General features: G+C 41.4%; 2 protein-coding genes across 9 annotated transcripts in view; both read left to right on the forward strand.

Moving 5' to 3' along the window:
• Positions 1-1202: 1202 nt before the first annotated feature.
• LOC124130993 (sorting nexin-13-like) lies at positions 1203-56685 on the forward strand. 4 transcript variants are annotated; one of them, XM_048389655.1, is made up of 27 exons: positions 1203-1309; positions 12970-13085; positions 15052-15151; positions 15686-15775; positions 16260-16381; positions 20619-20734; positions 21063-21167; positions 21516-21604; positions 24116-24199; positions 25415-25556; positions 26291-26406; positions 27795-27882; positions 28347-28402; positions 33545-33682; positions 34748-34852; positions 35340-35472; positions 36784-36806; positions 42939-43065; positions 45183-45328; positions 46447-46551; positions 47732-47842; positions 48117-48206; positions 48677-48736; positions 49192-49337; positions 50869-50937; positions 51655-51767; positions 52388-56685. In XM_048389655.1, the coding sequence occupies exons 2-27, from the start codon at positions 12970-12972 to the stop codon at positions 52651-52653; spliced, it is 2856 nt and encodes a 951-aa protein (XP_048245612.1). In that variant the 5' UTR covers positions 1203-1309; the 3' UTR covers positions 52654-56685. The 4 variants fall into 4 exon arrangements, with proteins under 4 accessions (XP_048245612.1, XP_048245609.1, XP_048245618.1 ...); XM_048389652.1 differs by lacking the exon at positions 36784-36806 and adding an exon at positions 39582-39613; XM_048389661.1 differs by lacking the exons at positions 1203-1309; positions 12970-13085; positions 15052-15151; ... (1 more) ...; positions 16260-16381; positions 36784-36806 and adding exons at positions 20256-20299; positions 39582-39613.
• Positions 56686-65649: 8964 nt separating this feature from the next.
• The window catches only part of LOC124131096 (PMS1 protein homolog 1-like), a 21576-nt gene continuing 15136 nt past the window's right edge, over positions 65650-72089 (forward strand). For all 5 annotated transcript variants that reach the window (XM_048389666.1, XM_048389675.1, XM_048389682.1 and 2 more), the window contains exons 1-6: positions 65650-65801; positions 66714-66873; positions 67874-67999; positions 69960-70240; positions 71289-71411; positions 71822-71962. In XM_048389666.1, the coding sequence (XP_048245623.1) occupies positions 65652-65801; positions 66714-66873; positions 67874-67999; positions 69960-70240; positions 71289-71411; positions 71822-71962 (981 nt within the window). In that variant the 5' untranslated portion in view covers positions 65650-65651. The remainder of the gene's footprint in view (positions 65802-66713; positions 66874-67873; positions 68000-69959; positions 70241-71288; positions 71412-71821; positions 71963-72089) is intronic.

The following is a 72089-nucleotide window of genomic DNA, read 5'->3' on the forward strand; positions in this document are numbered from 1 at the left end:
GCGATACTTCCATGGAAATAGCAACATAAGTAATTACAATTACATAAACTATTGCTGTGATGGATGATGCATACCGGTCATCGGGTGAGAGGTTGTAGATGGTAGAGGGAGCACGGGTGGCCCAGTCGTCTAAGGCGCCGCGATTCGCTGTGCAGAGTTGCGTCCCCTGGGCACACCAGAAACCTATGATTGTGGGTTCGAATCCCGGTTCGCCCCGATTATGTTTCTAGGTTTGTCAGCACCATACCCGTGCTCGTGGATTTCACCGAAGTGATAAACGTCTGAGACCTGCATCACTTCGGGCTTTCCTCCCACATTAAGCTGACACGCCGTGATATAACTGGGGGAGGGGGGCGCAAATAAGATTATTCATTTCTTATTCAAGTTAACTTACACAAGGAAAAAATGTTTTCTATAACAAATCCAGACAAGACAATGACAATGTCAATAAATCATATATTCTACAACATAACACAGTAAAGCCTGTAAATAAATCATATATACCACTACATGAATCGTTCTTATCGTTATTAAAAATAGAAGTGCCGTTTTCGCCCGAGAAATGGTAGCCGTTTTCCCCAAATGAGGTGCCGTTTTCGCCCGAGAAATCGGTGACGTTTTGCTTAGGTGCCCATAAGTTTACATTAATTATTTTAATTAATCTTCGTTGTAGCGCTTTGAGCAGCCATTCTCGTGTAGGATTAAGCGCAATATAAATCAACAATATTATTGTTGTTGTTGATGATGATGATGTTGTTGTTCTTCTTCTTGTCGTTGTTGTTGTTGTTGTTCTTCTTCTTCTTCTTCTTGTTCTTCTTCTTCTTGTTGTCTGTTAAACTCGTCATGCAAAATGTGCCAGTGAAAAATGCGTTCGCATCACGGTTTCACCTAGTTCATAATTTATATTTATAGTAACTGGTATAAATCCAGAGATAACATATGAAAAGAGATGTTATATTGCAAATTATTTCTTATCCTCACCATTGAAGTCGATCATTTGTTACACAAACAACATGTCCGAACGAAGATACTCGCGATCGGATTCTCAATGGCTCGTTATGGATTTTACACACGCCTCTTTACATAAAGGGCCCGAGTTACTTCCCTTTACGCATCCTTCTAACCAATGGCGGCCTTTCTTTCTACACAGTAGCGTTTTGAAACAAACGCTATTATTGGTTCATTTTAGTATCAAGGTTCACAGACATGGCCGAAGACAAGAAAACACCTCTGCATCAACAAATTAACCTGTGGTCATGACAGAACGAATACTCTGTTATTACAACGCGTTGATGTAGCTGACACAAAGGTAATACGTCGATCGCATGTTTCAAAATGAAAATAATAGTCCCACATAGCTGACGTAGTCAGAGACTTGTTGACAGTATCGACAGGTTGTAAGAAGGAGGCTGTGCCTCTAGATCTCGCCAATTGTGATGTGAAGTTAATTTTGACAGCTCGTTCATGAAGAGCGTATCGATAAATCTTCCATGTGCCTACGTGTTATAATTCGTTTCGTGTTATTCCGTCTCTATAACTCTACACAGTTTTGGTTGTCGGGTTTTCCTATCTGTCCTGGGAGATCGACAGTAGTGACTAATGTCACGGCCATAATTAAATAAAATCTAAAGAGATCTTGTCAGGCTATTCTAGTTGACAACCATCAGTGAAATATTGACATAACTACAGGTTTGCATATCAAAACGAATGTAACTTTGTGAACAAGATACAGAGCCAGATGACACTGTGTTGCAATCTATACACTGTTTCAGAATGAGATGAAATTTTAGATTTTTACTGTTAAAATACTAGATCTATTTGTCCTTTGCCATTCTACTTTGACATGAAGAATGTTATTGTCTTTAACATCATACTATGTATTTCTGTGTTGTTGTGGAAGACTATTTTGATACAAATCACAAACTCACATTTCCATGTCATTGTAGCAGTGGCATTGAACAGTCTCTATTTGTTCATGTAAACATTTGATTTTAACAGCAACTTTGAGATAAACCCATTGGATAACACTACCCTGGCTGGTAATAATCCAGGGAGGCAACTCTATATTTAGGAGTCACGCTGCGTGTTCGGTTCCAACTTCAATTTAGTGCGATTAAATCTACAGGTGACCTAACTCTACATTGAAAACATAGTATGTTTATCTCCTTTCTACCGTGACTAAGTAAAACGCGAACTCTTTGGTGTTAGCAAATATTGTGAGTGAAGCGGCATGGGTTGAGTCCAGTGTTTTGAGTGGGTTATCGATCTGAGTTACGGAATCACCGAACTTATTATGGCGCTGTATATACTCAAGCAGTTTGTTTACATGTAATACTTAACTCGAACATATGACAGGCATTTAAAGCATATAAGCACGGCAACTTGGTAAGCTAACATGAGGTGGGCATCCCTAAAGAAAACAAAGCAAGCTTTGCAAGGCTTTCGCTCTACATCACACGTCACCATCATGACGTCATATCGCTCATTGTGACGCAAAAGATATGACGTCACAGTCGTATATAAAAAAGTGCCCAAATTCCAAGCTCTCTGTTGTCTCCAAAACGTAAATACATTCCCTTTGTAGATTTCTATCGTGTTTTCTGCACGAAATGTATTGCAACATCCTTTGAATATTGTAGAAACCGCATCTTTGCATTTTGTAACCTGTAATTGTAGATATAGTTATTGAAATATGCCTACCGACAATGACTGAAAATAGTACTATTCTAGGAATATTAGCTTCCGTGGTGATGTGGCCATCAAACCAGCTGTTTCAGAGGGGGTTTATTGTGATTTAATAGCCTCTGATTGTCCAATCAGAATGGAGTAAATTCCAAATTCATTGTACAATTTGGTATACTGTATATTGTGCACACTCACTGCCATTGACATGGTTATGATGATACAAACTGCCTCTGTTTTACCAGCATATGTACACACACTACCACATTATCTTATGCTGAAGGGGGCAAGGGTGGCCCAGTCGTCTGACGCGCCGCGATTTTCGCTGTGCAGAGTTGCGTCCCTTGAGCACGCCAGAAACCTATGATTGTGGGTTCGAATCCCGGTTGCCCCGATTACGTTTCTAGGTTTGTCAGCACCATACCCGTGCTCATGGGTTTCACCGAAGTGGTAAACATCTGAGACCTGCATCACTTCGGGCTTTCCTCTCACATTAAGCTGACACGCCGTGATATAACTGTAACTGGTAATAGTGTTAAAAGCGGCGTTAAACCAAACTCACTCACTCTTATGCTGAAGTTTGAAATAACGTTTAAACACAATAACTCAAATCAGAATAACACAACATATATTGCCAAAACAATCTGACCATGGACTGCTCAATCATATTCAACTGAAGGTGTGAGTATCAGAATAGAAGTTTCCAAAAATAACAAATTCTAGACACAAGAGCACAACTTTTGAAAGGTTCATAAGTTCAACATTTCAATTCAAGTTTCTGTTGGAAATATCACTCTAACCATATTTTCCAAATTTTGGGGTTACTTAAGTCTAATTGGTTGGCGAACATTATCAAATGCCTATTGACTATTCTTCTTTTGGATGCAACATTTCGCTGATGTGATGAGATATTGACCTTTTTCTGAAGTCCTATTAAATATATACACCACAGAGATGTTTGTCATAATATGTAAGATAAGGTGATAAGTTGCAAACATAAAATCAACAGATCCCATGCAGATTAATAGCTTTTGCAAATATAAGCATGATAAGAACACCTGGAAAAAACTGAATCCCAAGTACCATACCTAGACTGTAGTACTTAGGGATTTTTCTAGATGTGCTCAGAAGCAGATACTCAGCCTATAGTCTGCAGCAAATGTCGTTAAAAATTCCAAAGTTTTAACTAAAAAATTCCAGAGTCATATCACAATGTATTTATATATATATATATATGTAACTAACACGGCTGGAACGATACACCAACTGTGCAATCCGATACGTATCAGGATACATTGCTCACGATCCGATACGTATCACATAGCTTTTTCATAGACAGGATTGCCAAATACCTTGCACACAAACAAATTACTGTTGGCGCAATGGATGAAAATATGTATGTTTTCTCTTCTCATTTTCACTTTATAATTAGTGTTTGGTGTAACCTTTATACAAGAATACATTTAGGGTTAGAATCGATACTTTTTACTTAGTGTGCAATTGTGATTGATGCTTGTATCGAGAAGTAAACAATTGCGATCCACCGATGCATTGGTGTATCGTCCCACTACTAGTAACTAATAACTAATTTTTTTCTTTGTAGAAGTAACCTGTATTCACATAAAAAACAAGACCCAAAAATGGGAACAGTTCTTAATGCTTCATTTTATATTATTGCATTAAACATGTTAAATGCAATCTCATAATACCTCTGAATTTAAGAAGTTATTACCTTTTAAAAAATCCCATTTTTATGACAAAACAACCAGTTTTTCCAACTTTGCCTGCCAGGGGCACCTAGTTTAGATTTGTAGATATATCCTTGCATACTGGAGAGAAAGGTTTATTTTCTTGCAGTGGCTCAACACGACCAATTAGTTGTGTTACGAAAGTGATGCTTAAGCTTTGTTTGTTGTTTAAGGCCGCACTCAGCAATATTCCAGCTACCTGGCAGTGGTCTGTAAATGATCGAGTCTGGACCAGACAATCCAGTGATTAATATCATGAGCATCGATCCACGCAATTGGGATCGATGACATGCATCAACCAAGTCAGCGAGCCTGACCATTCGATCCCGTCAGTCACTTTTTACGACAAGCGTAGTCAAAAGTGCCCTGCTGGTTATGAAAAGGGAGTTATCAGTTCTCATTATCATAATTATATTATGAAAGTGAAAGTACTCAACTAAATATTTCCTTTTGCATACAGATAGGGCCAGGTGGCATACCTCATGACATTGACTACCATGCCTGTTAAGGGTGATTCAAGTGTTAAGCTATAGGAAAACAAGATGATGTTAGTTTTCCTGAAATGTAACTTTCCCTTTGAGCTGGTAAAGTAACGCAGCTGTTAGCAGCAGGGTCCTTATTAAAATGGGACAGGGCAGATGAGCTGCATATTTGTCTAAAATAGCTAAAATAAATCACCATTACCCTATTATTTTGAGTTGCTTGTGCACAAATAGGCATGAAAAACTTCTCAAGCCTATTATTATAACAGCACGCTGCATAATTACTAGGGCTGGGATGAGTCCAAAATTACTTCCTGGGTATCCACCCTGCTATTATCCAACCCTACCCATGTACCCACAGTAGATCTCAAGAGTTGTGTACAAAATATCTGATTGGGAATAGTTTGACTGAGGCCTGGCAATATGTATTTAGATAAACGTATAAAACGATCTGGTCATGCATACACTGAAGTTGACTGAAGTTTTATTCTTATCCAAACATATAAAAGTCAGAAGGAATGAAATACGAACATTAGTGACTTGTAGTGTAACCATACAGTTTTAGATAATTTTTGTCGTAAAATATATGTAAATATATTATGTGACAAAGCACGGGTCCGGGTAACCGGGTCGTGCTCGGTGCCCACCCAACCTGAGTACCCGACTTACCCAACTTACCCATCCCAGCCCTAATAAACCTCAATTTTTAACACTTTTGTGCATTTATAGTGAACTTTAGTCGCCCACTATTAAAAAAACTGATTTATTTTGAATTTTGTTGCATATAAACTGGAAAATCAATATCAATTAATGTTTAGGCCTTCCGGTCTTCATATATCAATATTTATATGTCATAACAGCACAAGACAAAAGTCTTTTGATCATTAACAAAGTATGCAGAGGGACAGGGAAGAATGTAAGTGTATATCCCATCTATTGATTAATCACTATCAACTACGATAAATAACACATAGCAGTAGATACAACTTCATGCATTAATGAGATATCACCATGTTTACATGCAGAGCAGTGTTATTAGGTTGACATTATGACTCTACATTAACAGATTATATATATGTGGCATGTTTAGTGGAATTCTGACAATGACGAATGAGGCATTCTGGAGAGTTCTTTAGATGAAGTGCTATGGGGGTTCTACCTGTGGTGATTGCAGAATTAAATATTGCAGACTGTGACGACATACAACCAATTTCATTCTTGGAGATTGTGGGGACTGCAGGCAGCATGAAAAGTCCCTCAGTATACAATGCTTGTCATAACAGCCAACTAAGTTGAATCCAAGTTCACTCACATGCCCGTGAAGATCTGGGTTAGAAAGGGTCTTAAAAGGAGACTATGCTAGTCGTAAGAGGCGACTAACGGGATCGGGTGGTCAGGCTCGCTGACTTGGTTGATGCATGTCATTGCATCCCAATTGAATGGATCAATGTTCATGATATTAATCACTGGATTGCCTGATCCAGACTCATTATTTACAGACCATTGACATGTAACTGCAATTTTGCTGAGTACAGCATTAATCAACACACACACACACACACACACACACACACACACACACACACACACACACACTCACACACACACACTCACTCACTCACTCACTCACTCACTCACTCACTCACTCACTCACTCACACACTCACACTCACTCACTCACTCACTCACTCACTCACTCACTCAGGTTCATACAAACCAGTGCATGACATGTTGAAAAGTACCTTGAATTTAAGCATTAGTTTTGGAAAATCTTATTTGAAAATTAGTGCTTGAACATGTTGAAAATTCAGTGATTTTTAACAGAAGTACTTGAATTTATTACCATGTTCGCTGTATTAAGTGCCTTGCTCCAATGAGCTCCCCCTGACCAACTTATAGACCAAGGCGTAATTAATCTTCACAAGCACTAGCATGCTAAGACTGAAAATAGACATAATAGTCTGTATTTTCTTGTGTGCATTACACAGCAGTCTAGGGGGGCATGGGTGGCCCAGTCGTCTAAGGCGCCACGATTCGCTGTGCAGAGTTGCGTCCCTTGGACACGCCAGAAACCTATGATTGTGGGTTCGAATCCCTGTTCGCCCCGATTATGTTTCTAGGTTTGTCAGCACCATACCCGTGCTCGTGGGTTTCACCAAAGTGGTAAATGTCTGAGACCTGCATCACTTCGGGCTTTCCTCCCACATTAAGCTGACACGCCACGATATAACTGGAATACTCACTCACTCACTCACTCACTCACTCACTCACTCACTCACTCACTCACTCACTCACTCACTCACTCACTCACTCACAGCATTCTAGACAAGCTGTATAATTGCCCAGTAACTATAATCCAAAATGGTTTAGTGTCATCAATGTTTGAACAATGTTTTTTGACTTCTGTTTAATCTCTTTGAAAAAATTATCTTGTCACATTGTTTATGGTTTTAATTAGTCTGTCATACAGACCCTCATACAAATATATCCAATACAGCCCATGCAAGTCTATAATGTTGGCAAGTCTAGATTAATGCAGTAGCCTGTTATACAGACCCAAAACTAAGTATTCAATACAGCCCATGCAACTCTTTAAAGTCTGGCAAGTCTAGATTAATGCAGTTTCTGCAAATGAAGAGAGTCTCTGGCCCCCTTTTCATTATATTTGTATAATTTAATAAACAAACAAATTTCTGTACATGCTGTAAGATATGTTCACTTCAGAGACTTGATCATATAATGATGTCAGTCTAGGTTTAAATATGCAACACCCACTTTTGTAAACATGGTGGGGGATTTACAATCATGTTTGTGTATGTGAATGTGTTAACACAATTTACATGCTAGTTTGTGAAGTTTAACAAACTGTTGCTGAGAAAAATCATTGATCTCTAGTCTCAATAATATTTTGGCCAATATCTTAGTGTTTTCAAACACGATTTTGATCGCATACAACCAGTCAGATACTGCATAGATATCAAATGATTTTTATTCATGCCTGTTACAAAATGGCATTTGAGAGAAGTGAAGACAAACCAACAACACATATTTGGTTTGTGAAAGCTTAAGTTGGCAGACTTCTTGCAACCTGTATTGGCAAACTGCTCTTGCCCAGGTAAAGCCACACTAAGCACCCAGGGTACTTATTATGTTTTGTATCAACTGACAGCAAGAATCTTCTGGTTTAAACATATTTTTCATCAATGATCTCTTGATAGGTTAACAAGCCAAGAAGGCTTATGTTTAGACTTCTCCAGTACAAGTTATATTCATGAAGGCATTATACCAAATAATACATGGTGATAAACTAAATACAGTAGATCACGGATATAACAAACACGGATATTGCGAACAAACGGGTAAAACGAACTGTTAGAACAGTACTCAAAAACTGTTGAATATTTCTCCATGTTACTTTTCATAGGTTTAAACTACATACTGAACTGGTGCCTTTTGCTATTTAGGAATTTTTATTTTTTTTATTTTTTACGTTTCCATGGCAACAAGTTGGACTTAGGTTTTAATATAGGGTGGGTTCACTTATGGAGTATAACAAATAAACTGATAAATACTTTCTTACAAAACTTTGCATGTCTACCAGGCACATACTGAACTGGTGCCTTTTGCTATTTAGGAATTTTATAATTTTTTATTTTTTTACGTTTCCATGGCAACAAGTTGGATTTAAGTTTTAATATAGGGTGGGTTCACTTATGGAGTATAACAAATAAACTGATAAATATTTCCTTGCCAAACATTGCATGTCTGTATATAAAGCACATACTGAACTGGTGCCATTTGATATTAAGGAGTTTTAGAAATGTTTATAATTTTAGAATTTCCATTGCTGCTATTTTGACATGGGCTAAGAAAAATGTTGGGTCAGTTACCTGGTTTGGTACCATAACGTGTTAAATGGGTGGGGGATATAGATGACTTCATTGACTAAGTGCTTGTTTAGTTATTGTTTCTTGTAATTTGTCATTTGTTTGCATAAAAAAACAACCAAAAAAACACTCTTGTTTTACTTTCCATTTCATTTGGATGCGACCATGGTGGATCTTTTGTGGGTAAACAATGTATGCTTCTTCAAGAACATTCAACTCTTGACTCATTACATACAGAATTGCACATTTACTTGTGATTACTTTACAGACAGCTGCCGGGGGGATATGTCATCTTTCTGATGACTCTTGTTAAGTGACGTTAACCCCCATTTCGCTCTCCTCTATTGTGTCACATTCACAAATTGTTTGCCAGAAACTATTTTTTCCTTGGCACTTTAAGTCATGATAGACCTTGCTTAGTTTTTATGGACTTGTTATTTTACTTGATCATGTAGACTTAGGTAATACCAATGAACTTGATCCAGAAAAGTGGAAGTCATCTTTGTAGCAGCATTAGAAATTGGCACTGGTCCTATAGACCTTGCCAAACTGCCCAATGGTAAAGGTATCATAAGGACTAGAAGAAATTTGCCATTTCAAAGGGTTTTGCTTTTTATGTTATCATAAGGGCGGTCGGGTAGCCTAGTGGTTAAAGTATTCACTCGTCAGGCTGAAGACCTGGGTTCGATTCCCGACATGGGTACAATGTGTGAAGCCCATTTCTGGTGTCCCCCGCCGTGATATTGCTGGAATATTGCTAAAAGCAGCGTAAAACCATACTCACTCACTCACTTATGTTATCATTATAAGGACTAGTGGACGAAAACTGTTAGTTTCTAACCCTGTTTGTAGTCGGATTAAAAGTAAAACACTTGTCAGACAATCTGGCCCATATTGGTTGAATCATTGATTCAAATACCCAATGGCTCTGGCCGTCTATCTGCAGCCAGTTTCAAGCTTATTTCTGAGTAAAATGTACTTTTGTCAAGTGTGACGCAGATGTTTGATTATTCAAGTCAATTCTCCATTTACTCCCTGATACACTTCACATATACAGATTTGATTTGGAAATGAATGCATTTCCATATTGTTGTAGAAACAGGTATCACTAGCACATGGCAATATTGATTATATCTCGATAACAGGTGTGAAGCATTTGTCATGTTTACCAACCTATTGACAGCTGATTGGGCTCTGTGTGTGACTCATGTGCTGATTTACTCGTACTTCACAGGAGACATTTTGCTATATCGTTATTTTTTCTATTGTCCATAGTAAGACTGGTTTAATTTCAATTCTGAGTGTGATACTTCATGCTCAGGGTGCTCACAAAGCTTGAGGTTGAAAAGGCCTTGAAGTTAAGAGTTTGTCTTGAAAAGGCCTTAGTCTGTCATACAGACCCTGAAACAAATATATTCAATAAAACCCATTCTTTATTTTAATTTTTTTTTAAATCTTAATATGTTCACTAATTTGGGGAAAAACCCAATAGAGTGATGAAAAGAGTGAAAAAATTGCTCAAAAAGTTATCTGGAGCTCTGACCTCTGTAATGAATAATGTTACCAGCAACCGGTGAGAGGTATTTTGTTGTGTATGGACCCGTGGGGAGATATGGTCAGAAGTGGTCCCCGGCAACATATGCTTGTAGTACGAGGGGTGGTCGGGTAGCCTAGTGGTTAAAGCGTTCGCTCATCACGCCGAAGACTCGGGTTCGATTCCCGACATGGGTACAATGTGTGAAGCCCATTACTGGTGTCACCCGTTGTGATATTGCTGGAATATTGCTAAAAGCGGGGTAAAACCATACGCACTCACTCATTGTAGTACGAGGTGACGAAACTGATATTGCTGTCAGGATCGATGATTTGGTTGACTATGTATGTGTCATGGTGCTCCAATGACGTGGATCATTGCTCATGATATCAATCACTGGATTGTCTGGTTCAAGTGGCTGGAATATCACAACAAAGGAAGTAAGAGTGGTATATGTGTTTCTAAGCCAGTGTGAAATTGCCATGGTTAGCATGGCTATGGAATGGCCCCAGCATGGCCGGCTCATCTTTTGATCATAGATTAATATTTTTGATATTTATTTTCAATACAATTGCACCGTTACTATGTTTACCGTCACCGCCATCAACATGATTAACTAAACTAGGCCAATTATTCCTACAAATGATTGAAGTATATGAATTCCCTGAACCATGTAACTGCAGATCTCACTTTAAGGAGAGCCTATTGATTTTATTGATTTGCGTTACCTCAATACCTGTGCCTGCTATACAAAGTCAGCTTCAGTGATGCAGGTATTAGTAGAATGACTTCAGCTGGGCTCCACGTTTCATCAAGTAATGGTAATGTTGCTTTTGTGTGGACTTCAGTTGAGTGTCAAATAGCTGCCTGCCTGCCCACGTTTCGTTGTAGATCCTAACACCTTTATCAAGCAAGTGAGGAAGTTTATCACTTGCTTGATAAAGGTGTTAGGATCTACACCGAAACGTCGCACTAATTGTAATAAAGAAGTTGTTCATCCATAGAACTTGTCTTTCTTCATCACACCAACTTCTAAATGCCACTGAAAGAAGTTATTTCTGTCAGAGTAGATGATATTTAGTCCTATCTGACAAACTATTTAGTACAGCGGTAGAAACTGGCACTAGTCCTATAGTCCTTGCCATACTGCCCAATAGTTAAGGTATCAAAAGGACGAGTAGAAATTTGCCCTTTTGAAGGGTTTTGCTATATGTTATCATTATAAGGACAAGTAGACAAAAACTGTTTGTTTCTAACGCTGTAGTAGCAACATTTTGCTGAAGGAGACATTGATATGTGACTTACCTGGAGCAAGGGCTATGTTTGTGATTATCAGGCTGTAAATGTTCAGGGCAGAGAGTAAATTAGATCTGAGACTATTGATGATGATTCCTGGTATCTTCTGAAGCAGGTGACCGCCTCCGTGGTCTTGATGTAGAGCGTCCGCCCGAGAGCGGAAGGTCCGGGGTTCGATCCCCAGCCGCATCATACCAAAAGACGTTAAAAGATGGTACTTGATGTTACCCTGTCTGGTGCTCGGCATTAAGGGGCTAAAACAAGGAATGGTCGGCTCGGAGTCAGTATACTGTGTCTGAGTGGGGTATGCATGTTAAACTGCGGCATGGTATCTCAGTGAGCTAGCACTATAAATCCGCATCAGTCCGGACTAGTACAAGCAGCCACACAAACACTCACACGTACATACACGTCGCTATATAAGTGCAATAATCTTGGACTTGACGTTAAACCCCATTTCACCTCATCCTCTGAAGCAGGTAGTTATAAATGTGACCTGCAACTTTCAAGACGGGCTAGTTACATTCATGATTCACCAGCCCGGAGTATTTGCAAGGAAACGTTAATTCAGACGCTTTTCACACTTGGTTTAGACAAGCATAAAAGTGGTTCAGACTTTGGCTGAAGTTCATAAATTATTAGGGGGGGCAGAGGTAAACCAGTCTTCTAAGGCGCTGCAATTTGCTGTGCAGAGCTGCGTCCCTTTGGCACAACAGAAAACTATAATTGCTGAGTTCAAATCCCAGTTTGACCCGATTATGTTTCTAGGTTTGTCAGCACCATACCCGTGCTCGTGGGTTTCACCGAAGTGGTAAACGTCTAAGACCTGCATCGCCTCAGGCTTTCCTCCCACATTAGGCTGACACGCCGTGATATAACTGGAATACTGTTTAACTCACTCACTCACTCACTCACTCACTCACTCACTCACTCAGGTTCATACAAACCTGTGCATGACACGTTGAAAAGTACCTTGAATTTAAGCATTAATATTAAAAGGAATTTTGAATAAAATTAATGAAATAAGTTACATACATAAGTCCAGATATACAAAAGAACACTTTTCATAGCCAGGCAGTGTAATTACATGATTAATTTGCGTACTTCAGTATGGATTTGTTGACATGGTATTTCCGGTGTTACGTGCTCATGGTAATATCTTTCCTTGGGGAAAAAACTATCAAAACTCATTATTTCGTGCATAATGCGCACCACCTTCTACACAGCTGTGTTTTTGGGGGGAAAAGTGCGCACTTTACTCAAGAAAATACTCACTCACTCACTCAATGATTGTTGTGTGGTTCCAGATGAAGGTGTTGACTGATTGTTGTGTTGTTTCAGATGATGATGTTGGAAGGTGGCTGGAAATGGCTGACGCTAGCTGCAGGACTGTTTCTGCTGTCTTTCGGCAGTGTCGGGCTGCTGTTTGCCGTCTATGCCCTTGCTTTTGCAGCGGGGTAAGTCAGACAACATTTATTCATTTAGTATTCAACTTGGAATGTAACCTGACTGTAACAAGATATTGAACTATCGAACTGTTGCAATTCTTTGCCCTACGATAGTACTATATTAATAGGTATTTTGCCATGTCAGTAGTATTGTCGATAGAATGCATTACAATCTAGTTTCGATAGTTGCAATTAGTTTTAAATAAAACGTAAATTATGCAAATTTCAAACCCACCTGTGTGTTTCCTTGCATGCTTTTAGACTATTTCAGATTAGAGGTACTTCCCTTTAGTGACAGGGAGGAAAATGGCTGACTTCAGCAATACTTTATTCATTTCTATTACATTGATTAGCCTTTCTACTATCACAATACTATTATAATAGTTGACAACTGTTGAAATACTATTGTACTAGTGTGGGCTACGAGTACAATAGAATCACAATAGTGAAAATAGAGCCAATAACCACCCCTAATACAAACAATGATAGTGCTAGGCATGTAAGGGACTTCTCAATTAATCCACGTCCTGGCATTGACGGGCTGACATTTTGGCTAATGTAAACTTATGAAATATGCAACAGACTTGATGACCTGAACTTGAATGTTTGTGTTGTTACAAGTATTGTAACAGTACTGACACGTGTTGGAGACCGACTCCGTGGTCTTGTGGTAGAGCGTCCGCCCCGAGAGCGGAAGGTCCGGGGTTCGATGCCCGGCCGCGTCAAACCAAAAGACGTTAAAAGATGGTACTTGCTGTTAGCCTGTCTGGCGCTCGGCATTAAAGGGCTAAAACAAGGACTGGTCAACTCGGAGTCAGTATACTGTGTCTGAGTGGGGTATTCATGTTAAATAGCGGCAAGATATCTTAGTGAGCCTACACTATAAATCGGCATCAGTTTGGACCAGTACAAGCAGCCCCACACACACACTCAAACACATGCATGCACATCGCTATATAAATGCAATAATCTTGGACGCGACGTTAAACCCAATTTCACCTCACCTCACTGACACGGGTTGGGGTAAGTTTCATGAGCCAATAGAAACAGGTTAATTTCCTGCTAACATGGCCATGCAAGGCCTCAATGAAAACAATTACTTGTTTGGGGTAAACCACCTTACCCTGCACAATAGCTCACTATGAAAGTGTTTTGGCAAGCTTCATTCATGGAGGTGTTGTGGTACTACCAATATACACCGATATGAAATACAAATGAATATGTATCACAACATGTTAGGAAAATACTGTTATATTGCGTTTTTCAAAAGCATGAATATTAGTGATGTTGCGATTCAACGGTACACCTGTGCATCTTCTTTGTTTACTGAATTTATCCAGAATTTATCCATAAATTGTGTCTACTTTGTCATCCGTAAACTTCTAAGTAATGCCCATCAAACAATTCATCCGTCATCTGCATGGACTTGTGGCAGTCGCCTTCAAAGTAAATAAAGAAGTTGTTATCCATAAATTGTGTCTACTTTGTCATGGGCACTTAGCTTAGAATCATAGATACATCCCAGACAACTTGGTACAAATGTCTGTGTCATGTTGACTGATATACTGTATTTAACGTAATAAGCGCCCAGGGTGCTCTCAAAATTAGAAATAGGGGACTCTTATTAGAATATAATTTTAGTGAGAAAAAAACAGAGTTGAAAGATCGTAAATGTTGTGGTTTATGCTGACAGCCTGAAATGATACTTAAGAAAAGTCTGTGCGTATTATACATGACAGATGTATTTTCCAGAATTTAATTGCCCATAATTAAAGGTGCATATAATGCACGAGTGCGTAATATACACGAATAAGTAAGTCTTGTGTTCATTGATCAATCGGAAGGGGTGCTAATTGGGGTTGTTCACTAGCCAATATATTAAGTAATATCGCCGTGGGCGCTTATTAGAGCGGGGCGCTTATTACGTCGAATGCGGCAGTTGTACTGCTGGCTTCATGCTGTTGTGTGTATGCAGGAGTATGGTGATCGTCTACGCCTACGGCAAGGTGATGTCCCAGGAGGATCTTGACGACACGGTCACAGGTGTCCGGCGGCCGCAGAGGGCTGTGCAGAAGGTAAACAATGCTGCCTACCTGGCAAAATATCTCCGAACATTTTCGATGACAGCTCAGGCAGTATCCTTGAAAATGAACCAAACTGAAATCCTGACTATCAGCCCGGTGCCCACATGATCTATGTCACTGTAATTCCCGGAGTCAAGTTCTATTTTACCTGTCATTTATTATTTTTGAGTTTGTCAGCGGTACTTTATTCAGTTATATTACATTGATTAATATCATTATCAAGCCTTAAATTCAGACCACAGTCCCCTGGGGGGGGGAAGTAGAATTGGACCCCTGACAACTATTTGCTGGTCGTAAAGTGACTTAATAGATCGTGTAGTTGGGCTCAGTGAGTTGGTTGATGGTGTGTTCTCATTCCCCGATACCATAGATCATTGCCCGTTATATCAAACACTGCTAGATTACGAATCAACTCCAAACAAAACCAGATTGAATACCCTTGGACAGACTGCTCACTGAGCTGAGGCTTCATTTTAAGTTGAGACTAAAGTTTCCAGAATAGAAACAATTCTTTAAATGTTTTAGATAAAAGCAAGGATGGAACAGACAACGAAGTTGAAAAACTTTGACAAAAGAATGACAGGCGCCAGTATCATCGACGATGCCCTCCAAGAGGTAGGTCGTCAAGCATTATGATATCTTCCTGTCAGTTATCCTTGTTACGATACAGCGATTTGTTGTATGTATCTTTGGTAAATTTGGTAGAATAAACATTTAAGATGTTTATTATTGCAAATGTTTATTACATGGTCAGCCTTTTGTCAGAACTGACTCACTATTTAATAAATTGTTCATTTTTTTGCTCAAGTGAATAGTGAGCATGCATCCTTCCCCAGTAGGGATTCCAGGTTAGAATAGGTCTCCAGCAACCTTTGCTGGTTGTAAGAGGCAACTTAATGAACAGAGCTTTGATTCATTGCATGTCATCCTATCCCACTGGCATGGATTGTTGCTCATAATATCAATCAGTGGATTGTCTGGTCCAGACTCGATTATTTACAGACTGAAGTCAAATAGCTGCAATATTGCTGAGTGCGACATTAAACAAATGAAACATACAAACAAAACATGCATGCTGGATATGTTTCCATGTGTGCAGGTGTTGGACTACACCATCCGAGACTACATCAAGACCTGGTACAGACAGCTCAGTGACCATGACCGCTTCCCCCTAGATGTCCGACAGTGTGCCCAGAAGGCCATCATCACCTTCTCCAACAGGTGGGTCCATGATTGTCTCAGAGCCTGTATGTCAGTGTGCCAAGAAGGCCATATTCACCTTCTCCAACAGGTGGGTACATGATTGTCTGAGACCCTGTATGTCAGTGTGTCAAGAAGGCCATCATCACCTTCTCCAACAGGTGGGTACATGCTTGTCTCAGACCCTGTATGTCAGTGTGCCCAGAAGGCCATCATCACCTTCTCCAACAGGTGGGTACATGATTGTCTGAGACCCTGTATGTCAGTGTGCCCAGAAGACGGTCATCACCTTCTACAACAGGTGGGTACATGATTGTCTGAGACCCTGTATGTCAGTGTGCCCAGAAGACGGTCATCACCTTCTACAACAGGTGGGTACATGATTGTCTGAGACCCTGTATGTCAGTGTGCCCAGAAGGCTGTCATCACCTTCTCCAACGGGTGGGTACATGATTGTCTGAGACCCTGTATGTCAGTGTGCCCAGAAGGCTGTCATCACCTTCTCCAACAGGTGGGTACATGATTGTCTCAGACCCTGTATGTCAGTGTGCCCAGAAGGCCATCATCACCTTCTCCAACAGGTGGGTCCATGATTGTCTCAGACCCTGTATGTCAGTGTGCCCAGAAGGTTGTCATCACCGTCTCCAACAGGTGGGTACATGATTGTCTCAGACCCTGTATGTCAGTGTGCCCAGAAGGCCATCATCACCTTCTCCAACAGGTGGGTACATGATTGTCTCAGACCCTGTATGTCAGTGTGCCCAGAAGGCCATCATCACCTTCTCCAACAGGTGGGTACATGATTGTCTCAGACCCTGTATGTCAGTGTGCCCAGAAGGTTGTCATCACCGTCTCCAACAGGTGGGTACATGATTGTCTCAGACCCTGTATGTCAGTGTGCCCAGAAGGCCATCATCACCTTCTCCAACAGGTGGGTCCATGATTGTCTCAGAGCCTGTATGTCAGTGTGCCAAGAAGGCCATATTCACCTTCTCCAACAGGTGGGTACATGATTGTCTGAGACCCTGTATGTCAGTGTGTCAAGAAGGCCATCATCACCTTCTCCAACAGGTGGGTACATGCTTGTCTCAGACCCTGTATGTCAGTGTGCCAAGAAGGCCATATTCACCTTCTCCAACAGGTGGGTACATGATTGTCTGAGACCCTGTATGTCAGTGTGCCAAGAAGGCCATCATCACCTTCTCCAACAGGTGGGTACAACATTGTCTCAGACCCTGTATGTCAGTGTGCCAAGAAGACCATATTCACCTTCTCCAACAGGTGGGTACATGATTGTCTCAGACCCTGTATGTTAGTGTGCCCAGAAGACGGTCATCACCTTCTACAACAGGTGGGTACATGATTGTCTCAGACCCTGTATGTCAGTGTGCCCAGAAGGCCATCATCACCTTCTCCAACAGGTGGGTACATGATTGTCTCAGACCCTGTATGTCAGTGTGCCCAGAAGGCTGTCATCACCTTCTCCAACAGGTGGGTACATGATTGTCTGAGACCCTGTATGTCAGTGTGCCCAGAAGACGGTCATCACCTTCTCCAACAGGTGGGTACATGATTGTCTCAGACCCTGTATGTCAGTGTGCCAAGAAGGTTGTCATCACCGTCTCCAACAGGTGGGTACATGATTGTCTCAGACCCTGTATGTCAGTGTGCCCAGAAGGCTGTCATCACCTTCTCCAACAGGTGGGTACATGATTGTCTGAGACCCTGTATGTCAGTGTGCCCAGAAGACGGTCATCACCTTCTCCAACAGGTGGGTACATGATTGTCTGAGACCCTGTATGTCAGTGTGCCAAGAAGGCTGTCATCACCTTCTCCAACAGGTGGGTACATGATTGTCTGAGACCCTGTATGTCAGTGTGCCAAGAAGGTTGTCATCACCGTCTCCAACAGGTGGGTACATGATTGTCTCAGACCCTGTATGTCAGTGTGCCCAGAAGGCTGTCATCACCTTCTCCAACAGGTGGGTACATGATTGTCTGAGACCCTGTATGTCAGTGTGCCCAGAAGGCCATCATCACCTTCTCCAACAGGTGGGTACATGATTGTCTCAGACCCTGTATGTCAGTGTGCCCAGAAGACGGTCATCACCTTCTCCAACAGGTGGGTACATGATTGTCTCAGACCCTGTATGTCAGTGTGCCCAGAAGGCCATCATCACCTTCTCCAACAGGTGGGTACATGATTGTCTCAGACCCTGTATGTCAGTGTGCCCAGAAGGCCATCATCACCTTCTCCAACTGGTGGGTACATGATTGTCTCAGACCCTGTATGTCAGTGTGCCCAGAAGGCCATCATCACCTTCTCCAACAGGTGGGTACATGATTGTCTCAGACCCTGTATGTCAGTGTGCCCAGAAGGCCATCATCACCTTCTCCAACAGGTGGGTACATGATTATCTCAGACCCTGTATGTCAGTGTGCCAAGAAGGCTGTCATCACCTTCTCCAACAGGTGGGTACATGATTGTCTCAGACCTTGTATATCAGTGTGCCAAGAAGGCCATCATCACCTTCTCCAACAGGTGGGTACATGATTGTCTCAGACCCTGTATGACAGTGTGCCCAGAAGGCCATCATCACCTTCTCCAACAGGTGGGTACATGATTGTCTCAACCCTGTATGTCAGTGTGCCCAGAAGGCCATCATCACCTTCTCCAACAGGTGGGTACATGATTGTCTGAGACCCTGTATGTCAGTGTGCCCAGAAGGCCATCATCACCTTCTCCAACAGGTGGGTACATGCTTGTCTCAGACCCTGTATGTCAGTGTGCCCAGAAGGCCATCATCACCGTCTCCAACAGGTGGGTACATGATTGTCTCAGACCCTGTATGTCAGTGTGCCAAGAAGGCCATCATCACCTTCTCCAACAGGTGGGTACATGATTGTCTCAGAGCCTGTACGTCAGTGTGTCCAGAAGGCCATCATCACCTTCTCCAACAGGTGGGTACATGATTGTCTCAGAGCCTGTATGTCAGTGTGCCAAGAAGGCTGTCATCACCTTCTCCAACTGGTGGGTACATGCTTGTCTCAGACCCTGTATGTCAGTGTGCCCAGAAGGCCTTCATCACCTTCTCCAACAGGTGGGTACATGATTGTCTCAGACCCTGTATGTCAGTGTGCCAAGAAGGCCATCATCACCTTCTCCAACAGGTGGGTACATGATTGTCTCAGACCCTGTATGTCAGTGTGCCAAGAAGGCCATCATCACCTTCTCCAACAGGTGGGTACATGATTGTCTGAGACCCTGTATGACAGTGTGCCCAGAAGGCCATCATCACCTTCTCCAACAGGTGGGTCCATGATTGTCTCAGACCCTGTATGTCAGTGTGCCCAGAAAGCTGTCATCACCTTCTCCAACTGGTGGGTACATGATTGTCTCAACCCTGTATGTCAGTGTGCCCAGAAAGCTGTCATCACCTTCTCCAACAGGTGGGTCCATGATTGTCTGAGACCCTGTATGTCAGTGTGCCCAGAAAGCTGTCATCACCTTCTCCAACTGGTGGGTACATGATTGTCTCAGACCCTGTATGTCAGTGTGCCCAGAAAGCTGTCATCACCTTCTCCAACTGGTGGGTACATGATTGTCTCAGACCCTGTATGTCAGTGTGCCCAGAAAGCTGTCATCACCTTCTCCAACAGGTGGGTCCATGATTGTCTCAGACCCTGTATGTCAGTGTGCCCAGAAAGCTGTCATCACCTTCTCCAACTGGTGGGTACATGATTGTCTCAGACCCTGTATGTCAGTGTGCCCAGAAGGCCATCATCACCTTCTCCAACAGGTGGGTACATGCTTGTCTCAGACCCTGTATGTCAGTGTGCCCAGAAAGCTGTCATCACCTTCTCCAACTGGTGGGTACATGATTGTCTCAGACCCTGTATGTCAGTGTGCCCAGAAGGCCATCATCACCTTCTCCAACAGGTGGGTCCATGATTGTCTGAGACCCTGTATGTCAGTGTGTCCAGAAGGCTGTCATCACCTTCTCCAACAGGTGGGTACATGCTTGTCTCAGACCCTGTATGTCAGTGTATCCAGAAGGCTGTCATCACCTTCTCCAACAGGTGGGTACATGATTGTCTCAGACCCTCTATGTCAGTGTGCCCAGAAGGCCATCATCACCTTCTCCAACTGGTGGGTACATGATTGTCTCAGACCCTGTATGTCCGACAAAGTCTGGCTAATAGTTTTTCACACAAGAGACCACTATAAAATATATGTAAACAACCATTGTGACTTTCAGAGCGAAGGAGATAGACTGGATGCCCCACTTCACCCAGCGACTTGTCGACGACTTTGCCTCACACATCCGTCTGTTCCGGCGAGCGGTGGACAAGAAGGCAAGACTGCCCAAAGAAGGTGAGTCTGAACAGTAAACCATGGCCTACCACAGCAGAACTGACCATATGGAAGATGTACAGAGATGTATCTAGGACTACGAACTAAGCACCCTAAGCTGGCAAATTCAGAAAACAGTGTTATTTTGTTTAAAATTGGGATTTAAGTCCTTATTCTCGAAAATTCAGATGTAATTCATCATTGTATTTTAGCATTGCTGTCTTGTTTGTTGGTCCTGTTAATACAGTGGTATCAGACGTTATATAAGACATGTGTCACTTTTTATTCTAGTTGTTTACCAGGAGTCTATAATCTAAAACCTATTACCTATGCGATAATTCTATTTCAGAACGAGAAACAGCCGATCTTGAAAGTATTTTCTTTGACCTTGAGGTTAATATGGAAAACAACATGAGTCGTGATCTTGTATGTCTGTCACCCGAGGCAGAAAGGCGTAAGTACAGTTACTCAATTAACCAAGTGTTAGTCGGGCCCATATTTACAGACTGTAAAACAGCATTCACTTCCATGGAACTGTGATCATATCTATTTCTTTGATTATTATAATTATCAACCTTAAAGGTAATACACAATAGAGTTTGTTTTGAATCACAACAGGGAGGAAAATTGCTGACTTTGACATTGTCAGCAATACTTTATTTATTTCTATTGCATTGATTAATGTAAATATCAACCTTAAAGTTGGTTTACTATAATCCCAAACGTGAAAATAGCCCCAAAAGTCGCCCCTACTATTTATATCTATATCATGGTTTACTTACATTGCCGTTCTTTGTTTCAGAATATCTACAAGACCTGATCGAAGTTATTTTATTCTTACTTTTACCACAAGATGATTTCTACAACAAACCCTTTAGATATGTAGTTAGGGTAAGTCATCTGCCTTACAATGTGTGAACTAGATGATGGAGGAAAGTTCGCCTCGCTTGATCATGACGATCCAGTCATGTTGAACAGCAGATACAGGTTACCATGGTTACCATGGTTACTGTGCACAGTCCACAATCTCCATTACCCAGCAGCCTTCAATATTCACGCTAGTCCACTGGCCTGAGGCTACTAACTTTTGCTGAAGACAATACAAATCCAATTATGCTAGCAGCGATTGAACCTATGTGTCTAGTCCACTAGTCCTTATAATGATAACATGTAGCAAAGCCCTTAATAATGGCATTTCTTTTTTTACTAGTCCTTATGATACAATAACTGTTGTCAGTTTGGCAAGGACAATATGACTAGTGCCAATTTTCTAATGCTGGGTAGTCCTCATTGACTAGCAGTACTAGAATTCTGAACCAGTTCTCATTGCTTTAGTTTCGTTACAAATTGGAAATGAATTAAGCTGACAGACACTGTACACATGGTGAACGTTTTTGTCCTGTTCAAGCAGAACTATAGTCTGGAAGGTAATTTAAGGTACCGACGTTTACTACAATATCTGAAAAACTATCGGACCTACTCCAGTCAAAGTTGGTATGAGATTATTAAACAGTCATACATAACTCACGCACGTTGAGACGCCCAACGCTAACACCGTGCTAAATGCGTGCGTGATTCCTGTGCACCCTTTCCAGTTGAGTTGATTGGTTCAACTGTGTCATATGGCCCTGTGATGCAGGGGTAGCATTATGCAGATGGCTGTTCCACCCGTGACGAACAGGTCTGGTTGTTGATGAAATATAGTGATAGCTAAATAGACAGATTTTTTATTCATGCACCGATTGTCTTTAAATGTAATATCCAGTTATGTATGACTGTTTAACAATCTCATACCAATTTTGACTGGAGTAGGTCCAATAGTTTTTCAGATATTGTAGTAAATGTCGGTACCTTAAATTACCTTCCATACTATAGCTGCATAATACTAGGACCAGTGAAATAAGGTTTACACTAGTGCTCTGGGCGGGTCTTGAAAAAGTGAATTTCTTAAACTTTCCGTTGTGTTCTCCATTTTATTATGAGAATAGCCTGGACCTATTCACCTAAGTGACATCATAATGTCCATCTTTCATATCTCTAACTTCCATTGTTTCTATAGCACATGACTGTGATTTGATTGGACGTCTATTATAGCGCTATGCCATTTGAATTGAGGTCGAAACTATTGTAGCGGAATGGAGATAATACTGGATGAACGAGGATGGTCCATCATTTTTTGTGCCATCAAATTGACAGTTATTAACATGGTGCTACTTGTGTCGTTTACGTTTATGTTATGTATAACATGTGTCCAGATTAGTAACTGTACTGTTCACGAGGTAGAATGTGACCCCAGCACCCTATTGCTAGTCGTAAGAGAAAACTGAATTCATAACCTGTAAAAGTTCCAGGTTAAAATTGGTCTCTAGCAAGCTCTGCATGTTGTAAGAAGCGACTTAGTGGATCTGGTGGCCTGGATCCATGATTCGGTTAATCGTGTATAAACATACCAGACATTGTGGATCGTTGCTCATAATATCAATCACTTGATTGTCAGTCCTGACAGGCTGCCCCCATATAGCTGGAATATTGCTAAGTGCAGCGTTTAACAACAAACACACACACAGTAATCTTTCTGACCTTGACCTCCCTGTACAGTTCCCTACGTCTAGTCCTTCCCTACGTCCAGTCCTTCCCTACGTCTAGTCCTTCCCTACGTCCAGTCCTTCCCTACGTCTAGTCCTTCCCTACGTCCAGTCCTTCCCTACGTCTAGTCCTTCCCTACGTCCAGTCCTTCCCTACGTCCAGTCCTTCCCTACGTCCAGTCCTTCCCTACGTCTAGTCCTTCCCTACGTCCAGTCCTTCCCTACATCTAGTCCTTCCCTACGTCTAGTCCTTCCCTACGTCTAGTCCTTCCCTACGTCTAGTCCTTCCCTACGTCTAGTCCTTCCCTACGTCCAGTCCTTCCCTACGTCCAGTCCTTCCCTACGTCCAGTCCTTCCCTACGTCCAGTCCTTCCCTACGTCTAGTCCTTCCCTACGTCCAGTCCTTCCCTACGTCTAGTCCTTCCCTACGTCTAGTCCTTCCCTACGTCCAGTCCTTCCCTACGTCCAGTCCTTCCCTACGTCCAGTCCTTCCCTACGTCCAGTCCTTCCCTACGTCTAGTCCTTCCCTACGTCCAGTCCTTCCCTACGTCCAGTCCTTCCCTACGTCTAGTCCTTCCCTACGTCTAGTCCTTCCCTACGTCCAGTCCTTCCCTACGTCTAGTCCTTCCCTACGTCTAGTCCTTCCCTACGTCCAGTCCTTCCCTACGTCCAGTCCTTCCCTACGTCTAGTCCTTCCCTACGTCCAGTCCTTCCCTACGTCTAGTCCTTCCCTACGTCTAGTCCTTCCCTACGTCTAGTCCTTCCCTACGTCTAGTCCTTCCCCTCACTGCCATCATGTTTTCTTCTCTTGTTTCAGGAAGTTTTAGTTAATGGAGTTTTTATGCCAACAATAGATCTGTTGTCAGATCCAGACTACATCAACCAATATATCGCATGGCTGGTGAGTAATGATATATAATTCCCACTGGTTACAGATCATGGTTTGGTGACAAACTGTGTAATGGGCAGGTCTATCATAGAGGAATATTTTCCTTACAGTTCAGACCCGTGAAGATTCCGGGGTAGAATAGCTCTTCAGCAACCCATGCTTGCTGTAAAAGGCAACTATGCTTGCTGTAAGAGGCGACTAACGGGATCGGGTGGTCAGGCTCACTGACTTGGTTGATGCATGTCATCATATCCCAATTGCATGGATCGATGCTCATGATGTCAATCAGTGGATTGTCTGGTCCAGACTCGATTATTTACAGACTGCCATCATATAGCTGGAATATTGCTGAGTGCGGCATTAAACAACAAACCAAACCAAATCCTTACAATTCTGATATCAAGTTTATTTCCAAGATAGAAAAACTCAAATTTTGAATTTATATTAGCTGAGTCGACTTGCCTGAACTTGGCTCTTAGCATTCTTTTCAGTATATTTTAGTATCATATGGATTTTTATTAGCTGACTTTACCACATCAAACAGAACTTTACTAGACCATTACACCTTGGCTTCAGAGTGCATGTGTACCGGAAAACAGTTTCACTTACACCAATCCAAGTAAACATTCTGATCAGAAGCCCAAAACAAGATATTTTGTACAGGAGTCATTCAGATCACAATAGGTAGAATGGCGCTTATATTATTTTGAAAGTGAAAATTTACATCAGAAATGTTCAGGCACTGGAATAATTTTCAACCTATTCTCACTGTTACCACTTGCTCCACTAATGTTAAGCCTTTTAAATCAATTCACAATAATTCTTTAATGGAAGGAAAATGTAATCTTTATCCTTTTGATGGTATTGATGATGCAATTGTGTATTATTTTCATGTAAATATTTTGAGGAGCTAAGAAGTAATTATGTGGACATATATTATTTTAGTAAACCAAATATTATTTATGAAATGACTACCAATATTAGTACCTTGCAAAGACTTTCCAAAGGTTACTAAAAAATATTCGAAACAGTTTAGTCCTGTGCGTGCGTGCGTGCTTGCGTGCGTGCGTGCGTGCGTGCGTTGTATACTATAATATATGTTATATACTATTGTCTATTATGTTATGATTTTGAAGGTCATTATATCTTCATAAAGCATGGCGTGAAATTTACAATGCTTTTAATTCTTTGAATTGTGTCAGAAGTGTATATGTATGTTTCCTTCAGTGCCGTGAACCATCCTTTACTAAGGAGACATTTCTGACTGTGATAAAGACAAGCGATACTGAGGCCGAGCTTGACGCTGTGAAAGACATTATAGAGTCTGAGATAGCCAAGTGGCGATCTAAGGATACTGGTGGCAGTGATGGTGAGTGCTTTGGACTCTACAACACCATGGAGATATTACACTAATTGAAGTATTCGAAAGTTAACTCACTAATAAAAGGTCAAGTTTGGTTATGAAACGTTATGTATGTACCCATCCAACTAAGAATCTGAAACCTGAACCTTTTGGTCTAACTGATGACAGGGCATGGGTGGCCTAGCCATCTATGGCACCTCAATTTGCTGTGCAGAGTTGCATCCCTTGGGCATGCCAGAAATTTATAACCCTGGGTTCAAATACAGGTTCGCCCCAATTATGTTCCTAGGTTTGTCATCACCATACCTGTACTCGTGGGTTTCACTAAAGTGGTTCACGTCCAAGACTTGCATCACTTCGGGCTTTCCTCTTACATTAAGCTGACACGCCGCGATATACATGGAATACTGTTCTAAAGTGGCGTTAATCCAAACTCACTCATTCACTCTAACTAATAAAAATATTCCTAATGAAATAACAAGGCACTTCTTGGAAGCCAATAAAATGTGAAAAATATATCCCCTATTGCAATTACCGTGTATGAGTGTGGAATCCATGTTAAACTGCAGCATGGTATCTCAGTGGGCTAGCTCTATAAAACTGGCATTAGTACAAGCAAGCCACATACACGTCGTTATATAAGTACGATTACAAATTATTTAAACGCAATTTAAAGCTCATATCATCTTTTTTACCAAAAATTTAGCCTGAAATTATGGGTGCATGTGCTTCCATTTCAGATGCTGTGATAAAACAAAACCTGAACAGTTTAGTGTTTGTCCGTGACACGTGTGAGGCTCGCAAGAAGCGGTTACAGGAAGGACCGACAGAGCCAGAGATTCTACCAGAAGATGAGGTACACAATTAGTCTGAAAGTTCAGTTCAGACTGTGTTAACATGTTTAATTCAAACATGATTATTTTATAAATATTCATCCAAACATTATACAGAATTGTTAGCTCACCTGACTGAGAGTCAAGTGATGTCATGGCACATTGTCAGTCATCCGTCCGGTTGTCCTGATATTGATCACAGAAATCGGATCCCAAATTGAACATGGCTACCTTTGTGGCCATTTTGAAAATATATTTTTTGCCGATTACTATTGCCATTTTATTATGGAATTTGATATGCAGCAAGAAAGGTGTATGCAGAATCACATATAATGCTGTTTTACCTTTGGCCCTCAAATACCCCTATGTTTGTAGTGCTATTGCATTTTCACCGTCTACTCTAAAACTACAAGGACAATGGAGCTGAAACTTTGCATGAATTAACCCAGCAATGGTGTGTCTTAAAGTTTCTCACAGAATTCTGATCAGATTTTTGACATGGCCGTCACTATTTCCTCATGAGTGAGGTGGTCGGGTAGCCTAGTGGTTAAAGTGCTCACTCGTCATGCCGAAGACCCGGGTTCGATTCCCGACATGGGTACAATGTGTGAAGCCCATTTCTGGTGTCCCCCTGTTGTGATATTGATGGAATATTGCTAAAAGCGGCGTAAAATCAAACTCACTCACTCATGATTGAGGTGAGCTTCAGAACCTTTTGGCCCTCAATTTTGTGTGAGTCATTTACCCCAAACCCATGGTTTATATGTTAATATACCCCTCTGGCCATTCTGGGATTGAAGGGTAGTTTAAGTGTGGAATCGGGCAGTGATTGAAATATGACCTGGGTGACTGTGTGTCATGTGTCATGTGTCATGTGTCAAGAAGGATGGCACTGCACAAGCTACCAATGCCAGATCTGTCTGTATCTACTCTTTTGTGGCGGGCTCTTGGGTAGCCTTGTGGTTAAAGTGTTCACTCATCGCGCCGAAGACCCTGGTCCAATTCCCAACATGGGTACAATGTATGAAGTCCATTTCTGGTGTCCCCAGCTGTTAAATTGCTGAAATATTGCTAAAAGCAGCGTAAAAACCTACTCACTAACTCACTCAGCTGAGTTCAAGATTAAAGGTTCTAAATGATCAGAAAGAACGCTTCTGTATCTTTTCGTGCTAGGGAATTCCCAGGGGTTCCCCAGGAATGTGGAAGTAGTCCGTCAGTGTGTACGTCATTTCAAGAACACGGTCTCGTGAAAAACGTATGAACGTCAAATTGTGTTGTTCATACACTTATGAACGTCAATTTCACGGTCATGTGACTGATCTTTCGTCCAATGGAAAAGCCGTATATCGTGTAAACTTCAAATTAAAAAAACGATTTGATGTTAAGATAATGTGAACTCATTGTCTTGCAGGAGCCTGATTTTCTGAAGTACCACAACTTGTATATACTGAGCCTGGACGACATCATGGCCAACAACATCGCTCTTCAGTCTTTCATAGGTCAGTTTCTTGCTTAGGAAAATAAATCTCTGTCATGACCTGCAACGATTCGGGCTATCTGTCCACTTCAAGCTGTCAAACTGTGATTTATCTGAAATACTGTTTAACATGTTTAAAGCGACATTAAACCTAATTCACTCACTCACGAATATGGGTACAAACTGTTTGATGGACCTGTGTAGGGAATAGGTCTTCAGCAACCCATGCTTGCCATAAGAGGCGACTATGCTTGTCGTAAAGGCGACTAACGGAATTGGGTAGTCAGACTCGCTGAATTGGTTGCTGCATGTCATTGTATCCCAATTGTGTGGATCGATACTCATGATGTCAATCACTAGATTATCTGGTCCAGACTCGATTATTTACAGACTGACATCATATAGCTGCAATATTGCTGAGTGCGGCATTAGATAACAAACAAACAAACAAAACTGTTTAATGACTATTCTGTTTTATATTTGCAGAATTCATGACCAGTAAAGGAGGGCAGCAGTATTTATATTTCTACTTAAATGTGGAAGTAAGTACTTACAGTAACTTACATATGAAATAATAATAATAATCATGATAATCATAATATAAAACATTTAGGTAGGGTGGCAGCACCAGTAGTGTAGGACCATGTCTGTGTGGTAGGGTTGCAGCACCAGTAGTGTAAGACCAAGTCTGTGTGGTAGGGTTGCAGCACCAGTAGTGTAAGACCATGTCTGTGTGGTAGGGTTGCAGCACCAGTAGTGTAAGATCATGTCTGTGTGGTAGGGTTGCAGCACCAGTAGTGTAAGACCATGTCTGTGTGGTAGGGTTGCAGTATCAGTAGTGTAAGACCATGTCTGTGTGGTAGGGTTGCAGCACCAGCAGTGTAAGACCATGTCTGTGTGGTAGGGTTGCAGCACCAGTAGTGTAAGATCATGTCTGTGTGGTAGGGTTGCAGCACCAGTAGTGTAAGACCATGTCTGTGTGGTAGGGTTGCAGTATCAGTAGTGTAAGACCATGTCTGTGTGGTAGGGTTGCAGCACCAGTAGTGTAAGACCATGTCTGTGTGGTAGGGTTGCAGTATCAGTAGTGTAAGACCATGTCTGTGTGGTAGGGTTTCAGCACCAGTAGTGTAAGACCATGTCTGTGTGGTAGGGTTGCAGCACCATTAGTGTAAGACCATGTCTATGTGGTAGGGTTGCAGCTCCTGTAGTGTAAGACCATGTCTGTGTGGTAGGGTTGCAGCACCAGTAGTGTAAGACCATGTCTGTGTGGTAGGGTTGCAGCACCAGTAGTGTAAGACCATGTCTGTGTGGTAGGGTTGCAGCACCAGTAGTGTAAGACCATGTCTGTGTGGTAGGGTTGCAGCACCAGTAGTGTAAGACCATGTCTATGTGGTAGGGTTGCAGCTCCTGTAGTGTAAGACCATGTCTGTGTGGTAGGGTTGCAGTATCAGTAGTGTAGGACCATGTCTGTGTGGTAGGGTTGCAGCACCAGTAGTGTAAGACCATGTCTGTGTGGTAGGGTTGCAGCACCAGTCGTGTAAGACCATGTCTGTGTGGTAGGGTTGCAGCACCAGTAGTGTAAGACCATGTCTGTGTGGTAGGGTTGCAGCACCAGTAGTGTAAGACCATGTCTGTGTGGTAGGGTTGCAGTATCAGTAGTGTAAGACCATGTCTGTGTGGTAGGGTTGCAGCACCAGCAGTGTAAGACCATGTCTGTGTGGTAGGGTTGCAGCACCAGTAGTGTAAGATCATGTCTGTGTGGTAGGGTTGCAGCACCAGTAGTGTAAGACCATGTCTGTGTGGTAGGGTTGCAGTATCAGTAGTGTAAGACCATGTCTGTGTGGTAGGGTTGCAGCACCAGTAGTGTAAGACCATGTCTGTGTGGTAGGGTTGCAGCACCAGTAGTGTAAGACCATGTCTATGTGGTAGGGTTGCAGCTCCTGTAGTGTAAGACCATGTCTGTGTGGTAGGGTTGCAGTATCAGTAGTGTAGGACCATGTCTGTGTGGTAGGGTTGCAGCACCAGTAGTGTAAGACCATGTCTGTGTGGTAGGGTTGCAGCACCAGTCGTGTAAGACCATGTCTGTGTGGTAGGGTTGCAGCACCAGTAGTGTAAGACCATGTCTGTGTGGTAGGGTTGCAGCACCAGTAGTGTAAGACCATGTCTGTGTGGTAGGGTTGCAGCACCAGTAGTGTAAGACCATGTCTGTGTGGTAGGGTTGCAGCACCAGTTGTGTAAGACCATGTCTATGTGGTAGGGTTGCAGCTCCTGTAGTGTAAGACCATGTCTGTGTGGTAGGGTTGCAGCACCAGTAGTGTAAGACCATGTCTGTGTGGATGGGTTGCAGCACCAATAGTGTAGGACCATGTCTGTGTGGTAGGGTTGCAGCACCAGTAGTGTAAGATCATGTCTGTGTGGTAGGGTTGCAGCACCAGTAGTGTAAGACCATGTCTGTGTGGTAGGGTTGCAGCACCAGTAGTGTAAGACCATGTTTGTGTGGTAGGGTTTCAGCACCAGTAGTGTAAGACCATGTCTGTGTGGTAGGGTTGCAGCACCAGTAGTGTAAGACCATGTCTGTGTGGTAGGGTTGCAGCACCAGTAGTGTAAGACCATGTCTGTGTGGATGGGTTGCAGCACCAGTAGTGTAAGACCATGTCTGTGTGGATGGGTTGCAGCACCAGTAGTGTAAGACCATGTCTGTGTGGTAGGGTTGCAGCACCATTAGTGTAAGACCATGTCTGTGTGGTAGGGTTGCAGCACCAATAGTGTAGGACCATGTCTGTGTGGTAGGGTTGCAGCACCAATAGTGTAGGACCATGTCTGTGTGGTAGGGTTGCAGCACCATTAGTGTAAGACCATGTCTGTGTGGTAGGGTTGCAGCACCAGTAGTGTAGGACCATGTCTGTGTGGTAAGGTTGCAGCACCATTAGTGTAAGACCATGTCTGTGTGGTAGGGTTGCAGCACCAATAGTGTAGGACCATGTCTGTGTGGTAGGGTTGCAGCACCAGCAGTGTAAGACCATGTCTGTGTGGTAGGGTTGCAGCACCAGTAGTGTAAGACCATGTCTGTGTGGTAGGGTTGCAGCACCAGCAGTGTAAGACCATGTCTGTGTGGTAGGGTTGCAGCACCAGTAGTGTAAGACCATGTCTGTGTGGTAGGGTTGCAGCACCAGCAGTGTAAGACCATGTCTGTGTGGTAGGGTTGCAGCACCAGTAGTGTAAGACCATGTCTGTGTGGTAGGGTTGCAGCACCAGCAGTGTAAGACCATGTCTGTGTGGTAGGGTTGCAGCACCAGTAGTGTAAGACCATGTCTGTGTGGTAGGGTTGCAGCACCAGTAGTGTAAGACCATGTCTGTGTGGTAGGGTTACAGCACCAGCAGTGTAAGACCATGTCTGTGTGGTAGGGTTGCAGCTCCTGTAGTGTAAGACCATGTCTGTGTGGTAGGGTTGCAGCACCAGTAGTGTAAGACCATGTCTGTGTGATAGGGTTGCAGTACCAGTAGTGTAGGACCATGTCTGTGTGGTAGGGTTGCAGCACCAGTAGTGTAAGACCATGTCTGTGTGGTAGGGTTGCAGCACCAGTAGTGTAAGACCATGTCTGTGTGGTAGGGTTGCAGCACCAGTAGTGTAAGACCATGTCTGTGGTAGGGTTGCAGCACCAGTAGTGTAAGACCATGTCTGTGTGATAGGGTTGCAGCACCATTAGTGTAAGACCATGTCTGTGTGGTAGGGTTGCAGCACCATGTCTGTGTGGTAGGGTTGCAGTATCAGTAGTGTAGGACCATGTCTGTGTGGTAGGGTTGCAGCACCTGTAGTGTAGGACCATGTCTGTGTGGTAGGGTTGCAGCACCAGTAGTGTAAGACCATGTCTGTGTGGTAGGGTTGCAGCACCTGTAGTGTAGGACCATGTCTGTGTGGTAGGGTTGCAGCACCATGTCTGTGTGGTAGGGTTGCAGTATCAGTAGTGTAAGACCATGTCTGTGTGGTAGGGTTGCAGTATCAGTAGTGTAAGACCATGTCTGTGTGGTAGGGTTGCAGCACCTGTAGTGTAGGACCATGTCTGTGTGGTAGGGTTGCAGTATCAGTAGTGTAAGACCATGTCTGTGTGGTAGGGTTGCAGCACCAGTAGTGTAAGACCATGTCTGTGTGGTAGGGTTGCAGTATCAGTAGTGTAAGACCATGTCTGTGTGGTAGGGTTTCAGCACCTGTAGTGTAAGACCATGTCTGTGTGGTAGGGTTGCAGCACCATGTCTGTGTGGTAGGGTTGCAGTATCAGTAGTGTAAGACCATGTCTGTGTGGTAGGGTTGCAGCACCTGTAGTGTAAGACCATGTCTGTGTGGTAGGGTTGCAGCACCAGTAGTGTAGGACCATGTCTGTGTGGTAGGGTTGCAGCACCAGTAGTGTAAGACCATGTCTGTGTGGTAGGGTTGCAGTATCAGTAGTGTAAGACCATGTCTGTGTGGTAGGGTTGCAGTATCAGTAGTGTAAGACCATGTCTGTGTGGTAGGGTTGCAGTATCAGTAGTGTAAGACCATGTCTGTGTGGTAGGGTTGCAGCACCAGTAGTGTAAGACCATGTCTGTGTGGTAGGGTTGCAGTATCAGTAGTGTAGGACCATGTCTGTGTGGTAGGGTTGCAGCACCAGTAGTGTAAGACCATGTCTGTGTGGTAGGGTTGCAGTATCAGTAGTGTAAGACCATGTCTGTGTGGTAGGGTTGCAGCACCATGTCTGTGTGGTAGGGTTGCAGTATCAGTAGTGTAAGACCATGTCTGTGTGGTAGGGTTGCAGCACCAGTAGTGTAAGACCATGTCTGTGTGGTAGGGTTGCAGCACCATTAGTGTAAGACCATGTCTGTGTGGTAGGGTTGCAGCACCATTAGTGTAAGACCATGTCTGTGTGGTAGGGTTGCAGTATCAGTAGTGTAAGACCATGTCTGTGTGGTAGGGTTGCAGTATCAGTAGTGTAGGACCATGTCTGTGTGGTAGGGTTGCAGTATCAGTAGTGTAAGACCATGTCTGTGTGGTAGGGTGGCAGCACCATTAGTGTAAGACCATGTCTGTGTGGTAGGGTTGCAGCACCATTAGTGTAAGACCATGTCTGTGTGGTAGGGTTGCAGTATCAGTAGTGTAAGACCATGTCTGTGTGGTAGGGTTGCAGCACCAGTAGTGTAAGACCATGTCTGTGTGGTAGGGTTGCAGCACCATTAGTGTAAGACCATGTCTGTGTGGTAGGGTTGCAGCACCATTAGTGTAAGACCATGTCTGTGTGGTAGGGTTGCAGTATCAGTAGTGTAAGACCATGTCTGTGTGGTAGGGTTGCAGTATCAGTAGTGTAAGACCATGTCTGTGTGGTAGGGTTGCAGTATCAGTAGTGTAGGACCATGTCTGTGTGGTAGGGTTGCAGCAGCAGTAGTGTAAGACCATGTCTGTGTGGTAGGGTTGCAGCACCAGTAGTGTAAGACCATGTCTGTGTGGTAGGGTTGCAGCACCAGTAGTGTAGGACCATGTCTGTGTGGTAGGGTGGCAGCACCAGTTGTGTAAGACCATGTCTGTGTGGTAGGGTTGCAGTACCTGTAGTGTAGGACCATGTCTGTGTGGTAGGGTGGCAGCACCAGTAGTGTAAGACCATGTCTGTGTGGTAGGGTTCCAGCACCAGTAGTGTAAAACCATGTCTGTGTGGTAGGGTTTCAGGGCGGCAGCGGAACAGCAGATCAGAGAAGCCCACAAGTTAAAGAACGAGAACTGCAAAGCAGCAGAGCCTGACCTGGAATCACTACGCAGAGCAGCAATGATAATATATGATCAGTATTTGTCTGAGAAGGTAATACAGCAATGATAATATATGATCAGTATTTGTCTAAGAAGGTAATACAGCAATGATAATATATGATCAGTATTTGTCTGACAAGGTAATACAGCAATGATAATATATGATCAGTATTTGTCTGAGAAGGTAATACAGCAATGATAATATATGATCAGTATTTGTCTGAGAAGGTAATACAGCAATGATAATATATGATCAGTATTTGTCTGAGAAGGTAATCCAGCAATGATAATATATGATCAGTATTTGTCTGAGAAGGTATAACAGCAATAATAATATAATGATCAGTATTTGTCTGAGAAGGTAATCCAGCAATGATAATATATGATCAGTATTTGTCTGAGAAGGTATAACAGCAATAATAATATAATGATCAGTATTTGTCTGAGAAGGTAATCCAGCAATGATAATATATGATCAGTATTTGTCTGAGAAGGTAATACAGCAATGATAATATATGATCAATATTTGTCTGAGAAGGTAACACAGCAATGATAATATATGATCAGTATTTGTCTGAGAAGGTAATACAGCAATGATAATATATGATCAGTATTTGTCTGAGAAGGTAATCCAGCAATGATAATATATGATCAGTATCTCTCATTTTATTAATAACATGTGACAGAAGTTGTCTGTGATGTCAATTAGATCATGAGACAGTGTGACAGAAGTCGCCTGCGATGTCAATTAGATCATGAGACAGTGTGACAGAAGTCGCCTGCGATGTCAATTAGATCATGAGATGGTGTGACAGAAGTCGTCTGTGATGTCAATTAGATCATGAGACAGTGTGACAGAAGTCATCTGTGATGTCAATTAGATCATGAGACAATGTGAAAGAAGTTGTCTGTGATGACAATTAGATCGTGAGACAGTGTGACAGAAGTCGTCTGTGAGGTCAATTAGATCATGAGACAGTGTGACAGAAGTCGTCTGTGATGACAATTAGATCATGAGACAGTGTGACAGAAGTCGTCTGTGATGACAATTAGATCATGAGACAGTGTGACAGAAGTCGTCTGTGATGTCAATTAGATGTTGGTTTGACTGTTCTAGGCCAGCTCAAGGATTAAGGTTGAATCGGACATTAGCAAAAGAACCTTCAACAACATCAAGAGCAAGATGCTGTCCGAAGATGTGTTCGACACCGTGCAAGCTCGGGTAGGCAGATAATGTCAGCTGGCTCATAATAACCATTTTGTGTAGTAGGCAAAGGCTTGTCTGATCAGAGGAATTTTGAATAAACATATACTCTTAAAAATCCTCACTAAGATAGCCTCCAAGTTAGGTCTCTTACTTGCAATAGTCCTACATACATATCTCTCTCTCTCTCTCTCTCCCTACCTCTCTCTCTCTCTCTCTCTCTGTCTCTCTCTCTCCCTCTCTCTCTCTGTGTCTTTCTCTCTCTCTCTCTCTCTGTCTTTCTCTGTCTCTCTCTCCCTCTTTCTCTGTCTCTCTCTCTCCCTCTCTCTCTCTGTCTCTCTCTCTCTGTGTCTCTCTCTCTCCCTCTCTCTCTCTGTCTTTCTGTCTCTCTCTCCCTCCCTCTGTGTGTGTGTGTGTCTCTCTCTCTCTCTCTCTCTCTCTCTCTCGCTCTCTCTCCAGGTGTACTAGATCCTTCATATCTTACTCTCTCTATTTCTCGCTACAGGTGTACCAGATCCTACATATCAACTACTATGAGGAGTTCCTACAGAGCCACGCCTATGTGAAGCTGCTGGGGGAGCTCGGCATGTTGCCAGACAGCAAGTCAGAGGATGGAGACACCCTCAGCATAGATGATGGTGCGTATTACCCTCACCACCCCTTGACTCTAACTGCGGGGTTACATGGAATTGGTGTTTGTTGGGGAACTGATAGGAAATGAAAGGAGCCCCTGTTAGTGATTAAACAATGGTGGCTCACACTCTGCTTATAATTTACAAACGGGTTCAATACTTTAAGGCTTTTATGGTAAATTGAGTGGTTTTTGCATAATATATGTTAAAATTTGCTTTCCCTTTTTTAATCTCTTGGCTGGGATTTTTTAGTATTTGCTATTTCATCTTGTGAGTTATCATCCATTATTGCAGGAATCCTTTTCTTTATGTTAACGGAGTACCCTTGTAGACTTAAAATTTCAGGTTCAATTTTAGGGTAGCATTAATGAGGCCAATATGAATGTTGGGAGTTCCACATTGGCCTGGTGAGGGAAGCATAGTAGTAAAACTATCCTCAAGAAAATTTGCTCATTTGTTTTTCTCAAGGAGTTCAAACGATGACCATTTTGGAATATTTTGACCAGCAATGTCCTAGTTTTTTAACTTATTTGGAATGAAATTTGAGAATTGTACTTGAGAATTGAAACTAAGAGGGAGCACAGGTGGCATGCTCTACAATACACTGCAGAGTTGCCCCCCCTTCACCACATCAGGATCTGCTGATCATGGGTTTGAACCCAAAATTGGAATCCTTGCTTTGTAAGCACCATATCTATGTTCGTGAATTACACTGAAGTGATAAATGTGTGTCACTTTTAGCCATCTTGCCATGTTAGGATGGCACTGTAATACACTTACTGTGCAATACTTTGACCGGGTTAGAATTGGTCTTCGGCAACCCATGCCTGTCGTATGAGGCGGCGAAGGGGATCGGGTGGTCAGGCTCACTGATTTGGTTGATGCATGTCATTCTATCCAATTGTGTAGATTGATGCTCATGATGTCAATCACTGGATTGTCCCGTCCAGGCTCGGTTATTTACAGACCGCCGTCATATAGCTGGAATATTGCTGAGTGCAGCGTTAAACAACAAACAAAGTAAAAATAAATATTTGTCAGTCTCTAGCAGGGATTTATCTAGACAGTCTCAGAGGCTGATAATCAACCCCAGGTCAGCATGAATGTTGGTGAAAAATTCCTAAATTTAAATTAAGGATACCCTAATTCAGGTTATCATGAATGATAACTTTAATAGCAAAAAAATTAAAAAAATGTTTCTTCCCAATTTCTCCTCCACAATACTTAGTTTAAGACCCTAGATGAATCCCTGTGTTTGAATATTTTGGAGATTCCAATGGATTGTGATACTGATAGCTACTGATGCCTATTTTGCAGTGCCAAGGATTATATGGTTTAAAGTAGGTGGAAGTTCTGGGTGCCTGTTGCACTCTGCCCTAGTGTCCCATTGTTCGTTCATGCATGAATTCTGGGATTCTGATTTCAATGTTTGTTCTACATGTTGGAAAATGAGCATCGTTCGTTACTTTCTTCGATGAAAACTCAAAACTTAGATTTCTAAAATCACATGAAAGTGAATTATTTCTATATATTCGTTTTTTATTTCTTTAATAAAAAACTCAAAAATATGTTTTGAAAATCACATCAAAATGGATTATTTTTTATATAAATTTCTTAAAAAAAATATAAAATATTTCAGATCATGAAATATGTTTTTCATACCTTTTTATATTAATTCATGAAAAAATAATAATGTTATTCATCAATTAAAGAAAATAAGCCTTAAAACATTTAGTGTTCCTTGTCAAGAAATGCTCATTTGCCAAAACTTAAGTTACCACGGAAACTGCATGGCTGAGTGTATATATATGCATGGCTGAAATTAGTGTGGACCATGAAACATATAACTCTGTGTTACTGATAATGCTGACTTGAATCTCTGCCCATTGCATCAACCAGACCTGAGTCTCCTCCCCAGACTGCATGTTAGGTAAAACCACTTGACAATGAACTGCTGATGTCACCAGTTTGCCGAGAAGTGAAAGTAGAACTAACTCATGTTTTAGTTGCATGAAGACTATCACTACGACGAAGCTGGCAGTTGTTATACTCTGTCATTTCTTTATCTGATTTGTCTGTGATGTTAAACTTTGATACATTATTCAGTATAATTGTCAGATTACTTTGAGATATTTATACACTTAGGTGTCCTCAGAGACCAATGATTATGTTCGGTAGTTAAGGTTGGTAAAAATCCTAAATTGGAATTTCCTTGTTATTATGATAATAACAATGATAATTAATGTTGTAACTTTTGTTGTGACTTGAATTTAACTGACAGCAGTAAAAATGATGAAAAGAGCTTTAAAACACAGTTTTATATTAGTTTATTAAGAGAAATGCTAGGATATCTGTGAATTTGAGAAAATAAAAAAATAAAAAAATATTGATTCTGGGGGGATTCTCCACAAAAGCAACAGTTATGCTTGGAAGGTTAACTATTGTTATATTAAAGAATTGGGTGGTGCTTAACTTCTTTTGAGTAGTATAGATAGACTGCTGCTATTGCAGCATGAAACAATAAAGACCTTGGACAGCAGACTGATTTAACATCTGTTATGGCACGACTGCCTCCATGGTCTAGTGGTAGAGAGTCCGCCCGGAGAGCGGAAGGTCCTGGGTTCGAACTCCGGCCGCGTCATACCAAAAGACATTAAAAGATGGTACTTGTTGTTACCCTGTCTGGCGCTGGGCATTAAGGGGCTAAAACAAGGACTGGTCGGCTCGGAGTCAGTATACAGTGTCTGAGTGTGGTATTCATGTTAAATTGTGTCATGGTATCTCAGTGGGCTAGTACTATAAATCAGCATCAGTCCAGTCTAGTACAAGCAGACATACACACACACTCTCTCTCTCTCTCTAACACACACACACACACACTCTCACACACACAAACTATCACTCACACACACAGACACACGTCGCTATATAAGTGCAATAATCTTGGATGTGACGTTAAACCCCATTTCACCTCTCCTCGTCTGTTATCGCGCACTGATAAACGATTGTTTATCACTCAAGCAGACATTCTTTACTCTGATCATTGGTTTATATCCTGTTAGCACCATACCCGGTGTCATGGGTTTCACCAAAATGGTGAACGTCATTCCTCCCACGTTCCTCCCACAACAAGCTGTGATATAACTGAAATACTGTTCAAACCAGCTCCAAGCCCAACTCACTCACTTACTCTTGCTGACTGAGGTAGTAGGGTGGCCCAATGGTTATAGTGTTAGCTCATCCCGCCAAACAGCATAACCCCATTCCACACACATGTTCTGGGTCCTGCACTCGCAGAGCGATCTTAGCACTATGGCTGTCATAACTCCCGTACTCAAACAGAGACTGACGATAGTCGTAGTTGAAGTTGGAAGATGACTGTGTGGAATGGGCGTCAGTAAGATGTCAATTGGTATTCACCTGTATAGGGCCAACCATTTGATATTTGGTGGGGGAGAGGGGGCTGGGATTTTGTCCCAAACAAATAAACTGTCCCCAAACATTCTTGAAAAAAAATAAAATTCTGCCACAAAAATGACATTTTCTGCAATCTGATTTTTAGGAACAAATATTTTGTCTCATAGTTTTGATTAAAATATCTGGTTTTGCAGCTGTTGCTGAAAAAATATCTGGTCTCAATACAAAATGCAAGGGGTCATGGTTTGGTTGACCTGTATTTGAGTCTGCTGATCTAACAGCAAGGCACCAGCATAGTGTACAGGTCCAAGGATCCACATTGCTCTTTTCTAGAAAGCAAACAAAAAATGAAATTCTGTCTTTAGAATTGTGAAGAAAAACAGTTGAAATTTTTTTAAATGTAAATCAAAATAAACAAAACAATTTTGAAACGAAGCATTTCCAGGTCGAATTTGGTTAACAAAACGTTTTACATTATAATCAGCCGTGCACTGCTTTGAAGTCTTACTTATAAAGTGTTCCGTGTTAAGATACACTCAGCCACGTCAGTAGGTTACTGTTACTGTAGTGTTTGATACTATATCTAGCTCCTAGATGGCCTTATAACCGGATCTCATATATTGCCGTTTATGTCATTAATTGCATTTTTCACCTTATACAAACACTAGTGAGTGTGTTTTCTTTTTGCTTTTGCTTAGACTTGTCTGCACGGTCGGGTTCGGTGGGCAGTGTAAGTTCATGTTTTTATCCTACATCTTCTACGTTTATCTCTGTCAACAGTGTGTGTATCTTTTTAGATTTTTTTTTGCATTTTTATCAAAGACGAACTGTTTTACTAGTTGAATGTTGTTTTGCTTTGAAATTTCCATTTCCAATCAGTTGCAGCATCCCATGTAAGAAACATTTTTCAAAAACTCAGAAGGAAAAGTTACACGAAAGTAATTTTCCAAGTAGTAACTGTACGTGCCATGGAAGAAACTGTTTAAGTTTTCGAATCAATCCCTTAAAAAAAAAATTGGAGAAAATTTTCAAATCAATCCTAATATATTAGAGAAAATTTCCAAATCAATCCTAAAAAATATTGGAGAAAATTTTCAAATCAATCCTAAAAAATATTGGAGAAAATTTTCAAATCAGCCCTTAAAAGATACTTTGGATTTTTTTTCGAATCAATCCTAAACAAATATCGAGAGAAAACTTCCAAATCAGTCCTAAAGAATTTTGGGAGAAAAGTACAACTACCCATAATTCAATTTTTTGGTACTGATTTTATAAACGTCTAGAATATATTATTATTGATTTAATATTAACTAGAAAGTGTTAGTTATTTTGTGAAACAAAATTTGTCTTGTACTGTAATTTTATGACAACAGATCTAACTTGCGTTACTGTTCATTAAAGATCATATTAAATCTTCATGCAGTGAGGGCTACAAGAGCCCAGATTCCATGTGTTTATTTTCAACATCAGTTTTTGTGCAGATTGTATTTGAATTCAGTTTTATTGTTCAGCACTTTAGTTGACTGTCAACACAAATCTCATTTGTCACTCTGCATGCTGACACATTTGAAATCCTAATTTATTTTTTTGGTCTCTAATTGGAATGTGGTTTTATTTAAGCAATCCATTCAACTTCTTTTATTTGCTGTCTGTTGAACAGAGATAAAAGTGAAAGACAATCCTCTGTCTGTCATGTAATTTCTTAAATGGTGTCTTGTAATCGTTAAAGTTTACATGTTTGTCACAGAGAGCTCTAGTGTTTCATCACTCTGTTGTCCAGCCCAATTTTGTAATCACCTTCAATGCACTGTTTAGTTTCACACTGCAGTATTTATAAGTTGTCAGCTGAATTTTATGTTCTGTAAAGAATGCTCATCGAAGCTTGTACTTATATGCTTCCTGTTTCCATGGTTACAGTAGATGTGAATTAACAACAACCTTCTCAGCTTAATCACCTTCATCCTCTGCTTATGACAATGTCTTTGAATTGAGAATGTTTTAATATTGTTTTCAAAGTTGTAATGGATTTAAATATCAATTCAATTTATTCAGATGTGAAAATGTGTATGTTTTTCAGTTGTATCATCAGAAATTCAATTTGGCATGAATAATGTCAAATGTTATGTAATGTTATGTGAATTCCGACGACTCTTGTTCTTACAAAAGACCACACATCCCTTCTCCATGGCTTTAGTAATACTTTCCACTCACATCCACCTCAGTATTGGTCCACCTGTAGTTGAGGGGCCGATATTCTGCCCCAAGTTTGAAGCAAATGTGACGGTCTCTCTAGTGTGGTGGTTAGAGGTCTTCCCAGTGAACGGAAGATCAATGGGTTCGATCTCATGGCTGCTTAATACCAAAAGACGTTAAAAGAGGGTACTGGTTGTTACCCTGCCTCATGCTTGGCATCAGGGGATAAAACCAGGACTGGTCGGCTTGGAATTGATATACTGTGTCTGTGTTAAACTGCAGTATAGTATCTCAGTCGGGTAGCACTTACAAAAAGGCATAAGTCCAGACTGGTACAAGCAGCCACACATACATGTCACAATAAACATGCATAACGATAGATTGGTCACAACGAAGAGGATAACTTAATGCTCAATTTTACATTATTGCATTAAATGCAATGTTAAAACCAATGTGAAGAGTCCACTGTATTTATCAATAAAGAACTTTAACAAAATCCCAGTTCTGAACAAGATATAAAAACGGGCACTTGGTTTAGAGTCCTAGGAAAATCCTGGGGACACAGTCAAGCATAGGCTTGTCTGCTTCAGCCCTTGCACTACCTCTTGACATGAAACCCCCACTCCCTCCATGACCAGGAACTATATGGCTGGAACGGTGGAACCTGTCAGTCAACTCCATAACAACCAACCACACAAGGATATAACTGAAATACTGCATACCTACAACCTGTCAGTCAACTCCATAACAACCAGCCACACTGGGATAGAACCATAATACTGCATACCTACAACCTGTCAGTCAACCATAACAACCAGCCACACTGGGATAGAACCATAATACTGCATACCTACAACCTGTCAGTCAACTCCAAAACAACCAACCACACAAGGATATAACTGAAATACTGCATACCTAAAACCTGTCAGTCAACTCCATAACAACCAACCACACAAGGATATAACTGAAATACTGCATACCTACAACCTGTCAGTCAATTCCATAACAACCAGCCACACTGGAATAGAACCATAATACTGCATACCTACAACCTGTCAGTCAACTCCATAACAACCAACCACACAAGGATATAACTGAAATACTGCATACCTACAACCTGTCAGTCAACTCCATAACAACCAACCACACAAGGATATAACTGAAATACTGCATACCTACAACCTGTCAGTCAACTCCATAACAACCAGCCACACTGGGATATAACTGAAATACTGCATACCTACAACCTGTCAGTCAACTCCATAACAACCAACCACACAAGGATATAACTGAAATACTGCATACCTACAACCTGTCAGTCAACTCCATAACAACCAGCCACACAAGGATAGAACCATAATACTGCATACCTACAACCTGTCAGTCAACTCCATAACAACCAGCCACACAAGGATATAACTGAAATACTGCATACCTACAACCTGTCAGTCAACTCCATAACAACCAACCACACAAGGATATAACTGAAATACTGCATACCTACAACCTGTCAGTCAACTCCATAACAACCAGCCACACAAGGATAGAACCATAATACTGCATACCTACAACCTGTCCTCTATTTCTCTCCTCATATCACAATTCCCAGCTTCTAACATACCCCAGCGTATAACTCACAGATGCACAAAAACACCACTCTCCTATATATTCACAATTCAAATGTACTTGTTGGGTTAGGGTTGTAAGATTCTTAATATTTAATAATACCTATCATATGTAAGATATATATTTCATCTAATACATTAATATAGACACCATTCCTCATATCAAGTCATTCTGGGTAAAGAGATATAAAGTTTACACTTTTCAGGTAGATATATTGTGAATGTTTTGTTTCTCAGGCTGAAGATCAGGGAGATATCATCGATGACAGTTCCCCGGAGACACGGTCCCTGGACTCATTATCCTCCGCTTCTTCTGGGGGGACGCCGGCCGACATAACGTACCTGGCTTCTATATCTCATTGTGGTATGTATTGACGTTCCAGGGATAGCCTACAATCACTGACATAATGTACAGGACCTGTATCACATTGATGTGTATAATGGTGATACAGGGATAGCCTGCAATCACTGATAGTTGGAGGACACCGGCAGACATAACGTACAGGACCCGTATCACATTGATGTGTATAATGGTGATCCAGGGATAGCCTACAATCACTGATTGTTGGAGGACACCGGCGGACATAACGTACAGGACCTGTATCACATTGATGTGTATATGGTGATCCAGGGATAGGCTGCAATCACTGATTGTTGGAGGAATGCCGGCGGACATAACGTACAGGACCTGTATCACATTGATGTGTATAATGGTGATCCAGGGATAGGCTGCAATCACTGATTGTTGGAGGAATGCCAGCGGACATAACGTACAGGACCTGTATCACATTGATGTGTATAATGGTGATCCAGGGATAGGCTGCAATCACTGATTGTTGGAGGACACCGGCGGACATAACGTACAGGACCTGTATCACATTGATGTGTATAATGGTGATCCAGGGATAGGCTGCAATCACTGATTGTTGGAGGAATGCCGGCGGACATAACGTACAGGACCTGTATCACATTGATGTGTATAATGGTGATCCAGGGATAGGCTGCAATCACTGATTGTTGGAGGAATGCCAGCGGACATAACGTACAGGACCTGTATCACATTGATGTGTATAATGGTGATCCAGGGATAGGCTGCAATCACTGATTGTTGGAGGAATGCCGGCGGACATAACGTACAGGACCTGTATCACATTGATGTGTATAATGGTGATCCAGGGATAGCCTACAATCACTGATTGTTGGAGGAATGCCAGCAGACATAACGTACAGGACCTGTATCACATTGATGTGTATAATGGTGATCCAGGGATAGGCTGCAATCACTGATTGTTGGAGGAATGCCGGCGGACATAACGTACAGGACCTGTATCACATTGATGTGTATAATGGTGATCCAGGGATAGGCTGCAATCACTGATTGTTGGAGGAATGCCGGCGGACATAACGTACAGGACCTGTATCACATTGATGTGTATAATGGTGATCCAGGGATAGCCTACAATCACTGATTGTTGGAGGACACCGGCGGACATAACGTACAGGACCTGTATCACATTGATGTGTATAATGGTGATCCAGGGATAGGCTGCAATCACTGATTGTTGGAGGAATGCCGGCGGACATAACGTACAGGACCTGTATCACATTGATGTGTATAATGGTGATCCAGGGATAGGCTGCAATCACTGATTGTTGGAGGACTGCCGGCGGACATAACGTACAGGACCTGTATCACATTGATGTGTATAATGGTGATCCAGGGATAGCCTACAATCACTGATTGTTGGAGGAATGCCGGCGGACATAACGTACAGGACCTGTATCACATTGATGTGTATATGGTGATCCAGGGATAGGCTGCAATCACTGATTGTTGGAGGACACCGGCGGACATAACGTACAGGACCTGTATCACATTGATGTGTATAATGGTGATCCAGGGATAGGCTGCAATCACTGATTGTTGGAGGAATGCCGGCGGACATAACGTACAGGACCTGTATCACATTGATGTGTATAATGGTGATCCAGGGATAGGCTGCAATCACTGATTGTTGGAAGAATGCCGGCAGACATAACGTACAGGACCCGTATCACATTGATGTGTATATGGTGATCCAGGGATAGGCTGCAATCACTGATTGTTGGAGGAATGCCGGCGGACATAACGTACAGGACCTGTATCACATTGATGTGTATAATGGTGATCCAGGGATAGGCTGCAATCACTGATTGTTGGAGGACTGCCGGCGGACATAACGTACAGGACCTGTATCACATTGATGTGTATAATGGTGATCCAGGGATAGCCTACAATCACTGATTGTTGGAGGACACCGGCGGACATAACGTACAGGACCTGTATCACATTGGACTGGATAAAGTTGATAGAAAATGTAAACATAGTTAACATCTTTGTCTTGTTCAAGTAGGACTAGCTGCAAACTCTGAGGACTAGTTTAAGGTTTGAACTCTGTTACAGTCTAAAAGAGCTCTGACTTAATATTGTGGCTGTTGCAGGTATTGTGAAGGAGTCCGGCAAGTCGTACGCTGTGTTTGCTGTGACGGTGAAGAAACGAATGAGGGGGGTGGAGGAGGAGGACATCTGGGACGTGTATCGACGCTACAGCGACTTCCACGACCTCAACATGCTGCTCATAGAAAGGGTAGGTCAAACAGAGGTCATTGGAGGTAGAACTTTGAGATGAGGTAGTTGGAACCATGTGGGGATGCCAGTCTCAATTCTGGTCGTAAGAGGCGACTTAATGGATTGGGTGGTCACACTCGATGACTTTGTTGGTTTTGTGTCACACAACGACCGCATGGATCGTTGCTCGAAATATTGATTACTGGATTGTCTGGTCTGGACTGGATTTTTTACAGCCGCCATCGCCATCATATAGCTGGAATATTGCAGAGTGTGGCATTAAACAACAAACAAAACAACTAGGTAGGATCAGATGGTCAGGCTGTGTGACTTGGCTGATTGTGTGTCAGCCTATCCCAATTGTTATAGGGGGGATATTGCGATCAGCATTTCCATCCATCCGTCTGTCTGTCCTCCTTCCGTTTTCCATTTCCAGAGCTGAACTCCAAACATGTTGAATATTTCTTAATGAAACTTGCAATACAGATCAGTGTATTAATGAACTGGTGCCTTTTTATGATTTGGGATTTTTGAAAATACTGAACAGCAATATTTTTTCTTCACTCAACTGAAAGTATCCATAGGCAATCCAAACTCCATTTCCGAACTGCAACAGATCTGGGGGATATGTCGTCTCCTGATGACTCTAGTTGCTCATGCATACAGTCACTGGTTTGTCTGAAGCAGATTAGATTATTTACTATTGAACTGCGACAGATGCAATGTACCATGAATATTGTTGACTGCACTATCAGACAAAATGCTGATTTTTAACAGCTGAAGGGGGCACGGGTGGCCCAATCGTCTAAGGCGCCTCAATTCGCTGTGCAGAGTTGCGTCCCTTGGGCACGCCAGAAACCTATGATTGTGGGTTCAAATCCCGGTTCGCCCCTATTATGTTTCTAGGTTTGTCAGCACCATACCCGTGCTCGTGGATTTCACCGAAGTGGTAAACGTCTGAAACCTGCATCACTTCGGCTTTCCTCCCACATTAAGCTGACACGCCGTGATATAACTGGAATAATGTTAAAAGCGGCGTTAAACCCAACTCACTCACTCACTTAACAGCTGAATGTTTGGAAGTGAATGTAACATTGACTGTGAAGGTGGGCTACAGTGCCGTGGTATTTCTCTCAGTTTCCAGAATGGATTGGACCTCATCTGCCTCCCAAGACGTTAGTGAAGAACACAAGCAAGGACTTCCTGGAGAAACGGAGAAAAGCTTTGGATGCTTACTTCAGGGTGGGTACTCTTACTTCAGGGTGGTACTCTTACTTCAGTGTGGTACATTTACTTCAGGGTGGGTACTCTTACTTCAGGGTGGGTACTCTTACTTCAGGGTGGGTACTGTACTTCAGGGTGGGTACTCTCACTTTAGGGTGGTACTCTTACTTCAGGGTGGTACATTTACTTCTGGGTGGGTACTCTTACTTCAGGGTGGGTACTGTATTTCAGGGTGGGTACTCTTACTTCAGGGTGGGTACTGTATTTCAGGGTGGTACTCTTACTTCAGGGTGGTACTCTTACTTCAGGGTGGGTACTCTTACTTCAGGGTGGGTACTCTCACTTCAGGGTGGGTACTCTTACTTCAGGGTGGGTACTCTCACTTCAGGATGGGTTCTCTCACTTCAGGGTGGGTACTCTTACTTCAGGGTAAGAACTGTACTTCAGGGTGGGTATCCTTACTTCAGGGTGGGTACTCTTACTTCAGGGTGGTACTCTTACTTCAGGGTGGTACATTTACTTCAGGGTGGGTACTCTCACTTCAGGATGGGTACTGTCACTTCAGGGTGGGTACTCTTACTTCAGGGTGGGTACTCTCACTTCAGGGTGGGTACTGTATTTCAGGGTGGGTACTCTTACTTCAGGGTGGGTACTCATACTTCAGGGTGGGTACTCTCACTTCAGGGTGGGTACTCTCACTTCAGGATGGGTACTCTCACTTCAGGATGGGTACTCTCACTTCAGGATGGGTACTCTTACTTCAGGGTGAGAACTGTACTTCAGGGTGGGTACTCTTACTTCAGGGTGGGTATTCTTACTTCAGGGTGGGTGTTCTTACTTCAGGGTGGGTGTTTCTTACTTCAGGGTGGGTATCCTAACTTCAGGGTGGGTATCTTTACTTCAGGGTGGGTACTTTTACTTCAGGATGGGTACTCTCACTTCAGGATGGGTACTCTCACTTCAGGGTGGGTACTCTCACTTCAGGATGGGTACTCTCACTTCAGGGTGGGTACTCTTACTTCAGAATGAGAACTGTACTGCAGGGTGGGTACTCTTACTTCAGGGTGGGTACTCTTACTTCAGGGTGGGTATTCTTACTTCAGGGTGGGTATCTTTACTTCAGGTTGGGTACTCTTACTCCAGGGTTGGTACTTTTACTTCAACTCACTCACTCACTCGTTCACTCACTTTGTTACAGGGCCTGCTGAAGCCAGACATGTGGACCAAGTTTCCTGGAATGGAGGAACTGGTCATACAGTTCTTGGCACCCGGTCTCTGGGAGAAACACAAGAGTGATCTTGCCAGAAAGGTGAGTCATGCATGTTTAAGTACACAGTTCTAGGCCCATTGACCCTGTGTGGATTCCAGGTTAAAATAGCAACCTATGCTGAAGTAAAAGAGGTCACTTAATGAATCGGGTGCTCATACTCCTTACTTGTGTCATCACACTTGATGGCATGGATCGTTGCTCACAATATCAGTCACTGGATTGTATGGTCCTGACTGCGCTATTTACAGGCCACTGTCATACATTTGGAATATTGCTGATTGCAGTGTTAACCAACAAACACTGGCTGTTTCAGATGGACACGATCGTCAACCCGCTGAAAACGTCCATGAAGAATGTCAGCAATGCTGTCAAGAGTATCGATGGGATGAGGACAGGCAATAATGTGAGTGGGTTTAGAGTAACCATGGCAACTCGTTTCATGTAGTCCGACCATCTTTGTCAAATACTTTCGGTCAATAAACAAAACTAATCATGGTGAAAGGAAAAATGTAAAATGTTAAATTAATAAATAATTCAGAATACGAATTTGAAAGTATTTACAATAATAGTGCTAATGATGATAATAGCATATTTTAAGAAAACAGTATTTATATAACATTTACTAACATAAAGAAAGTTTCACATAGAATAAGAAAACTATTTCTTCCAGCCTCGGAAGAAGACATAAGATGACATTTTGTTAGTCCTCATGTTCTATTTCATTAAAGAATGTTACTTCTGCCTTACACTAAATGTGTAGTTTCTGACACCAGAATGAATAATTAGCTGCATCACGAAGACTGAACTTTTCAAAAGTGATTGCCTGTTTTGTTTGACCATATATTTGCACAAATATTTTTGGTTCTTCCACAGGGGGAACTGCGGGATGGCTTCAACAGTGGTAAAGTTGGGGCCGGACTACAAGGCTCTGAAGTGAGTCACATAGGGTCATTGTGACACAACCTCATGCTCATTGAGGGGGGCACGGGTGACCCAGTCGTCAAAGGCGCCGCGATTCGCTGTGCAGAGTTGCGTCCCTTGGGCACGCCAGAAACCTATGATTGTGGTTCGCCCCGATTATGTTTCTAGGTTTGTCAGCACCATACCCGTGCTCGTGGGTTTTACCGAAGTGGTAAACGTCTGAGACCTGCATCACTTTGGGCTTTCCTCCTGACAGGCCGTGATATAACTGGAATACTGTTAACAGTGGCGTTAAACCCAACTCTCTCACTCACTCAGGTGACTGATAATTTTTTACATCACATTCATGTCATACAGATTTTGATTGTTAAAATCTTGCAATGATGTCAGTATCATTCTGAAGCATGAAATCTCTTGTAATGCACATTGAGGTGTTAAGGTACAGAAGTTGCCATGTTTACCAACAGACTGAAGACAACATCCCGCTCCGCATCATGCTGCTCCTAATGGATGAAGTGTTCGACCTGCGGCACAAGAACCAGTGGCTTCGTCGCCGTATGGTGGCCATTCTACGGCAACTCATCAAGGCCACCTTCGGGGACATGATCAACAGGTAGGCAGACGACTGTACCTTCCAAGCCATGCTTAAAAGTACTTTTAGTTCTAGTTTTACATAGTTTTGTAGTCAATACGCCAACTCTTTCACAGATCACTTGTGTGTTGTTTATACTTTATACTTCCAAACCAGTGGACCCGTGAAGATTCCGGGGTAGAATAGGTCTTCAGCAACCCATGCTTGCTGTAAAAGGCGACTATGCTTGTCGTAAAAGGCGACTAACGGGATCGGGTGGTCAGGCTCGCTGACTTGGTTGATACATGTCATAGATCCCAATTGCGTGGATCGATGCTCATGATATCAATCACTGGATTGTCTGGTCCAGACTCGATTATTTACCTGTGACCTGCACTGCCGAGTTTCTGTATCTTCTCAACCTTGGTTCACACAACAGCATGCAACATAGCTCGCTTGTCAAGTTTGCTCATCATAACCCTGTGCTTGGATTTGTGGCCAAGTTTGCTCATCGTAACCCTTTGCTTGGATTTGTGGCCAAGTTTGCTCATCGTAACCCTGTGCTTAGATTTGTGGCCAAGTTTGCTCATCGTAACCCTATCCTTGGATTTATTGCCAAGTTTCCTCATTGTAACCCTGTGCTTAGATTTGTGGCCAAGTTTCCTCATCGTAACCCTGTGCTTAGATTTGTGGCCAAGTTTGCTTATCGTAACCCAGTGCTTGGATTTGTGGCCAAGTTTGCTCACCGTAACCCTATCCTTGGATTTGTGGCCAAGTTTCCTCATTGTAACCCTGTGCTTAGATTTGTGGCCAAGTTTGCTCATCGTAACCCTGTGCTTGGATTTGTGGCCAAGTTTCCTCATTGTAACCCTGTGCTTGGATTTGTGGCCAAGTTTGCTTATCGTAACCCAGTGCTTGGATTTGTGGCCAAGTTTGCTCATCTTTACCCAGTGCTTGGATTTGTGGCCAAGTTTGCTCATTGTAACCCTATGCTTGGATTTGTGGCCAAGTTTGCTCATTGTAACCATGTGCTTGGATTTGTCCCAACTACCACACCAAAGTCCTAACTCATGGGTTGCTGAAGACCCATTCTACCCTGGGTCTTCACAGTTCGGGACATGTGCGCAGGTCACATAGCACCACATGACAGCATTCAAGGAAGGTTGTTACAGGTAGTGGCCATTTCCCTATTCCCTTTTGTGTCTAACACAACAGCTTTGCTCAACTGGTCATAGCATACAGTGATGTGTCATCTATCACACTTGGGGGCACAGGTGGCCAAGTAGTCTCAGATGCCGCAATTCGCTGTGCAGAGTTGGGTCCCTTGGACAAGCCAGAAACCTATGGTTGTGGGTTTGGAATCCTGGTTCGCCCCGATTATGTTTCTAGGTTTTGTCAGCACTGTACCCTGGTTTCACCGAAGTGGTAAATGTCTGAGACCTGCATCACTTCGGACTTTCCTCCCACGTTAAGCTGGAATACTGTTAAAAGCAGTGTAAAACCCAACTCACTCACTCACTCTATCCCACTTGTTATTATCTCTTACACCTATTGTCATGTTGACTGTTTTCAGGAAAATAGTAGATCACGTGAACTGGATGACATCAGCAGAGCAGATGGCAGAGTACATCAAAACTTTCAGGTAAACTGCATTGTCTCCCTTTGTCATACACTTCTTGTGGACATGTTTTTAGCTCACCTTGACATCCTGAGCTTACGTTATGGGTATTCGTCAGTCTGTCCGCCCATTAGAACTGAACATAAAATCTCATCTACTGAACATATTAATGTCAGTTTTACATAGCATTTTCCACATGTCTTCTTCAATTTAATACAAAGATAACATTTCATTTTGAAAAATTCAAACTATTAGATTTTCAAGGTCACTGAATACATATTTGAATCATAAAATAGCAAAAGTGTCAAATTATATAGGCTAGTTTAACTAATAAGATTAATAAGCATATATTGTTAACTACAGGACCGGATTATATGGTTTAACTACAGTGTAGGATTATATGGTTCAACTACAATATAGGATTATATGGTTTAACTACAGTATAGGATTATATGGTTTAACTACAGTTTAAGATTATATGGTTTAACTACAATATAAGATTATATGGTTTGATTTATTTTGGTGTTATGACTACTTAATACTTGAGTAAACAATACTTGAATACTCAGTACTTGAATACTCAATACTTGAATACTCATACTTGAATACTCAGTACTTGAATACTAAATACTTGAATGCTCAATACTTGAATACTCAATACTTTAATACTCAGTACTTGAATTCTCAATACTTGAAAACTCAATACTTGAATACTCAATAACACTCCAAGATGTTTTTCAGGGATTCCTTCTGGCCCAGCGCTCAACTGGCTGAGCCACGCCCCACACGCGACGAGAACACCATGATGAGAACACGGGTTCTGTGCAAAGCCAAGATGCTGGGCAGTGTGTCAGGTATGTGTTGGAGTAGCCACTCACTCACTCATTCCAATCACTCGCCCACCAAACAAACCCCTCCCACTCATCCACCAGACTTCTAAGGCACTGCAATTCGATGTGCAGAGGTACGTACGACACAAGAAACCGACCACTCACCGACCACTCACCGACCCACTCACCGACCCACTCACCAACTCACTCATCGACCCACTCACCGACCCACTCACAGACCACTCACCGACTCACTCACCAACCCACTCACCGACCCACTCACCGACCCACTCACCGACTCACTCACTGACCCACTCACCGACCACTCACCGACCCACTCACCGACCCACTCACTGACTCACTCACCGACCCACTCACCGACCACTCACCGACTCACTCACCGACTCACTCACCGACTCACTCACCAACTCACTCACCGGCCCACTCACCGACCACTCACTGATCACTGACCGACCAACTCACCGTCCCACTCACCGACCACTCACCGACCCACTCACCGACCCACTCACCGACCCACTCACCGACTCATTCACCGACTCACTCACCAACCCACTCACCGACCACTCACTGACCCAACCAGGGTCAGCAATATGTAAAATAACAACCATTTATTTCCATTTCAGATGAGCTGCGCCATCTGATGGGGACAGAGACAATTCGTATTGGTGTTGCCAGAGTGTTCGACATGTTCCAGCACAAAAACTTAAATCGAAGACTTGTGTACGTTTTTCTTGAAGGAGTACTAGAGACTTTGTTTCCGACCAATAAATTCCCAGAACTCTTACGAAAGCTACATTCTCGGTCCAAACGAGTTAAACCCGGCCAATCAGAATCTTACTCCGAACCCAGCAAGGAATCAGTGTTACGACAACGGTCCGTCAGACGATGATGAAGCCCATCCTTGACGCAACTGTCTCAACAACTTATCTCTCACCTTCAAAGTCAACTATTTTATATGATCAGTGCGTTATTTATCAGCTGATAACATTTTTCATGGTTCGTACTTTGATGCAATTAACACGTGTAGTGCTTTCATTGAGATTATCATGAAGTGTCCAAGTTCTGAAGAAACTTAAGCATGAGGTCATCTTCAAGATCTGGAGCTTTTTTCCAGATTGGGTCCTCTGTGAAACGGAATCGGTCACTCGGAAGAGTAAAGTTACATGCAGGTTTCCACAGGTGCAACAAGATTATTCCCAGTGTTAAAGCTGTGGTGCCATCCCAAGATCATTGCTACCACTGTGCTGACACAGACTGTACAACAGTCTGAAGAATTTGAATCTTGGCCAAATGTCTGGGAATATTTTTCTAGGCTCTGATGGTCATTTTGGAGAATTGTGAAAATGGTTAAAGACATACTTTTTGTTTGTTTACATTTGTTTGTTTATGAAGTTTGGTTGAAGTTATCATGACATAATGTAACCAATTGCTCTACATTCTATTCATCACACTGTTTGTGTGATAATACAGAAGACGTAGTTTCCAGTGGACAGACAAAACATTTCAGCCTTCACCTGCTGCTTCTACTCATCGGACCGGAACAGCGCCAGCCTCGTGTTTCTCTCGTTACCATGGCGTCCAAGACATGACCAGATCTTCATGCTTCATCTTTTGTTGAAGAAACAGTCAGCAACTCAACTGTGTTCCCCATAGCATGCTGTATTTATCATATTATTTTGTGACATTATTGTTGAAGCAGATAACTTGAAGTTGCCGAGCTTTAAGATCATGGGTGTTTAGGAACATCGTTGATGTGAATGTAAGGTCATCAATGTTTCCTGACAAGCATCGAACTACTAAAGGGAGAATATCGTAGAGAATTGTAAGGTCACCAGTGTTTTGTGACATAAACATATTGATGCAAAGTTCAGAACAAGATTAACAAAGATTCTGTGAATAGTTCAGGGCGAAGGATTCAACTGACCAATGGCACGGGGTTGACTCGAGAAGAGGGTTTTTGTGCGTGTTGCCAGACACTTGAGCTTGATTCCAAGGAAGGATGCGATGGGTAAAGAATGTTCTTGGTGCCCCCAGAGACAACTGTGCTGCATCCAGTGTAGAACCTCACTTGCTCATGAAGCAATGCTGTTCGAAGAAATCACAAATAAGGTCGTCAGAGATTCAAGTCCATCCTGACACATTTCTCGGATTTAAGTCTGCATCAAGTCAAAGAATATAGGCAGGAAACTGTACTGAACCCAAAAAGTTCAAGATCATGAATATTTTTGGAGATATTTTTTTCAAACTTTTATAAAAAAATATCCGCACAAATATTCATGATTCCTCACTTTTTTAGTTCATTATATTTCAGGAAACGGACTTGTGAAAAGAAGAACGTTAGTCAGCTTCAAGTCAAAGAATATAGGAAGGAAACAGTACTGAACCCAAAAAGTTCGACATCTTGAATATTTTTGGAGATATTTTTTTCAAAATGTTATAAAAAACATCCGCACAAATATTCATGATTCCTCACTATTTTAGTTCATTATATTTCAGGAAACGGACTTGTGAAAAGAAGAACGTTAGTCAGCTTCAAGTCTAGTCTAGACAGTATTGCAAAGTCCAAAGCTTGATGAAGCAGACACCATACCACAAAGACCCTCTACAACAGTGGCTACACAAGGGGCAGTATTATCAACACTAATAGTCCTGGTTGTATAGTCGGGGTGTCAGTTGTCCATAACAAACAATGCAACATCGAATATATAGTTCCAGATGTTTTAGTATTATCATGACTCATCGATCACTTGTTACAGCCGTAGTCGACAGACTGGGAGGCCATGGTTGTCAGCCAGATGTAAGACTTCCTCACAAGTCCATTTGTCATGTTGCTACCATTTTGAAAATGTCTTTGTTTCTATGCCAGGTATCACGTGTTGTTGAGTGTTGACTTCACATAGCTGTGTACTGTCCCAAATGTTTTGTATTTGTTACAAATTTGCTTCAAAAAAATATTATTACTTTTTTAATTCATATGAATAATATGCCAATCTACAAAAACTATTAACAAGGACTAAAGTTTTATATTCACCGGTCATCTTTTAGCCTTACACAATCTGCTCCAAATATGAATATGTCTTTTTTTTCAAATGATATGAAGATTGTTTATGGTATCACGGTAGCGCTATTTTCAGGGCATTATCATTAACAGAAGCCCGAGGTCTTCCATTAACTGCCCGACAAAGGAGGGCAGTTGAAAAGCCCAAGGGCTTCTGCAAATGATAATGCCCCGAAAATATAGCATTCCTGTTGTTATAGCTAAAGTGGATAGAATTTGTTATCAAATAAAAATCAACAACAATATCGGTTTTGAAACATTTACTGCAATCAACACAAAACGAATGTCACTGACTAACTTTTACAAATATGAAAAAGTCACAGAACAAACCAGATGATGTCACTATTGAACATCAATATGACATTACCTAACAACAGGCTTGATAATGGCCCATCCTCAAGCAATAGGCTTGATAATGGCCCATCCTCAAGCAATAGGAGGGCATTATCAAGTTACAGTGGCCCGCTCATTTCTGATAATATGTGGGCGGTTTTATGATAATTCTATCCATTCTACCTATAATGTTGCATATGTCAAATTGAGACGCTCCATTCTTGGGCCCAGGGCACCTGTCAGTTAGTTCTAAAATTTTGCCAAGAGGTAGTCCATGTTTGTTATCAGTTGTCAAGGTCAAGGTTGATATCGGATTTTATCCAAATCATTCAGCCTTAGAACTTTACAGATACCATTCCACCATTTCAAGTATATTCCTGAAATGTTGATAATGAGTTCAAGTTCTCAGACAACTAAATAGTAGCTTCTAAATACTATACAGTAGCGACCGTGCAGTAGTTTCTAGACACATGTTTTACTTCTCCTGAACCACTCAGCAAGGGCAGATAACTCTAATTTGTTACAGAACTTGGCATTATGAATTCTTCTGACAACATTCTCTCAATGATAGTTTTGTGTGGTTCGATAGCCGAGTCAGCACTCAGCAAAAAGGAAAAGGGATATCTAACTAGTCCAACCCTCCACAGATAAATTGCTGTTGCCCTGGAGGCAAGTCATATTGTTAAATAGATTTTATTTTAAAGGTCAGAGGGCAACTACATGGCTGTCAGTTCATTAACTGAGGTGTTTTGTGTTCCGAAGGGTTCCATGGGAAAACTGATGAAAATTGCTGATAAAAATTTTGGTTGAGATGAAGATTTTACATGCCATTTAATTCAAGGTTTTCCTTTCAGTCACCGAGAAGCAGTGTGGCAGATGATATCCCTGCCTAGCGAGGATGTACACACTGCGCTCGTTCCTATCTGCAGTGTTGTGAGGCATACTGAAGATATTTATTTCCATGTATACATTAATTTATTCATTGTAGATATATCAAGACAATATGGCCATTCAGTTGATGGCTGCTTGAGAAATTCAAGCCCTGTACATAGACCGGCAAATACTCTCCGTATTTGACACAGAATGGTGAAGCTGACAGACCTGTCTGCGAGTGATAATCATGAATATATGTGTGACACTGTAAAATATACCTATACTCACAAAGAGGAATCTTCCAAGCATTGTCATGGGCTATTCCACGTTGAATGTGAGGGAATAGGGTCAAGGGAAATGAGTTGTGATATTTTCTCCTGTGTTCAGTGTATGTTGTTTGCACATTCATCATTTTCTTTGTGTGATTTTTCACCTTATTTTCACCTTTCAAGTACACCTCTTGTCTTTTCTTCTATCTTCTATTTGATACTTGTACTTAACATTGTTGCCTCTGTGAGAGACTAATTGTAAAGTTTGTTAGTGAGTGAGTAAGTGAGTTGGGTTTAACGCTGCTTTTAACATTATTCCAGTTATATCACGGCGTGTCAGCATAATGTGGGAGGAAAGCCCGAAGTGATGCAGGTCTCAGACGTTTAATACTTCGGTGAAACCCACGAGCACGGGTACGGTGCTGACAAACCTAGAAACATAATCGGGGCGAACCGGGATTCGAACACACAATCATAGATTTCTGGCGTGCCCAAGGGACGCAACTCTGCACAGCGAAACGCGGCGCCATAGACGACTGGGCCACCCGTGCCCCCCGTAAAGTTTGTTTAGTACTTAAGGGCACCATATACCAATCAGACTGGAAGTGACCAGTCCGAATGATACGTCTGAAATATTGCTATATTGAATATAATAGTTAAACCAATTCACTCACATACTCATCCAGCAGTGAAACTATTTCAAATTTTGATATTTAACATATTGTCTGTTATTAGTTACGCTTACTAAGCCAAAATATCCTTAGGGATTCTCAGTTAGAAATGGCCCCTGGCAATCTATTTTTGTTGAAAGAGGCAACTTAATGGATCTTGTGGTCAGGCTCAGTTACTGATGTTTGAATGAGTTTCACTGTACCCAACCAGCTTGGATCGATGCTCATAATATCAATCACTGTGTCTGGTCCAGATTCAATTATTTGCAGGCTGCCGTCATATAGCTGGACTGTTGCAGAGTGTGATGTTAAAAAAAACTATACCACAATAAACCTGACCAGATTCAGCCTGTGTTTGAAAGTGTGACTAGACCTTGCAAAAACATGTCAGCTAGTCCAAAAGTCAGACTGTTTTTTCTACATAATTCTTTCTTTTTTTTTTAACATATGTTTATTCCTATTTTTATCCTACCTATTTATAACACTAGATTATGGATACATATTCCCCAAGGGCAAGGTCGTCTTTGCTATATATATCATCTTATCTTTACCTTTCAACTATGTATTAAAGGTTTGGGTACAAATCCAAAGAGTGGTTTCGATACCAATATGTCCACCCTGTCAAGATCTTTCCTGGGTATATTGCACAGTCAGCACATTTATCTCAACCAGAATCATCGTCCACTAAATGGAGCAGCTTGACCTACTTACAACTCTGTGTTATAACAGTATTCTAACATCATAACGTTCAGTTTCTAAATGTTCATGCTTTGAGGATTGTAATACGACTTTGATCTTCGATAAATATCATTTAGCTGTAAATGCTAAACGTTTACGATCTTTCCCACTTCAGGTTTTCATCCCAAATCAAACAGACATACCCTGATATAACTGAAATACTGTTCAAAGTGACATTAAGTCCATCTTACATCAACTGCCATCAGTGTGACTGTTTTAAGGATAAGCAATGACCTGCTGTCCTTTCAGATGTGCTTTGCTTTGACTGTCCGGCTTTATCTGAATTTGCAAAGTTTGAATGTTTGAAATATCTGTAAAAATTGTTTTGGATAATTTTTTTTTTAGTGAAAAGAAGAAAGATATAATGAATTGTACGAAAAACACCAATTACTTGAAAGTGACATAAGGCAGATGACATAGCCATGGCTATGTATCACCTTATTTTCGAACATAATTGTCTTATTTTAGGGTATTATGTGTAAATATCTTATATCAAAATAAATGCACAAAGTATTTATTAATTTGCACAAATTATAAATTTGTATAGAGAAGTCAGCTTTATTTATTGTTTCTTAGGATTTGTTAATATTATTGAACAGTTACGAGTATCATTAAGCTTATATGCTCCGTCCATGGTAGCTTGATGTTGTATGTTACCTTAGCAACAAGTGTGTAGCTCTAACTATGTCTGCTTGTAACTTAGCAACCAGTGTGTAGCTCTAACTATGTCTGCTTGTACCTCAGCAACCTGGATGTCATGCCAACGGTTGTACCCTGTGACTTGTTGGTCAAAGGACCTGAGGACAACTCGGATATTAAATTAACAGCACTTTGTGATTCCTTTAAGAGTTCTCTTTAATGCTGAAAATTGCAGAGTTTATTAGGATTATTCTAGTGATCATTTTGGAACCTAATTCTTAACATTACCAATGAATAGTTTTAAGTACTGTAAGAATTATTTTGCAGTGTTGTGCAGGTTGCATTAAACACTCTGCTGTGTTAGTTGATCTGAAATAATCACAAAACGTTGTATATTCTTTCATAGCATCAATTCAATATTGACAATGTCTATATGAAACGAGGTTAAACGTGGTATTGTTTCCTTTTATGATGATAATGCAGTGAACAGAAAGTATTCATGACTCGGAGGCTGTTTTGAATTTATTGACTTGCGTGCAAGCTGGTCCCATCATGATGGGCCTGAGCACGTGGCTCCTAACAATCCACAAGCTCTGTATAGGGATTCAATATTTATAATCTGAAAAGGAGCCTGGGATTTTTGTTAAAAAGACCTGATATATCACAGTTTCAAAACATACAAACTTCTTTCAAATACAAAACCCTCTATTATATCAGTGCCATATACTTGTATTTTCAACAGAAGGCCTTTTCAGTGTCAACTGTCCATAATAAGTTGTGCAAGTAATAGTATATTGCTTCCAAAAACATCATAATTTTCAGGACATCCAACATATCCAGCACACAATATTTTTTCAAACATGGGCAAAATATAAAAATTTCATTTACCATAGAATGCTTTATTCTTAATCAATGCACCCCACTCCTACAGAATATCCAGTGGGTTGTCCCAAGTAAACACAACTCAATGTACCCATCATATCAGGCAGAATCTATAGGGTGGTGTGATACGCATATTAATGACCATCTTTGGCGGACCAAGATTTGCACTGCAGCCTTTCCTTATTGGACTTGCACTGTAGTGAATGCATTCATGCTGTACAGATCATCTAGGGCATCTGAGTGGTGACATTGAAATATGGATGGACCGTTAAATTATCAGTGTTCTTCTGTTTTTTCTCAGGTACATGCTTTTATTTGTTCATATCTGCAGAAATGCAATTATTTTTAAAATTAAATTGTTTTAGGATTTTCACATCAATATTTCTCCTACTGTTACTTTGCTGTATGTTTCTTGGACCAATTGTATTGGGTGAGATGAATTGTAGATGTTCCCAGTTAACGCTCTCTCTGCATTTCTACCTTTGGAATAATCTATGCATGAAACAGATTAGAATAGCATGAAGTATCAATTTGTTTGGTTAAGTACTGGCAAGAACATGCTTTTAACTGTAATAATGCAAGTCATAGATTCTGTTGAAGAGCAGATATGTATGGCACTTTCAGCTGAGTTTTTTCACCCTGTGTGTGTCGGTGTCAGTGATGGAAATATCCTCCAGCAGTTGCTAGAACATAGGGTTAACATGTGAAACACAAATATTGTGAAATGTGAACACTTAACATAAGTCCGGTAACATGTAAACATTATGTGAAGTATTACATTAAAAACAGATGACAGAATACAAGTGACACATACTTGAAACAGTTAGCATGTGGACCAATTAACATGTGAAACAGTTAAAAGTAAAACAATTAACATGTGAAACAATTAACATATGATGCAGTTATACAGTAAAACAGTTAAAATGTGAAACAATTAACATGTGAAGCAGTTTATATGTGAAACAATTAACATATGATGCAGTTAAACAGTTAACATGTGAAGCAGTTTATATGTGAAACAGTTAACATATGATGCAGTTAAACAATTAACATGTGAAGCAGTTTATATGTGAAACAATTAACATATGATGCAGTTAAACAATTAACATGTGAAGCAGGCCTGAAACAGTTAACAAGTGAAACAATTACCATGTCACCACACCACACCAAACAACATAAATTACCTAATCTTTATCCTCTCAGTGTTCCAATTGTCCTATTCATTCACTATAGGAGAGTTCACTTCCTTCATCACACTGCATGCCTGGGTTATCTTCGTCCTTTCAACAAACCTGTACAAGAAGGTTCTGATAAGTCCTACTGAAACCTGACTTCTCATCTTCCCTCTTCTTTGATAATCTTGCTGCATCAAAACGTTAAAATTAATTATCATCCTCAGATTTACTCTCACAAATTTTGGCAAAGAATGTTTCATTTTCAGCAGTTACATCTTTTTAAAGTTGTTTTCATTTTGAAAAACTAATTATCATCAGATAGTAAAATTGTTTATCTGGAAATGACTTTATGGTGCTTGATTCTTCAGTGCCAGCAAATTCATTTATCATGATGCATTCATAGATAACCTAGATATTTAACCTGTGTTTATTCAATGATTAACTTTAGTGATCAGGGAATTCATTCACTTACATATTAAACTCTGAGTCATGAAATTAAATAGAAATTCTGTATATTTCAACTTTCTGTAACCATGGCAACATGATGTTGATAGTGGAGTACTCAGGATGATTATGCCTCGTCTGTAGTTATTTCCAGTGACAATCCACCTACATCTACATTCCAGGTATTGCCATGACTGTACATTTTGTGTATATTTGCATATATGACTGTGTGTATGTTTCGCTGGCTATCATCCATTGTACAAATCATGCTGCCAAGTAGAAGTGAATTGTTCTGAAGAATGAAAAAACCTGATGACCAAAGGTTCGGTGATCAGATTGGGAAAAACATCATAGTATCTCTACAGATTTGGTGACGTGAATTGTAACATTTATTTTGTTTTAGGAAACAGACACGTGAGAATCAGTGCTTGTATTAATAATTGTGGAGAAAACTTATTTTGGAAAAATTAGTATTTTGAATTCCTACATTGAATTCAGTGATATCAACTGGTTTTGACAGAAACTTTTGCTAAAAGGAAATAAATGTTATATTTCATCATATACTACTCAAAAAAAGCCAAGGGCCAACTCCTTCATATTACTATAGTAAATCTGCCATGTGGGTAGCCACAGATAGATTAAGCCTTGAATATCTCTAAGAAATAAAAAATTGCCTGTGCTGTCTTCAAAACAACAAATCATTCAAGGTCAGGTAACTCTATTGGAAAGGAACAGTAGGAATATGTTCTTAGGGAAGGGTCATTTATTATGGATGTGTAAGAATGTTTTGATGCATTAATGTATTGAAAATAATTACCCTTACCAATGCTCATATTTTTTTATGACCCTTGTACATTCTTTTCATGCCTCTCCCTGGAAGAAAAAATATGACAGATTAACTATGGTAATATGAAAGCATCAGGTGGTCCTTAACTTGATTTGAGTAGTATAGGTTAGCCTAAATCAACATAATAGCTACCTGTGCATACTGTCACATCATTGTACCATCGGGGCGGTCAGGTAGCCTAGTGGTTAAAGCATTCGCTCGTCACGCTGAAGACCCGGGTTCGATTCCCGACATGGGTACAATGTGTGAAGCCCATTTCTGGTGTACCCCGCCGTGATGTTGCTGGAATATTGCTAAAAGCGGCGTAAAACCATACTCACTCACTCACTCATTGTACCATCACAAGTCGTAGAGGCAGTTCAATCATCACTTCTACATGTAGATTCATCAGAGCTTGTTATAATTTATGTAAGTGACTGAGGGCACTTCACGGGTACTTTATTTCAAAATGTAAAACAAAATTGGAAGGGCAATTTAGGAAATACTATTCTATTACAATGCATAAAGATAGGTCTTATGTACAGTTTGATTAATTCATATGAATCTGAAATTAAACCTTATTTTACTATTGAAAAATAAGTCAGACAATATGAGTATTATTGGACATATTATTATAAAATTTGAAACAAAGGACAAAGTTTGCTGTTACTTGTGGGAATTAATATGTACAGTATTTGGCAATAATTCCACGAAGAGGAAATGATGATATTTTATCCCTTACCATTAGTGTTAGACCGCTGTGGACCCTGAGGGCTTGCTTGTTATTACTGTTGCCAGACAGTCGTTGATTTGCTATACTTGTTTGTTATAGGAGCCACAGCTCCTCAACAGAGTATATGTTTTTATTTATGTATGTATGTCTCTTATGTTGTTGTGCAAGTTTTCAGGTCATTTTATCAAAATACTGAAATAAACTGATGCAAAAATAATCACTCATTTGTACTCTTTTTTTTTAAAAGTGCTTTGGCCAGATTTATATTTTTTGCCCTAAACTTCAAGTCAGTAGGTGGCAAAGTAAAAGTAAACACACACTTTACTTCATGGAGATTCAGGGTGAAACCAGTCCCCAGTACCCAATACTTGTTATAACTCACACAGTGGAATTCAGGGACAGAATAGGTCCCCAGTACCCAATGCTTGTTAGAACTCACTCAGTGGGATCAGGTACAGAATAGGTCCCCAGTACCCAATACTTGTTACAACTCAATCAGTGGGGTTCAGGGACAGAATAGGTCCCCAGTATCAAATACTTGTTACAACTCAATCAGTGGGATTCAGGGACAGAATAGGTCCCCAGTATCAAATACTTGTTAGAACTCAATCAGTGGGGTTCAGGGACAGAATAGGTACCCAGTACCCAGTACCCAGTACTTGTTAGAGCTCACCCATTGGGATTCGGGGACAGAATAGGTCCCCAGTACCCAATACTTGTTAGAACTCACTTGGTGGGATTCAGGGACAGAATAGGTCCCCAGTACCCAATGCTTGTTAGAATTCACTCAGTGGGATTCAGGGACAGAATAGGTCCCCAGTATCAAATACTTGTTACAACTCAATCAGTGGGGTTCAGGGACAGAATAGGTACCCAGTACCCAGTACTTGTTAGAGCTCACCCATTGGGATTCGGGGACAGAATAGGTCCCCAGTACCCAATACTTGTTAGAACTCACTCGGTGGGGTTCAGGGACAGAATAGGTCCCCAGTACCCAATGCTTGTTAGAATTCACTCAGTGGGATTCAGGGACAGAATAGGTCCCCAGTACTCAATACTTGTTAGAACTCAATCAGTGGGGTTCAGGGACAGAATAGGTCCCCAGTACCCAATACTTGTTAGAACTCAATCAGTGGGGTTCAGGGACAGAATAGGTCCCCAGTATCAAATACTTGTTAGAACTCAATCAGTGGGGTTCAGGGACAGAATAGGTCCCCAGTATCAAATACTTGTTACAACTCAATCAGTGGGGTTCAGGGACAGAATAGGTCCCCAGTACCCAGTACTTGTTAGAACTCAATCAGTGGGGTTCAGGGACAGAATAGGTCCCCAGTATCAAATATTTGTTAGAACTCAATCAGTGGGGTTCAGGGACAGAATAGGTCCCCAGTATCAAATATTTGTTAGAACTCAATCAGTGGGGTTCAGGGACAGAATAGGTCCCCAGTACCCAGTACTTGTTAGAGCTCACCCATTGGGATTCGGGGACAGAAAAAGTCCCCAGTAACTTCTTTGAGTGGCATTTAGAAGTTGGAGTGATAAAGTGAGACGAGTTCTATGGATGAACAACTTGATCATTGATCCACGCAATTGGGCCAGTGAATGGGTTAGAATTGGTCTTCAGCAACAATTACTTGCCGTAAGAGGTAACTAACAGGAACGGTTGGCCAAGCAAGCATTTTATAGTTGGTTCTAACAACAGGCCAGAGTTACTGATGATCTAGTCTGACCTGGAACCCACAGGGAGGTCTGTAAAAGGCATTTAAGCACGTCTCACTAATTATAGTAACAATAACGCGATAACTACTTTATTTTTGTTTTTGTTTTATCTCCTTGATTCCGGATATTCGTATGTCGCCGAACCATCTTCCCAAGGCAAAAGTGTCCCTTTTAGCCTTTATCAAAGCCTTGTGATAACTAGACTTCGACATTTAGGCTAGAGAACACCCTTGCCTCGGGAAGATGCGAAAACATTCTGTCGTGGAACGTTTTATTTTGCTCCTGAGATGTCAGTCACTGTTTTGCCGACGAATAGATTCGTTTATTTACTAACCGCCAAGGTATAACTGTAATCACGACACACTCAACAACAGAAGAAACCACTGATATAAACATAAACAGATATGGATATCGTGTACCATAGTTTAGATCATGCTGTGGACAGGCTCGATTATGTACAGGTTGTATTATAGCTCCTGACTGATGTATATACAAACGGCAAAACAATTCCATAATCATCATAAATCTCTACTAAAAGCAGACCATTTACAATTCCGAATGTATTATATGCATGTCTTTAGGAATCACTATCAAATAGTTATGATACCAGGTGTTCGAGAAAAGGTGACACCCGTCACAACACATGCAAAAGCAAGGTAATTGTTCATCTGAAAAAAAACACGGGAACATAATTATGTAAGTCAAAATAGGGAACTGCATCGGACATCATTTTGGTCACTGATGCAGTGAATGTAATTTGTAAATGTCTACCATAAAACGTTTTGAAAGCTGTACCGAGGCCTTGAATATTTAAGATCTAACCTGATCAAACAAGTTTTGCGTCTTTTGACGCACTGAAAGAACAATCAACATGGCTGCATTCGTGACCAAATATTTCCTTCTCCATCCTGTTTCAGATCCTCATTATACCATGTTGTGGTCCCTATCTAGATCTACTTGTCAGAAGGCCTACTTTAAATTTTAAGCAGAAAACACGAACACACATTCCGTACTATCCATTAATCTCCCGTGCTAACACGTTCGGTTCCAAATTTGATTTAGAGATCTCAAAACAAGGATAAAAAAATCAATTCCTTCTCAATCTTGATTCAGATCCTCATTATACCTGTTCCTGTTCCTTGAATATATCCGTTATCCCTCATGCTAACGCGGTAGGTTCCAAATTAGCTTCACAAGTCTCAACACAAGGATAAGCTCTTATCTCACAAATCAAGGCCACTCACTCACTCACCACAGCAGAACAAACTATCATGATGGCCTTTTGCAGTACAGTACATTTCGGAACCGTTTTATCGTCACTGCTTTATACCAGAGTATCTATGTAAGACTTATATAGAATCTTACTTTACTGAATTTTATTCTTGTAGAAGGAACACGTGTAAACAGAGACCATATAATAGATATTATATGGTCTCTGGTGTAAACAAACCAGGTAAGAAAATTAAGGAGTTGCTTGAAGGATTGTTCCGGATTTTAACCGTAATTGATTTCCGGTTCCGAAACAAGATGGCGGGAACGGGCACTCTCTCAGCCCTCCCTGCAAGTACTGTCCGCCTCATTGGAAGTACACAAGTGATAACATCTGTTTTCAGCGTCATCAAAGAACTACTCGAGAATTCTTATGATGCTGGATCAACAAGTATCGAAGTCAAATTGGTATAATGCTTTCCATTAGCCCTTCGCTCACCCGCTCACTGATCTGTGTCCCGTCATCTGAACAATGTTTATTTAGTGGGGTACATACGTGTATCTAGATCCGTGAAGATTCGGGCTAGAATAAGTCTTCAACAACCCATGTCTGTCGTTAGAGGCGACTAACGGGAACGGGTTGTCAGGCTCGCTGACTTGGTTGATAATGCATGTTATCGTATCCCGCGTAGATCGATGCTTATGATGTCAATCACTGGATCGTCTGATCCAGACTCGATTATTTACAAACCACCGTCATATATCTTGAATATTGCAGAGTGCGACGTTAAACAACAAACAAATGTATCTAAGCCAGGAACCATTTGATTTTCATGGGGCCAGATTTTTTTCTAAATACATATTCAAGCCCATTTTACTGAAGAAAATACATGTGCCTCGCATTGTAGGAAAAAAAACATTATGTGCCATTGTCTTGCAAATTTATATGAATGTGTCCAAAGAACACAGTTTGTGAGGGTGAGGTTTGTTTTTAATTTAGCTGGAAATGGTGGAAAAATAACTGAGCTCCTAAAAATTAAGATAATGATGCATGAACACAAATGGAAATTGAATCTAATGGTTATCATGATTTTTAGACTTAAAGTCATACAGCTCTTTCGAAAGGTGGGATGCAAAATTTAGAAAAAATACTTGATGAAATCAAATGCACTCCTGCATCTCTGTTATGGAAGTTCATATAGTATGCTCATTAAAGTAAAGCTCGCTCAAGGAAAGTCTCCAGACTCAGCCTCCCAGAGTGATGTCATTATGCAATGTTGTCTTGCCTGCTTCTATCATCCTTTTTCAAACTCCGAATCCTCTGTTTCAGTACAAACACGCCTAATTGAGGCAATTAACCAAGTTGATCCTGATTTTCAGGAAAATTATGGTCTTGACAAGATTGAAATACGAGATAACGGGAGCGGGATTAAACTACAAGATGTGGAGTTTATGGCTCAGAGACACTACACATCCAAGATATCCTGCCACGCTGATCTGGAGGCTCTTACAACTTACGGCTTCAGAGGGGAGGCTCTAGGTAACTAGCATCTTAAGTTTTCAGCCTTTGAAATTCACGCTGGTCTGGTAGCCCAAGACTACTTAATTGTGCTGTAAAAATCCAACATCATTATGATGGTAGTCATCTTTGACTAGCTGTATTCGAGGGCTAGAATTCTGAACCAGTTCTCAATGTTTTATCTTTGCTTCACATTGGAACTGCATTCATAGCAACATTTTTGTCTCGACCAAACAGAACTAGCGACAAACTCTGAGGATTAGGGAAATGGTTTTAAAGGATGAATTTTTAAGGATGAGTTTTTCTCATGCTAAAACTTCCAGTGAGAAAAGAAATCTCAATATCAATCAGAGATGTCGTTGTGAACTATCTGATCTAAATAATAATTCTATATGCAACTAGATTCAATGTGTTGTATTAAATTCACCTTGAAACAGTCAAAGATACATTAGGGATTGTAACCACATGTTGACAGTGTTTGAAATTAAGAACATAGTCAAGGGGCCCTTGTCATTGACCTCAAGTTATGCTAAACATGCTAAATGTTAAAGATTGATGGGGTCTCTGGATTCAAATACTATAGGAGCAAACCTCAAACCTGTGATCTTATTTTTTAACACTGTTTATCATGTTAAGTTCTTCATTTCAACACAAATTAATGTAACAATATTTGCAATATCAATCACTCAATCAGTATGAGTCACTCACTCATTCACTAACTCACTCACTCTCACTCACCCAACTACACACTCAGTCTCACTCACTTCTACCTACTCATACATCCAACCCCTCACTCACTTGCTCACATGCACTCACACTTACTCACACACGCGCACACACACGCACACACACACTCCCCCAAATATCCACTCACTGAACTATGCTTGTCTGCCCCAGATTGTTTCAAGGTGTCCATCATACCTCACTCACTCACTCACTCACTCACACACTCACTATGTCTGGCCCAGATTCTTTCCCGGCAGCCATCATACAGCACTCACTCACTCACTGATCTTTTCAGCCTCTCTGTGTGCTGTATCCGAGGTTTCCGTGACAACCAAGAGTGCTGATGATGATGTCAGTATGACCTACAGTCTGACCAACCAGGGACAGATCTCTGATAAGAAGCCATCCCACCTTGGACAAGGTATAGCAATGTCAAGTCAACTGTTGATACATATTGTCAAATAGTTGACTTTTTACCTCACCTGGCTGAAAGTCAAGTGAGCTTGAGTCAAGGCCTGTTTGTCCGGCATCTGTCTGACACATCTTCTCTGAAACCACTAATGACAAATAAAGATGAAACCTCACATACCTGTTCCCATCAGTGATAAAAAACAAACCAATTTGTCCCAAAGATTTTCAATAGAGACGCCACATCTACCCTTTGTGCGTTGGCGTTCTAGCAACTGCCTTGATATCCATTCCAGTTCTCTTAGCATGTTTATGTGTTTATCATTACTTGTATATAAATCACCCATGGGAATTCCAGGTTACACTTGGTCCCGAGTAACCTCTGCTGGTTGTAAGAGTCGAACAAGTATTGGGTGGTCAGACTTTGTTGATAGCATGCCCTCGTACCCCGACTCGGATCCTTGTCCATAATATCAATCACTGGATTGTCTTGTCCAGGCTCATATAGCTGGAATATTGCTGAGCGTAGCATTTAACAAAAAATAAACAAACAGATGCTTGTAAAACGATCATCTCTCCCCACTATTGCGGCTGTTCAATTAGTATGCCGACTTGCCTAGTCCATGAAAATAAAGTGCCGGGCATGTGGGAAAATATAATTAGTTGTCCCCAGTCATGTATGAGGATTGTTGGTGTTAACTTTGAAACTAAGATGATGCATTGTGTGTTTGTCAACAGAAGATGAAGTACCTGATTAGTCGTTTTTCTGTCCTACACATCTGTTGGCTCCATCTTCCGGAGGCAAGGGAGGCAACTGACTATAAAAATCCAGTTTCCACCCTTGCCGAACTAGGCTGGTATTATGGAGTTACATTATGGTTGGACTAACAAGTCTATGCATAGTATAATCAAAATCACGCAACGAAATCGACATCTGGTTCGTAAACTATCATGCAGATCTCGGTCGATTGCAGGATTTACAAAGCATGTGCACTGCCAACTCGTCAACAGATATTTTCCAAATTTTCATGTTTTAATCAAGGTGCTTACATGATTTGATGCACTTCGCAATGTAAGACCCGTTTTATCACAATATATATCTTGATTATCGATCAGATTGTCTTGACTGGGCGCCGTCATTTTGTTTGAAGCAAATGCAAGTGATACGAGAGGAGGAATATGATTGGTCCATAGGAGAGGCTTAGAAGGGACATAACTCGTAATAGCCACTGGTTGCGCTACGATCGAGCCCAGGAATTCCAGCATTGTTCGGCAAGGGTGGAAACAGGACTTTTGAAGTCAGTTAACTCTCCTGCATCAGGGAGATGATTGGCTCTTGCTTCTGTTAATAAAGTTTTTATTGTTAGAATTAAAGTTTTCTTCTTTTCTCTGATTTAGCAGAATAAGTTGAAAATCAGGTTAGGCAAGAAGAATTTTAAGGTTTACTTGCTTTTGGGTAAGTAGAAAATGTTAGTATTTGAACAGCCCTGCCGCCTACCAACCTGTGAAGATCCGGGTTAGAATTGGTCTCCAGCAAAGTATGCTTGTCAAAAGAAGTGACTAATAAAATCGAGCGGACAGGTTGGACTTGGTTGATGTGTGTCATCATACCCCAATGGCATGGATCGATGTCAATCACTGAATTGTCTGGTCAAGACTTCATTATTTACAAGCTGCCATAATAATAATAATAATAATAATAATAATAATAGGCTATTTATATTGCTCATATTTCCACACCACTCTGGGACATGCTCAAAGCGCTATTATTACCCTGGTCACTAGATCATTGTGCACTCAAGAATCGTTCTCAGCTCCATGGGGAGTATTAACAGAAGGTTAACAACCACATTACCATCTCATCCTACCGGGTACCCGGTAGCTGACATATCATATAGCTGACATAGTGCAGAGTATGATGTTAAACAACAAACAGACAAATGTTTATAAAACGATCACTCCTCCGGCCACAGGCACCACGGTGACAGCCAGCCAGCTGTTCCGGAACCTCCCAGTCAGGAAACAGTACCACAGCACGGCCAGGAAGAAGAAGGAAGAGTTAAAGAAAATTGAAGACCTGTTCATCTCATACGGGGTGATTCGCCCTGATGTCCGACTCTCCCTCCGACACAACAAGGAGACAGTGTGGCAGAAGAACGTGCTGCCCGACCCCAAGGCTGTGCTGCTGAGCGTGTTGGGAAGAAGTGTGATGAATAGCATCATCAGGAAGGAATGCCACGACACAGATCCTGTGGTAAAGGAAACATCGGAATCATTGTCATATTGTGTGGAGAGATTAGTAGAAAGTGTGTTTCCTGATTGTAAATATCATAATTTGGGGAGAAAGACTGTATAATGCAAGATGTGGTGGTTTGTTCAGGTGGATGTAGATTGTTGTTCAGGTAGGTGTTGATTGTTGTTCAGGTAGGTGTTGATTGTTGTTCAGGTAGGTGTTGATTGTTGTTCAGGTAGGTGTTGATTGTTGTTCAGGTAGGTGTTGATTGCTGTTCAGGAGGGTGTAGATTGTTGTTCAGGTAGATGTAGATTGTTTGTTCAGGTGGACGTAGATTGTTGTTCAGGTAGATGCTGATCATTGTGAGGGAAATATTTGTTGTTCAGGTAGATGTTGATTGTTGTTCAGATGGGTGTTGATTGTTGTTCAAGTAGATGTTAATGTTGTTCAAGTAGATGTTGATTGTTGTTCATGTAGGTGTTAATTGCTGTTCAGGTAGATGTTGATTGCTGTTCAGGAGGGTGTAGATTGTTGTTCAGGTAGATGTAGATTGTTTGTTTAGGTAGATGTTGATTGTTGTTCAGGAGGGTGTAGATTGTTGTTCAGGTAGATGTTTATTGTTGTTCAGGTAGGTGTTGATTGCTGTTCAGGAGGGTGTAGATTGCTGTTCAGGTAGATGTTGATTGTTGTTCAGGTAGGTGTTGATTGCTGTTCAGGAGGGTGTAGATTGTTGTTCAGGTAGATGTAGATTGTTTGTTCAGGTAGATATTGATTGTTGTTCAGGAGGGTGTAGATTGTTGTTCAGGTAGATGTTTATTGTTGTTCAGGTAGGTGTTGATTGCTGTTTAGGAGGGTGTAGATTGTTGTTCAGGTAGATGTTTATTGTTGTTCAGGTAGGTGTTGATTGCTGTTCAGGAGGGTGTAGATTGCTGTTCAGGAGGGTGTAGATTGTTGTTCAGGTAGGTGTTGATTGTTGTTCAGGTAGATGTTGATTGTTGTTCAGGAGGGTGTAGATTGTTGTTCAGGTATATGTTTATTGTTGTTCAGGTAGATGTTTATTGTTGTTCAGGTAGACGTTGTGATGTACATCCCCTCCCCCGGCTCGGATGTCCAGGTGATGAGCAGGACGTCCACAGACAGGTGTTTCATGGCCGTCAATGCAAGACCTGTAGATGTCAAGGAAATACATAAGGTAACACAGTGGTGAAGCTATTATTTTATTTTATTTTTTTTAACTCAGCAATCATCCATATCCAAGTTATACTACAGCCATGACAGATATACTATTGTCATAAGAAAAAATTGGGTGTTCTTTCACTTCTTTTGAGTAGTATATAAAAGGCAGTTATGACCATTGCAACTGTATTTGTGTGTGCTTGTTTTTAACGCCACACGCAGCAATATTCCAGCTATATCATATTGGCCTTGAAATAATCGAGTCTGGACAAGACAATCCAATGGCTGACATTGATCCAGGCCACTGGGGTCACAGTGACCAACCCGACCTTTATGCAGCCTCTTGTGACAGGGTGCTGGGGAGCAATTCTAACCCGGCAACCCCACAGCCCTGTTTGACTATCAATTCTCATGTTGTTTGTGCAGCTTGTCCGTCAGTACTACTGCACCTGCCACAGTGTCGACACACCGCGTCACCCCATTTACTACATCGCCGTCAACATACCTCCCAGCCAGGTGGACGTCAACATCGACCCCAATAAAACCAAAGTGATGCTGCAGCATATGGTAGGAGCAATGGCTGTTTGTAGATGTTTTTCAATGTGATGTGAAATTAAATATTTACTCATTTGTCTTGATTTAACAGGGGCCACGGGTGGCCCAGTCGTCTAAGGAGCAGCGATTCACTGTGCAG

This window comes from Haliotis rufescens, unplaced genomic scaffold (assembly GCF_023055435.1).
Source record: "Haliotis rufescens isolate VD_foot unplaced genomic scaffold, xgHalRufe1.0.p SCAF_10, whole genome shotgun sequence".
NCBI lineage: Eukaryota > Metazoa > Mollusca > Gastropoda > Lepetellida > Haliotidae > Haliotis > Haliotis rufescens.

Coding starts and splice junctions, on each gene's coding strand:
- LOC124130993 (XM_048389652.1), top strand. CDS start 12,970: ATGATGATGTTGGAAGGTGGCTGGAAATGGCTGACGCTAGCTGCAGGA. Junction 27,883..28,346: donor CGCTCTTCAGTCTTTCATAG/GTCAGTTTCTTG, acceptor TTATATTTGCAG/AATTCATGACCAGTAAAGGA. Junction 50,938..51,654: donor GAGTACATCAAAACTTTCAG/GTAAACTGCATT, acceptor GATGTTTTTCAG/GGATTCCTTCTGGCCCAGCG.